Below are 54598 nucleotides of genomic sequence, written 5' to 3' on the forward strand. Positions count from 1 at the left end.
CTGCTTGCACAAGTCCCTGCTGTTTTCCTACCAAGGGTTTTCAGAAATGGTTTGCCATTGCTCCGTCCTTGAGGTGAAAGAAAGTGATTGGCCCAAGGTTATATAGCTGGCTTTGTGCCTAAGGTGAGCATACAACTCACAACCCTTAGTTTACATCCACTACACCAGGACTGTCAAACTCTCGGCTTGCAGGCCAGGCACATCACATGTTGGCCACGCACACGTCCAGTTTAGCGAAGGGGGCAAAAGTCCCAATACATCATGTGACACTGCCATGACGATGTGAGTTTGACACCTCTGCACTACATCAAACTGGCTCTTTACAACATTCATACCAAAGACCAAATCTGGAGCTTTAGAAATATTAGGCAAGAGCAGGGGTCTCCAACCTTGGCAACTTTAAGACTTGTGGACTTCAACTCCAAGAATTCTTCAGCCAGCTTTGCAAGAGACTGAAGAACACATTTTCTAATTTGTCCCAGTGCCTGAATCCAAAATGTTGGCTTTTCCAGTTTCACTAATAAGCATAAATGAATGTTTGAGTCAGCAGAAAAATATTCTGACTGCCCAAACTGCCAAGCACTATTCTCTGTCACTGATGAGGCTACAACTGCTCCTGTTCTTATCTGGTTAATGTTAAGGGCAGTGATTGGCAGATTCTCCTGGCTGTTTCTCTTCCCATCACCAGCAATGGAAAAATCAACTGCTGTCCTTAACACATGGTTGGCAGGCTGGGACAATTATGGGAATGGGATGGCAGTTTTTTGCCACCATTCAGAAAAATATGGGTTTGTTAGTTTTCTGAATGATCAGAAAACCTACATTATGCATAAAATATCTTGAATCTGGAGCAGCAGGAAGAGAAGATGTATGTTTTTATTAGAAACCCACTGGGTGCATATTATAAGGAGAAAAACTTGCTTTGTTTCACGTACCTTTGGGGAAATTTAACTGTATTGTACAGCAAATGAAGAATAATAGCTATTATTATCCTCAAGCAAACAGGGATTATACTGAGGAAATTGCAATCAACTGCACATTTTTATAAAGAATTTGTGACTGAAAAACAAAAACAAAATCAGTCATGTCTAGTAACAGCAGATATACATGGATACTTATAAAAGAGGCCCTTTGCCACCTTCCTGGATTGGAGCTTCTGAGGGAAGGGATATTATGTCCATCTGTTTTTTAAAAATTGGTTTGATAAATGTAACAGTCAGAATGAAAAAAATGAGTTCTGAAAGGCCTATCTGAGGGCACATACACTGCTGGAAGAGAGAGCCACGTTTTTTCAATTCCCAGGAGACCACAATTTGACGAGCATTGAAGCTGAACTTCCTTAAAGTGGTTTCATTTTCCATTTGTGAATATGGATTTAACTGACAAGTCACTTTGGAATTGAAAGTCTAGATAGCCTAGTGCAGGGGTTTGCAAACTTGGCTCTTTTAAGACTTGTGGACTTCAACTCCCAGAGTTCCTCAGCCAAATTTGCTTTGCTGGCTGGGAGTTGAAGTCACAAGTCTTAAAAGAGCCACGTTTGCAGACCCCTGGCCTAGTGCAGTCATGGTGAACCTTTTCGGCACCGAGTGCCAAAAAGGTCACGTGGAATTGTCTTGTGTGCACGTGCACACTCGTCGGGGCCCTGGTCTGGAAAAGCCGAACTTCCGGGTTCTAGTGTGCATGCACACCTGACAATCAGCTGGTTATTGCACATGCGCACACCAGTTTTTGGTGCTGCTGTGCACTCAAAGGACAGCTGATCATCACACACACACATGCATGCCAGAAATCCAGAAGACAAACAGGCAAAGCCGCGTGTGCTGTCGACATAGCTTCACATGCCACTTGGCCACACGTACCATCGGTTCACCATCACGGGCCTAGTGTTCTCTGTGCTGCTTCCATGGGACAGTTGTGTGTTGGAACTAGCATTCTACAGATCTTGGCCGAATGACAAATCACAACTGTAGGCAGAACCATGAGGAGGAAGATGGACCTGCAGAAGAATATGTGCTGAGGATATGTGAATACCCAGTCGTTTGTAGGGGAAGAACTAGGCAACTTCCATTCTTGACAAAGTACCTTAAGCCTGCAGCCCTACTTACATTTTCTTGGAAGTAAATCCTGTGGAATTTAATGGGGATCTTCTAAGGAGACCTGCACACACACGGGTTATCTTTGGAATGGATTGTGATGTAGTTTAGGCCAAGTTGATTCAGCATAAGTGAAATCTGAAGTTAACTGGGGTGATACTTGCCTGTTATCTGTGTATCCTTTTGGCCTGTGGCACTTCCATGGAATAGACAGCATTCTATAGGATGGCCATTGTCTCTTGTAGACTGGACCCATAACCTTCCTATCTCCTGTATGTGACTTGAGGAGAAATGGTAATTGATTCCAGGAAGTTGTCAGTACAGTACCTTAATTTGGGCAAGGATGATCCTTGAAATATAGCTCTAGCTACTCATGATAATTATGGAAGAGTGAAGTGGATTATCTAGAGCTCATTCAAACAAAGCCAGGCACAGAACATAACAAGCAGTGATTTCTCATCAACCTTTGTCAGGACCTGGAAGGAATGTGGCCCTTCAGTCCCTCTTGGCAGCATGCAATACCATCAGTCATAATATTCTCATGGACTAACTGTGAAGTTGGGGATTGAAACAGTTTTTTATCCAGTTTTTAAACTTTCTCAGGGAAGTTTCCAGTTAGTGATTGTCAGAAAGATGAACTTTGTGGTCAGTCCCATATGCAGGGCTTTGATCCTGGGACCCACTTTTTAACTTTTAGATCAACCTGCTTAGAGGGGTCATCCATTTGTCCATACTGAATTAGTTTCAATATAGAGATGGCGTTTTGTATTATGCTGCTATCCCAGGTGCTCAAGTTAAAGTCTTTCTGAATTCATGGGTGTTGTTCGATGGCTCCTGGCCATTGGGTCCTACTCCTATCTCAAGCAGCACTGACTACAGTAACTTGTGTCCTTGCCAGTATTGACTGAACTGTTACAATGTACTCAACATGCTGCATTCCTTTATTCATAGAAAATATATTTAGCAATACAATTAGTCTTTGACTTACAACCATTCATTTAGTGACAGTTCAGTTACAATGGCACTGAAAACAGTGACTTATGACCACTTTTCATCCTTATAATTTCAGCTTCCCATGGTCACACCATCAAAATTTGGGCACTTGGCAATTAGCATGTATTTATGACTCTTGTACTGTCCCGGGATTATGTGATAACCATGTGTAACCTTCCAACAAGCAAAGACAATGGGGGAAGCAATATTCACTTAATGACCACTTGAATCACCTAACTGCAGTAATTTGCTTAGCAACTGTGGCAAAAAAAAAGTCACAAAATTCACTTAACTGCCTTGCTTAGCAACAGAAATTTTGGGCTCAATTATGGCCTTAGATCAATGACTACCTAGACTGAAGATTTTGTGCTTAGCATTTATTTGTGAACCATTGTTTTGTTTTCAAATTATTTCCCTATCAATGAATTCTTTTTAAAAATTAAGCAATTTAATCAAAATTATAATGTAATATATTTAAAAATGTCATCTTTGAAGATAACCCCAAAGGAGCAGTTGGACTAAACTATAAAGACAAAGTATTAGCAAACCGTATTCTTCCCGGGAGGCGACACTAATAATCCCCAAAATGGAAGAGAACTCTGATTTTTGGAGGTGGCACTTGTTCTCTGGAGCAGATTCTCAAGGGAGATTAGACATCCACTACTGCCAACATCTTTCAAAATGGGTATGTCCAATTTTCTCTCAAACCTTATTACCGTGTTTCCCGGAAAATAAAACCCTTATATTTTTTTGAACCCTGAAATAAGCACTTGGCCTTATTGCCATGCGCTCAAAAGCCCGATTGGACTTATCAGGGGATGTCTTATTTTGGGGAAAACGGGATATGAAAAAACTGAAAAGTAAACCACAAACCCAGTTTGCACCTTAAGCTCCAGTCCAATGCTTTCAAAATCACACCACTCGGGTAGTCACAGCACCAAGGCCTCTGCATTCCTGTAGCCAGAATTATATCTACATTTCAGCAATCCAAGTTCAATTCCAATTTAAAATACTTTGGAGATGCCAGGCTTATGCAAACAAGCACAAGATGGAACTAAAATAGGATTAGTGTCGTGGTGGTGAAGTGGTTAGAATACAGTACTGCAGGCTACCTCACTGCTCGTTCAAATTCGATCCTGATTGATTGATTGAAAGATTGATTCAACCTTCAATCCTTCCGAGGTTGGTAAAATGAAAACCTAGGTTGTTGGGGGCAATATGCTGACTGTAAATCGCTTAGAGGGTTGTAAAGCACTGTGAAACAGTATATAAATCTAAGTGCTATTGCTATCACACTAGGGTCCAAATCCCAGGCCAATGTGAACCCATTCCCTCAAGACAGAAAGACTGGCGATTGCTGGATTACTGTACACTGCTAATGGCTCCCATGAAAAGACAGAACAGGTTTTGAGCTGATTTGGGGAAGAAAGTATTAGTTTTTGGGGAGCATAAGAAAAAACTATAAGACAGTGATAAGTAAGATTTAACTTGATAAATCCAGTTATTATTAGAAACAGTTCACAAGCATAATGCAAGGCGGACACTGCAAAGGCTGCAGCAGTTTAGTAGAGGATCACTTATGAGCAGTGCTAGAAGTTTGGACATAACTAGCTGTAGATATACTGGTAATCCTCTTACAGCCACAAGTGGGACTAGAATTTATGTTGCTAAGGAAGGCAGTTAAGAAACAAACTATTTTGCCATAGTTGTTTAGTGAATCATGTGGTTAAACTCCCACATTGACTGTTGGAAGCTAGCTGAAAGTCACAAATGGTGATCGCTTGATCTTGGGATATTGCTACCATCATGAATATATGCTGGTGGCCAAGCACCTGAATGTTGATGACATGACTGTAGGGTTGCTGTGATAAGCGGCTAGCATGAGGACCATTTTTTGAATGGTCACTAAATAAATGGTTGTAAATCGAGGACTACCTCCTAACTAGTGGATGTGATCATCTGGAGTAAAATTAATCATAAAAATTCAAAGAATGGATTATAGAAATGAATTTCTTTTATACATACTATAATCTGCAAAATACATGCAAGCCTGAAGAAATATCACAAGGGATATCATTACTCTCAAAATAATTTAGTACTGGGGATATAGTTTCTTTCTCCTAACCTAAACGTTCAGGATGATCTAAAGTGAAATCAAGGAGATAACCAAAAGAGCATTGCAGAAAGAAGTACCGTATATACTCGAGTATAAGCCGAGTTTTTCAGCACGTTTTTTGTGCTGAAAAGCGCCCCCTCGGCTTATACTCGAGCCAAGCCGTTCAGCCCTTCCTCTTGCAGCGAGTCCTTTCTACCGCAGGCAGCTAGCTCTCGTTAGTGCGCGCATGCGTCTTATTCCTATGTGGACACACGCGCACCCCTCACGCACAATTACCCGCGTTAGTTATAATTGTTGACAGCGTTGACAGAGAGGGCACGAGGGAGAGGCGAGGCAAGGCAAGGGACCCCGACCGAAGAGTTATAATTGTTGACAAATACACACGCAGGGAGCGAAGAGTGAAAACCCTCCCGGGTTTCAAGCGAAGGAAGGAGGCGCCTGGCTACACACCCGCCCCTTCAAAGAAATAGCTGGCATTCCTCGCGGGGCGGACGGGCGCGCGCAGACACACACACACACACACACACACACACACACACACACACACACGCTCGCCCTCCTAAATTCATTTCCCCCACCCCACCCCACCCCTTTTTTCTTGGCTGCTTCTTCTTTTTCTCCCTCCCCCCCCCCGGCGCCGCAGGCCGTCTAGGGCTCTCCTTACCCAGCCCGTGCAAGTGCGGTCAGCTGCCAAATCGCACGTTTCCTCTCCTCCCACTGAGGAGGTTTCAAGCTCTGGATTTAAATACAACCGAAAGGGGACGCTGGGGCTACAAACAAGACAGGGGAGGGGAGGGGAGGGGGGAAGGGGAAAGGGACGGAGGGAGGGAGGGGAGGTCGAGGGGAAGCGCAAGAAACTTGTCAGGTAAAACTCAACAGGCAAGGGCGGAAAAAAAACAGGGAACTGGGAAAACGCCCCCAACTAGGGAGAAAAGGGGAAGGTGGTGTTTTTAAAAAACAAAAGTCCCAAACCCAGCGACGGAACCTTTTTCAAAACCGGCTGCCGAGCCGAGTAAGACGGACGGACGGCCGACTCGCGAGGCCAGAAGGTAGCCCAACCGCCCCTCGTCAGGCTTTTCTCAGTTACTGCGGCCCGCTCTCCCTCCCTTCCGTGGCGGTTTAGCAGGGCTGCTTTGGAAGAGCCTTAACGAGCCCGTCCTCAGCCACCTCCCTTCCCTTCCTTGAGCCTCCAGCTCCAGCAGCAGTCTATCCCGGTAAGAATCCGGCCCGTCTACCTTCCGGAGACTGGCGGCCCGATCTCCCTCCCTTCTCTAGCGGGGCAGGTGTCTGGGGCTAAGAACCTTGAGCTCCACCACCCCTCTCCCTTCCCTTCCTTGAGCCTCCAGCTCCAGCAGCAGTCTATCCCGGTGGATCCCAGCAGTCTATCCCGGTGGGCGACGCCTCCCGTTTGCCTTCCTGGAGCCTAGCCGGCCCGCTCTCCCTCCCCTCCGTGGCGGCTCAGCTGGGCTGCGAGCCCGTCCTCAGCCACCTCCCTTCCCCTTCCTTGAGCCTCCAGCTTCGCCTGGGCAGGGCTGGGCAGAGCCGGTGACATCACCCTCCACCGCCCACCGTTGCCGTCCGCCGTCTGCCGCCCGCCGCCCGCCGCCGCTGCTCGCCTCCCGTCCCTCCCTCCGCCCTCCTCCAGCAGCCAGCAGCGTGGCCGGGGCGCTCGGCGCGGCAGGGCCGGGCTGGCGGCGGCCTCTCCTGGCGGCAGCAACGGCGGCGGGAGCGGCATCAACAGCACCAGCAGCACCAGCGGCTCCCGCAGCAGCCCCCGCAGCCGCCTCCTTCCCCGGGCGCCACCTGCATGAGCCACCGCAAAGGCGACAAGCCGCCCATCAGCATCCAGGAGCACATGGCCATCGGCGTCTGCCCAGGTCCCATCCGCCCCATCAAGCAGATCTCCGACTACTTCCCGCGTTTCCCCCGCGGCCTCCCCGCCGCCGCTTTGCTCAGCGGCCTCCTCTCTCTCTCTCTCCCTCCCACACACACACACACACACACAGAGAGACTTCTAAAGTGGGTTTAATGATATTAGAGACCCTTATTGCCCTGCCAAAAAAAAAAAAAAAGAGCCACCCCAACGTCTATGAAAATTAACCTTCTCTTCCAAGAGACACTGTGCAGGGTATTTTCACTGTTGGTGTGCATACAGGCTTAGATTTGTGCTGGGTTCTTAGTACTTAGAGCACTGACCTTCAGAGGCACCCTGGTCCCTTGGAAGCTAAAGGAGGACTCATTTTCATGCTTGCAGTGTTCAATTTGGGAAGGGCATCCAAAGAAGTGGTAGATCCTTGTGTGTCCAATCACACTTAGCCAATAAAATTCTATTCTATTCTATTCTATTCTATTCTATTCTATTCATTTTATTTTGTCAAATACATATTAAATAATTATATAAATATAAGCATGAATTGAATACATAAAAGGAATACAACTAAAGGAACATTAGGACAGGGACGGTAGGCACGCTGGTGCTCTTATGCACGCCTTACAGACCTCTTAGGAATGGGGTGAGGTCAATACTAGATAGTCTTTGGTTAAGGCTTTGGGGATTTTGGGAAGAGACCACAGAGTCAGGTAGCACATTCAGGCATTAACAACTCTGTTACTGAAGTCACATTTTCTGCAATCTAGATTGGAGGTTCACTTTTAAGTTTGAATCTATTGTGTTCTCGTGTATTGTTGTGGTTGAAGCTGAAGTAGTCATTGATAGGAAGTACATTGTAGCAGATAATTTTATGAGCTATGCTCAGGTCATACCAAAGGCGGCGTAGTTCTAAATTTTCTAAAGCTGGGAATCCTCCTTCCCCCTTTTGCACTTTTATTGTTTTTCGTTCAAATAAATATTCATGTTATTTTACTTGGCTCTATCTTTATTTTTTACATTGACCAGTAGCTGCCTCATTTCCCACCCTCGGCTTATACTCGAGTCAATAGTTTTTCCCAGTTTTTGTGGTAAAATTAGGTACCTCGGCTTATATTCGGGTCGGCTTATACTCGAGTATATACGGTAACTGCAATTAACTTCACAAAGCACTGGATCAATGTACAACAAAGGGATTTCTAAAAATCTTTAGAATAAAGATGATTTAAACTTTAAATTCTAAGTACAATTCTATTACTATTAGATGCAAGTTATTGAACTACTGGAAAGAAAACAAAAATCACATTTCATTTACTTAGTCCACAGAAAATTATCATAGCAGTTCACTTAATCACATTTTATTTCAAGAGGAAAGTTCTGAAAACTCAGGGTCAGTAAAAAGGAAATTTCAAGGGAAAGTAGTCCAAAGAATCAAATAGATTCTAGAATCTTTAAAGAGCAGTTAACATATAAATGCCTGCAAAATATCCATGAGGCTATTGGCATAGATGGCTGTCTTCAAAAACTGGAAGGCTTGTTGAAACCACAAAAAATTAAGTTTAGCCAAATAAATAGAAATTTAGAATGGATGCAAAGAGGTTGAGTACAATTAATCAGACCTTTAAACACATCAGAAGTCAGCAGCCTGGCTAGAATGGTAATTAGAATATTGGATGAGGAATTACATAATGAGATTGCAGAGAAATATTTTGTTTTCCTTCATTACTTACCTTTGCCAAAACTGGCTGGTTTCTAGTAAGGGTTATAGAAACTTCTACAAACAATAAAGAACTGAGGTGTAAATCTGGGTTTAGTTTTTTTAAAAAAATGATAAAACAAATCCAAAGGGCAATGAAGCAATTAAGTTTCAAAATATTTGTTCTTTTACAAAATGGCTCTGTGATTGTTTACAAGATAGGAAAGTAGCCAACCTAACTCAAAGAATTTGAGCAGGCATGCCTTTATACTCTGTTCACAAATGATCTGAAGCTAGGGCTGAGCAGAGTTTACAGTCAACCCCAAATTTAATACATTGTTTTGAAAAATAACCGACAGTTCCAACAAGTTATCTCCAAATTTTAAGAATGCACACTAATATTGCCTAAATGTAAGCAAAAATTAGTTGTTCACATTTAATACAGCATTAGCTGAGGGGTATGGGTAGTAAACATGTCTTGTGACAGGAAGCACATTAAAAGATAAAATAATTTGTGGCTACAGGGAGAAAGACAAAACTGAACACACTGAACACATCAAGTTCATATAGATTACAATATTATTAAAGAACCGGTAAAAATGCAAAAAGGAGCAAGCAAAATGATCAAGGAAGCACAAATACCATACAAGGAAATGTTAGAATGTGGTACTACTTGAGTGGCAGAAAGCAGGGGAAGGGGAGTGGGAGACACCAGATTTGTTTAAAATAATTCACTATGGAGACTTTTTCACATGTAAATTGATACACATATTCATATATCACACAATCACAGAATAGATCAGGGGAGAATAAAAGCCATCAGTAGCTATTAATCTAAAGGCTTTTCCCTCATCAATTGTCATAAACGGTATTCTTCTACATGCTATTTGCTAGGTAATACTTAACACTTTCTTATGGACTTTTCAAATTTTAACTGCTCATTGCAACTGGATAGAAGTTTGTTTTCATTTATACTGTTGCCATGCCCTTAAATAATATACCAAATGCAATTTACTTAAATTAAAATGGACATTCAAGGAACATATTTCAGTCCAGAGCAAAACACTGTAGCATGGTTCATGATAGCTACTAAAGCAATCTCTTAAGTTTAAATATCTTAGTTCCCCAAAGCCTCAAATTACAAATCTAAGTTTAAAACTATCAAATGGTAATTTGCCCCCTTTATCAACCACAGAATACCAATAATAACTGAATTCAGCTGCAGCATGTCAACAGGTATCACCATCTCGATAAAAATTGCAATTTTAAAAGTCTCTAGTATGGTGGCCCATGAACAATATTCAGCTGTATTCTAAATCAATATGGTTACACCAGCCATACTGCTTTTAAATAGGTACTGAAGTTGGTTTTCTAGAGGCCATGCACAGTGTAATGGTCTTAATATAAAATGGAGAAGACTATCAGGCACTCCCCACAACCGCAATGTTATTTTCCCATTAGCCTGCAGGCAATGTTATTTTATTTTCTTTTACATACATTCAGCAAAGACCGATGTTTCATAGCTTATCCAAGGCCATGAATATAATCACAGTGAAAAATGGGTATTATCGGACTTTTATCTTTTCCTCCTTATTAGCTTGGCTTATTTTAAAGCCAATCTAAGTCTTAACACATAGGAACATACTTTGTAAATTGAACATGTGCATATTATAAAGATTTATGATGTAATTTCCCACAGCCATGTAATTGTGGAAGGCACTCACTTCAGAGCTAATGACAGTGTCAACACATAGCTGGGCCTCTGAAACTCCTCAAAAGCATTACACAAATATATAAGGCTATTAAAAACAAAACTGTGCAACTAAAAAACATCTGACAATGAGAAAGGGACAAAAATCTTGTGAAAGATTTCAACATACTCCAAAACCGAATAAAGCAAATCTATACTTTTTTTTATTTTTTTAACAATTTGCCAAGACTGGAATGAGAGATAAATAGAAGGCACAACAATTTTGTTTCGGTTTTAATACAAATACAAACTAAACATGAAAAAGTCCCTATTTCAATAAAAAAAATTTTTTTACAAGTTCAGGAAGAGTGTTTTAAAGAGTCAAGTTCTAGACATTTAAAACCTATCCCACAATCCTTGTAAGTGGTAAAACAGTAGTGAGAATTCCTTTTCGTGATCATGTACCAAAAAGAAAATATTCTATGAATACCCTTTATTCCACTTTTACAACGCCACAAAAGAAAAAAAAAAGGGTAACGTCGATTTCCAAACAGCAACATCTCCAGACTGGGAACGAAGAGGTCCTATGACCCCACCTCCCAAGGGGTATACCGATTTCCCTGCCCTTGAAACATCTGTCAGGTGCTAGATTTTCCTATAGGCTCCAGAACACATGCAGGTAAAAAGGGTAATTCCACTGACTAAAGCGCACCTCATGTCAGTAAGGAAAAAGAAGAAGAAAAGCGCCACACTTCCATTAGGAAAAATCACTGGTACCAAAAAAATATATATATATCCAGTCCATATGTCTGCAGCGAGTGAGCAAGGATTTGATAATTCTTTCTAAAATCCATCTTTTCTTGAAATATTGTTCCACAAAGCTGGAATCTGGGACAAGGACTAGGAAGAAAAATCACAAAACCAAACACAAACAAAATGAGCCAAAATTGTATCAAACGTAGCAGTCTATAACAGGGTAGGACCACATTCCAAGATACCCAAGGCTGAAATTCACAAATCTGCAGGAAGAAGGGTTTGTCTCCTCTCATCATCCATTAATCACTGGCGTTGCCCGATGCCCCTTCCAGTGCCAAATCCTGGTTTCTGAGACATTCCTCCACGTGGAGGGCCTCGAATCCCACCTCCCAGCCCCCCACGGGTGCCACCAGGCCCACGGGGTCTGTTGTCTCGACGATCACCCTCCCTGGCTGCTCGTGTTTTTTTCTCTTCTACATTCAAGCGTACTTCTCCTCTGAACATGATTGGCTGCAAGAGAAAAGAGACCAAATCAAGAGACCAAAAAAAAAAAAGCCATTCAGAACAGTCAACAACAGAAGTGCAATCCAAGTCTACTGAGAAGCAAGACTCACTAGATTCACCATAATCTCTTTCTGGGGAGCATGGGATTACAACCTAATTTATTTAATCTTTCAAAAGGCTAAAAGATAATGCTTTGGATCCTACCACCTGTTTCAAAATAGGTATATGTTGTTTCTGTGAATTCAAACCACTCCATAGTCCATGTATTTTTTAACAAGTTGGGATTACTCATGAAGCTCCTGTGCAAAGCCATAAGAACCCTGGATGCTCCCCTGCCCATCAGATTGGTCCCATTTCAACATATAATAGAGCAGGGGTAGTCAACCTTTTTATACCTACCGCCCACTTTTGTATCTCTGTTAGTAGTAAAATTTTCTAACTGCCCACCGGTTCCACAGTAATGCGCCGTATATCGCTGTCTGCGCATGGTTCTCGCACATCGTGGATTGGGGTGGGGGGCTACCAGCTCTGCTTGTCTGTTACAGCTGGGTGGTGTGGGGGGAGATGCGCGAGCTATTCTGGAATGAGGCTCTTTTGTTTGTGATCGCACTATAATGCCATTTAGTTTCACTTACGTAACGTGAACTAAACTTATGCACAGATGATACAAATAGTATATTTTCAGAAATCTAAATTGTCACGAGGAATTTTATGAAAACCTAATGAAAATGTTTTTAAATAATGCTTGAATTTTTTTTTAAAAGTCAATTAAATTAAAAAAAAGGAAAGTGCTTCAGTATCGGACAAAACCCCTATCGCCCACCGTGAAAGCTGGAACACCCACTAGTGGGCGGTAGGGACCAGGTTGACTACCACTGTAATAGAGTGTTGTTGAGGAGAGAAGGGCTATTGTATTTCCTATTCTGTCCTTCAGGGCTTCCTAAAAATCCAAGAGAGCAATTTTGTACATGGGGTCCAAGCAATCCAGCTATCCACAATTATTCATTGAACTGGTGAACTATCCTCACATTTACTATTATGGTTTCAAAAAGTACTAAAGTATCCTAATATATATGCATTTTTTAAAAAATCCTTCAGAATAACTAGAGTATGAAATTGACATTTATTTAATAATTATTTAAAATGACTACTGTAAATTAATTCAGTAATAATCTAACTACGTTAGCTATGTACCACTCTTGTTAATTCAATTTTAGCAATCATTTGCCAACATAAAAGCAGAAGCATTCCGGTGATTAGTTTTTGTTTTTACTACAAATATTTTCTGTTTTATTTCAAAAGGATAGATATTTAGCCAATTTAAACATGACCATATCACTTAAAAGTTTATTAATTTGAATTTAATGTACCCTATTGCCGAGAATCTTCTGAACTGGTTCTGGATCATCAAATACCACAAATCCAAAGTTAGGCAGTTTTCCTCCACTGTTGATACGCAGTTCTACAACATTTCCATAGCCTGCAAGAGAGTTTGCAAGTTCTTTGATCATACATTAGACTGTTCTGTGAAAATAAGCATGTACTTTTAAACCGCCACCAATAGAAAGCTCCAACCAATAGAAAAGCAATGTTCACAGCTTACTTTGAAAGAAGTCTTTTAGTTCTGATTTATCAACGTCATGAGGAAGGTTCCCAACAAAGAGCTGGTGACTGTCTGGGTACCTCACAATCCGTCTGGTTTCCATGTCACCCTGTTCTCCTTCCCGTACTTAAATAAATGATAAGGTAATTGTGGTGTAAGAATATCATGATATTAAAGGAAATGAAACAGCATCTATTTTAATCTTTGCTTACAGTAAAAATTGAAGTCATTAAATAGACAAATGAAATTACAAACAGGATGCAACAATTGATCCAGTTATTCTTATTTAAGAAGCTTCATTCTTAACATGCAAGTGCCACCTTACCAAAGCCTTCAAAGTAGAATAAAGTGTCTACATAAAATTAATTTGGTCTCATATTCTTTCCAACTCTTTAAGAAATATTTTTGCATTTTTTAACCTAAGCACAGGAGGCGGGATGTTTTAATCATTTTATTTCAATACTGAACTCCCTTTTAAAAACCATAAAGTATCGCCACCATACAATTCTTCTATATGCCAAATACAGAATTTAGTTTCCTTACTTGTTCTAGGGCCTCTTTGAAGTGGGATGTTTGTCCGTTGCTCTCTCACCCTCTGGTCCCGCTGAGGTCTCTGTGGTGGAGTTTGGGATTCAGGCTTAGATTCAGGACGGGGCTGCAAAATGTATCAGCACAAAATGAGCGTGTACAGAAGACAAGTAAAATTAAAATTTATTCTGACTGTAACCATTAGGAACCAGTGGAAAAAAGGGAAAACAAGCTTAAAAGATGGAATGGAGAAAATTAAGCCCTTTCTTTCATTTAACACACTTGCCGCTGAAGCCTACAAAAGCTACACTGGGTTGGAAGTGCTGATGACAAATGCTTCCTTTCCACAGTGTTTGTCATCGATTTCTGGTGAGAATAGCAATAGACAGATGCATTTAATCCTTAATGTGGCAATGCCTCTTCAAAACTGTGAGGGAGTTGAAGAAGAATAGAAAACAAGTCTAAGTGATATGGCTAGGATGCAATTATATAGTTAGAAGCAAAGCCCTCTAGAGCCTAGTGTTTTTAACTAAAAAAAAAAAAAAGGCCATTCCCATTCTTAATCAAATTTTCTCCTAAGAAATTTTAGAAAGAAGCTAATGTTATTGGGAGTGGGAGAGCCAATAAAATGGCTGTGAAATCCATTACTGGTTCCTTTTCTTTTAATACTGTGCTTCAAGTACAGGCAGTCCCTGAATTAAGAACATCCAACCTACAGATAACTTGTGCAGGCTGCCTATGACTAAAAATGGCATATGGCACTTTCTTTACTTAAGCCAAAGAACTGCTGAAGTTGTGCAATGTTTTCATGAACTGCTGAAGCTGCGTATTTTTAATATACAGCCTATTTTCAGTGGTTTTCAGCATTCATGAAAACCCTGAGCAGCTTCAGCAGTTTGCTGGTTTAAGGAAGGAGAGTGCCATTTGCCATCTATGCCGAACATTCCATAAACAATAATCAACTAGTGTCAATTGTAAATTTATGGCATCTATAGATTGCATTAAACTTGTTGATTACTCTTGCATGAATTTGGCGGGTGGTTCCTACCTGTGATGTAGGCAATTTGACAACATGGGGCGGTATGCCCGATACTGGAACTGCTCCACTGGGTGGTAAATTCTTACTTGTCACAGATGCCCATGAAGATGTCTGGAAAAAAAATAGTTTTATTAACAATACTGTACAAAATACCTATGGCCTTCAAGACTGCTCCACTGGGTGGTAAATTCTTACTTGTCACAGATGCCCATGAAGATGTCTGGAAAAAATAGTTTTATTAACAATACTGTACAAAATACCTATGGCCTTCAAGACTGCTCCACTGGGTGGTAAATTCTTACTTGTCACAGATGCCCATGAAGATGTCTGGAAAAAATAGTTTTATTAACAATACTGTACAAAATACCTATGGCCTTCAAGACTGCTCCACTGGGTGGTAAATTCTTACTTGTCACAGATGCCCATGAAGATGTCTGGAAAAAATAGTTTTATTAACAATACTGTACAAAATACCTATGGCCTTCAAGACTGCTCCACTGGGTGGTAAATTCTTACTTGTCACAGATGCCCATGAAGATGTCTGGAAAAAATAGTTTTATTAACAATACTGTACAAAATACCTATGGCCTTCAAGACTGCTCCACTGGGTGGTAAATTCTTACTTGTCACAGATGCCCATGAAGATGTCTGGAAAAAATAGTTTTATTAACAATACTGTACAAAATACCTATGGCCTTCAAGACTGCTCCACTGGGTGGTAAATTCTTACTTGTCACAGATGCCCATGAAGATGTCTGGAAAAAATAGTTTTATTAACAATACTGTACAAAATACCTATGGCCTTCAAGAGAGTTTGCAAGTTCTTTGATCATACATTAGACTGTTCTGTGAAAATAAGCATGTACTTTTAAACCGCCACCAATAGAAAGCTCCAACCAATAGAAAAGCAATGTTCACAGCTTACTTTGAAAGAAGTCTTTTAGTTCTGATTTATCAACGTCATGAGGAAGGTTCCCAACAAAGAGCTGGTGACTGTCTGGGTACCTCACAATCCGTCTGGTTTCCATGTCACCCTGTTCTCCTTCCGTACTTAAATAAATGATAAGGTAATTGTGGTGTAAGAATATCATGATATTAAAGGAAATGAAACAGCATCTATTTTAATCTTTGCTTACAGTAAAAATTGAAGTCATTAAATAGACAAATGAAATTACAAACAGGATGCAACAATTGATCCAGTTATTCTTATTTAAGAAGCTTCATTCTTAACATGCAAGTGCCACCTTACCAAAGCCTTCAAAGTAGAATAAAGTGTCTACTTAAAATTAATTTGGTCTCATATTCTTTCCAACTCTTTAAGAAATATTTTTGCATTTTTTAACCTAAGCACAGGAGGCGGGATGTTTTAATCATTTTATTTCAATACTGAACTCCCTTTTAAAAACCATAAAGTATCGCCACCATACAATTCTTCTATATGCCAAATACAGAATTTAGTTTCCTTACTTGTTCTAGGGCCTCTTTGAAGTGGGATGTTTGTCCGTTGCTCTCTCACCCTCTGGTCCCGCTGAGGTCTCTGTGGTGGAGTTTGGGATTCAGGCTTAGATTCAGGACGGGGCTGCAAAATGTATCAGCACAAAATGAGCGTGTACAGAAGACAAGTAAAATTAAAATTTATTCTGACTGTAACCATTAGGAACCAGTGGAAAAAAGGGAAAACAAGCTTAAAAGATGGAATGGAGAAAATTAAGCCCTTTCTTTCATTTAACACACTTGCCGCTGAAGCCTACAAAAGCTACACTGGGTTGGAAGTGCTGATGACAAATGCTTCCTTTCCACAGTGTTTGTCATCGATTTCTGGTGAGAATAGCAATAGACAGATGCATTTAATCCTTAATGTGGCAATGCCTCTTCAAAACTGTGAGGGAGTTGAAGAAGAATAGAAAACAAGTCTAAGTGATATGGCTAGGAGGCAATTATATAGTTAGAAGCAAAGCCCTCTAGAGCCTAGTGTTTTTAACTAAAAAAAAAAAAGGCCATTCCCATTCTTGATCAAATTTTCTCCTAAGAAATTTTAGAAAGAAGCTAATGTTATTGGGAGTGGGAGAGCCAATAAAATGGCTGTGAAATCCATTACTGGTTCCTTTTCTTTTAATACTCTGCTTCAAGTACAGGCAGTCCCTGAATTAAGAACATCCAACCTACAGATAACTTGTGCAGGCTGCCTATGACTAAAAATGGCATATGGCACTTTCTTTACTTAAGCCAAAGAACTGCTGAAGTTGTGCAATGTTTTCATGAACTGCTGAAGCTGCGTATTTTTAATATACAGCCTATTTTCAGTGGTTTTCAGCATTCATGAAAACCCTGAGCAGCTTCAGCAGTTTGCTGGTTTAAGGAAGGAGAGTGCCATTTGCCATCTATGCCGAACATTCCATAAACAATAATCAACTAGTGTCAATTGTAAATTTATGGCATCTATAGATTGCATTAAACTTGTTGATTACTCTTGCATGAATTTGGCGGGTGGTTCCTACCTGTGATGTAGGCAATTTGACAACATGGGGCGGTATGCCCGATACTGGAACTGCTCCACTGGGTGGTAAATTCTTACTTGTCACAGATGCCCATGAAGATGTCTGGAAAAAAAATAGTTTTATTAACAATACTGTACAAAATACCTATGGCCTTCAAGACTGCTCCACTCAACTTCTACCTTTTTCAATTCCACTGGTGCACAGCCTCGTTTATTTACACAACAAGTATATAAAGGTAAAGGTTCCCCTCGCACATACGTGCTGGTCATTGCCGACTCTAGGGGGCGGTGCTCATCTCCGTTTCAAAGCCGAAGAGCCAGCACTGTCGGAAGACGTCTCCGTGGTCATGTGGCCGGCATGACTCAACGCCAAAGGTGCACGGAACGCTGTTACCTTCCCACCAAAGGTGGTCCCTATTTTTTCTACTTGCATTTTTAGGTGCTTTCGAAACTGCTAGGTTGGCAGAAGCTGGGACAAATAACGGGAGCTCACCCTGTTACACGGCAGCACTAGGGATTCGAACCGCTGAGCTGCCGACCTTTCGATCGACAAGCTCAATGTCCTAGCCCCTGAGCCACCGTGTCCCTGACAAGTATATACTTGGTATTTAATATTTGTCACCATTTAAGTTTTTCCTTCAAATTATCTCAGCAGTTAAGAATAAAACTTAAAAATAATTGGTTCTAAGTACTGACAATTAATGAGAATAAAGATGATTAATTTTGCGTACTAAAGTTCCTTTCAATGCATAGCTAAAGTTGTCTTTATTGCATAGCTAAACCATAAATAGGAAGATTTATAGATATTTGGTTCTTATGCAAAGATGCAAATACTGATGGTTATGTCTGAGTTCCTTCCCACTGTGGAGTGCTTTCCATCAGCGGAATGACGAAATTTAAGGAAGGCATGATAGGTTACACAGTTGTGTTGCATAACCATAATCTCTTATCTGCAAATAGGATTTAGATAAAGCTCATTAACACACTGTAGGTCACATTAATGGATTGCAGGTAGCCTTTCAAATTTCTTCAACCTCTGATTGGTTGGCAGAAATATGGTATCTGGGTGTCTATGGAGATATTGTCATTTTGTCAGTAAGCTGTTAAGTGAAACATCTTATAACTACATAGGAAAAAATGTGAGGATTTTGGTAGTGCTTTAAGTTCACACTCTATTTTAAGCGTATTATTAGACTGGGTGACACAATAACATTAAAACCCGATTTAACAGTAATTAACTTAGTGATGCAACTTTAGGGAACTAAAAGCCAGGAAAATTTGCAGGATCCTGTTGCAAATGAACATTAAAAAAAAAAGTAAAAACAGATTTATGGAAGGACAACATAGAGAAAATTCTTGTATTACTCTAGAGTCTTCTTGTACAACAGGTGTTGGATCTGCAGGAACTGGAGAAGGACTCTTCTCAAGAGCTTCCTCAGGAGCTGGTTCCTCTACCACTAGGTCAGGTTTTTCTTCTTGAACTTCTACTTCAGGCTCTTGTTCAGGCTCAGCTTCTGGTTCTGGTTCTGGTTCTACAACTGGTTCTTCTAGCTGTTCCTCCAAATCATTGCTGCTGATGAAAGATCTTTTCATTATAGTCAGCAATTTGTCTACACAGTTCAATAACAGAATCTGCACTGTTTCCAAACCCTCCATTGTGGGATATTTATAAAACGTTCAGTTATTTATAAAATGTCCAATATAATAATTTAATTCAACTCTATACTGGCAGGCAAAAAATGTTCTCTTGAAATCAGTAACATCTCCATCATTTAAAAAAAATAAAAAATCATTCAATTTCTTTTCTTGAATTACATACGGAAAATATGGCTTCCAAATACATTATTTCTAAAAATGAAAAGAACTGATAGGTGTTTTACATATTCTAAGAACAAGATTGCCAATTACTGCTGAATGGTGAAAACTGGACTCTAGAATTAACAACGGACCTTCTGTTATCTATCAGCAGAGCAATGAGAGGTGACTTTTAAACAAAAGTGAGATAAGACTGGATTTTCTGAGAACTGGGCTTTTATTTCAGCTAGAGCAAGAAAAGACATAAAGACAGGGTAACTGGAGTGTCGGGTTGACATACCTGACAGACTGCTCATAGTAAGCTGCTGAATCATCAGCAACTGCCTCTGGAGTCTGTTGCCTTTCCTCAGGCTCTTCTGCCTCTTCCTCGGATTCTGATGAGGGAGAAAAAAAACCTTTGTATCCTACTTTGCACAAATTAAAAGGACAGATCATAATGTTCATTCAATCTTTCATAACTTACTAAATATATGTACATTTTAGATACATACACATGTGCATTTTTAATTGATAACAACATAGCCAGATGCACACATGGGAAAGAGGTTCAGGGTTTTGGGTTCCTCTGGTTTCCATCCATAGCAAAATCCTGATACAGATTTTCAGGGTTCTAGTTTTAGATCTCACAAGTTCTGAGTTGCATTATCCTTTTTCTGGTTCTTATCTTTTCACTGATTTTCACTGTTACTGTAAATTTAGTTCTGCTTCCTCTTTGGAAATATCAATAGGTGCTGCACTTGGGCTTTATACCTAAGCAGAGTCACACATGGTTAATACCTTTATGGAGACATCAAGGGATTCCCAGAGCTGACTAAACTAGACTAAAAAGTAAAATCATCAGAAGATGAGCAGTGACCACTCGTATAATGCTACCATGTAAACAGTATGGACAAGTTCACCAAATCATTAAGACTTGAAAGAGATCTTACCTTTTTATTATTTAAATTATGCAAACAAGTCATGATTTGGCCATTTCACTATTTAGAGGAGTTATTAATAATAAAAAAAACTCACTATCATAATAAAGACAAAATTAAGATTATGGCGCTTACCCTCTGGAGGTTCAGCATTCAAGTCACCAAAAACTTCATCCTGATAGCGAAATATGTCATTATGGACATAAAACTTGTTTGCAACCGATCCCTGTAGACAATACGTGAAAAATAAAATTCAGCAATTTGCTCACCATATATATTTGATTTCATTCTGTCATCCCAAAATCATTTGCAGGTAATCCTCAATTTAGAACAGTTTGTATAGTGACTGTTCAAAAGTTACAATGGCACTGAAAAATATGACCTATGACCATTTTCCACAGTTACAAACTTTCACAGTATCCCCAAGATCATGTGATCAAAAATTCAGATGCTTGGCAACTGATTTATTCTTACGACCATTGCTGTGTCCCAAGGTCATTTGATCACCTCTCTGAATCACTTTAAATACAATATTTAAAATACAACAATAGAGCTCAATGATTAAAAGACAAGAGTGAATTTTCTTAATTTTAGTGACAGACACTCTACTATTTAGTATGATAGTTCAATAGCATTAGTTAAATAAAACAATGAACTTGGTCCATGAAGAATCCTCTTTTAAAGATCGGATATTCCTAATCTACTTGTCATAGAGATAAGAAACGCTTGTTTTCTTACAATTTAATTCCTATAAAACCTGATATTCTTTCAATTCAATATTATGATATATTAGCTGGTATTTTATATACTTTTCTATCAGACAGCATTTCTGTAAGAAAAGCCATGAGCATATCTTTTGCACGCCTCCGCTTTTCCTGGACATCCTTGATATAACTGATACCACAGAAGTTACTGTTTTCTTTTACATTATTTCAAACTATTCAACATGGTATTACAAATAGTAAACATCTAAAAACTAAAATTTCCAACTCCATCAGAAAGTGGAGTAATCGTCCTTAGAGAAATCATAAATAAGGGATCCAAAAGGGAACTAGATTGGCAGTTGTTCTCTTGCTTTTACTACAAGGGGCTGATGCCTATTTTCTACTCACATCTCCTTTTTTAAAGTCATTTAGAGAAGTGGTCACCAACTGGTGGTCCGTGAGAAAATTTTGGTGGTCCACAGAGAAATTATTTGCATTTTTTATATTGCACTAAATCAGGGGTCCTCAAACTACGGTCCCTGGGTGGGATATGTGCACGAGGTCTTTTTGTGTGGGTTGGAGGGGGACAGAAATTCAGACTTGAGTCTGCTTCGGCCTCCTGGTGCAGGGCTTTGGGCAAAGGCTAGAGGGAAGTGCCACTGGTGGTGAAGAGCTGGAGGGCTTGTTCCAGTGGGACTCGCATCGTGGTCTGAAACTGACTGACCATCTCAGCCCACTAAGTCTCCAGGCGCCGGTACCTGGCCTTGCATTCCCTCAGGTCTTCCCCTCTGCTTGGAAATCCCATGCTCGTAGTCCTCAGTGAGGTGCTTCTACTGAGTCTCCTTCTCAGTCAGATCCAATTTGAACTGAGCTGTTTTGCCAACTCTTTCTTGTGGTGGCTGCTTAGCTCCAACAACTGCTTCCTGTTGGGTCCCTAAGGAGCCCGGTGGGGAGGCAAGGAGTGGCTGGGAAGGGAGGGGTGAGTGGAGGCTGGTGAGGTGCCCCTCAATGTGAGTGACATTGAGTTGGCCATGCCCACCCAGTCACATGACCACCTAGCCATGCCCACTCCCAGCCGGTCATTAGGTAGCTCATATTAGTAGTCCGCAGGATTTAAAATTATGAATTTAGCGGTCCCTGAGGTCCGAAAGGTTGGAGACCCCCGATTCTAATGAACACTGACAAAATACTTTTCCAAGAATTGTTATGACAACAAAGAAAAGCTCAAAATCATTATCAATTTGAAATATATTGCTGCAATATATACATTAAACTGGGAAAAGAAAACGTTGCAACATAGAACATTTTATGTATTATAAATGCATAGTCTGAAACTTCGTGGTTGGAATGTCTAAGCATTAGCAATTGGTGATTTTGATTATACATTTAATAAATCCTTAAGTTGATTGGTGTTCTATTGGTTCTATTGGTATTTTGAGATTCTCTTCAAAAGATAGTTGCACATATACTGTATGTATCTATCCAAGTTGTTTGCATAGGATATCATGGCTTGTTTTCACTTTACCTGTTATAAGGACTAAGCAACAAAGACTTATTTACATGGCTATATCACCTTTTAAAGCCTAGAAGGATGGAGTTAACCTAGGGCAACAGCCTATTGTTGGAGAAAGTGTGTACTATAATAAAGCATTATGTAGTTATCTTCTATGCTGTGGTATGTCCAGTCCTTAGAAAAGAAAGAACCCTCCCAGAGACCTTAGGCTTTTGGAGAAAAACCAGGATATAAATGCGATTAAATATTAATCTAACACAGAAATCTGGACAAGCATCACAGAAAAAATAATTAGAAGCCAGAAAAAAATTACAAACTAAAATCTTATCTTTATTATAGTGAACATGCTTTTGATCTCTTGTGAGAATAGTGATAGGCTTGCCTTGCTAGATAGGAAGACTGATTTTAGCCATATATACCAGTAGTCAGCCAAAATGTTCCTCACATGTCAGTTAGATAGTACATTTTTTGTGTACTAATGACTAAGGTCTGGAGCTTGAAAGGAAAGATAACTTGGTTTGATTTACAGAAACAGATTACACATGATAAGAAATTAAGGATAAAATCTCAAGGACAAACTGCCAAGTGCTTCAGGATTTATAGGGCAGTACTAACAGGAAAACATCTTGAGTGGGTCAGGACATACTTGGCTGATGAATATGAGCAACTGTATGTTAGGTTGCAATTCAGTCCCTAAATGTTATCTAGAACGGTGTGAATACTTTTTTTTGCTGACATATGGACAAAATGTGCCCAAAGTAACTGGTAGCATGGAAAGCTATATGTGGCATAGATACAATTATGATTAGTAACCTAAATCTATTCTCTCCTTCTCTCCCTACAAAGTGTTGGGAAAGGTTCATAATGGGAATGGGAATTAAAATTTGTGGGTCATCTGTCAACAAGCAGAGCCTTAAGAAAGGTTTCACATTTAAAAAAACAAGTAAATAATAAAAAAATTAACTAAGAAATAAAGAAAAAACGTTTAAAACTAAGAAAGAGCAAGGAAAAAGTAACTCAAAATGAAGGCGGTGTAACCTTGTGAAGCAGAGCTGAGATTACATGCGTGGATACGAATATACAGATTTAACAATAAATGAATAAGCTTAAATATACATTAGGAAGCATAAATTGGTGTTGAAGTAATTCTTCTTGGTGCCTATGAAAATAAGAATTTCTAAGGTGGTGACAATATTGTTTTTCCTTAGCGAATAGTCATAAATTCTTTGTTATACACACATAGTTTAAGCACAAGTCTATTTGTGCATTCACATGGCATGTGAAGGAATTCGAATCTAAAAGCATAGTTGGCTTTTTAGGATAAAACACTGAGATAATTAGTGAAAAACAGAAAAGCTATGGAAATGTTCCAAATGTGACATATTTTGTAGTGTGCCAGGAATAATCTTGAGAAACTTGAACATGGAAGAACATGAAGTTAAAAAAGAAACAAAGTGAAAGAAAGAGGACTAGAGGAAGAGCTAATATGAGTGTTACATGAAAAAAGCATTAGATGACAGATTTATCTCTCAACAGAATTGAAATAGACTAAAGGAAAAAAGATGTGTGGAAGCTATTTGGAAGACCAAAACTAATTATATTACAGAGTGCTATAAAAATATAGGAAGCTTCATAACAATGGGAAATACAAAAAGGATGTTTTGTGGGATAAAGTGAAAAAGTCTATGGATGAATTAAAATGCATTTTAAAATTCCTGCAAGAAAGAATAGTACATAAAAGGGAGGGGTGTCCTAGTTAGGATGATGTTAACTAGAAAAAATGTTAAAATATGTTTATGAAGTAATTCAGCAACTTTATATAAGCGCAAATAATTCACCTATACCTGGCCATGCAAAGAATGCTGTCACTAAGATCACCAGCTTCCCAGTAGTGGAACTTTAAAGGTAACTTAAAGGTAAAGGAACTTTTTCCTGATAGTAGATAAAAACTGAGCTTTCCAATGTTGGTCTTAGAAGGTTATATGCACTTCAATTCTCTAAGGAGTTAAACCTAGTATTTGGGGGACTTAGCATGCAAGATGAATGAGTCAGATATGTGGAATTGGCATGTAAAGGAGTGCAGCAGGAAGGATGGGGAAAGAGTATCAGAATAGTGAGCAAAGTAACTCCAGCAGTCTTTGGAGCTTAGAGGTATAGTAATTCTTATCTAAAATATGGCAAAAGGAACTGGCTGGATAATTTCTTTCTCAATTTGTCTCCAGCTGCAAATTGCAACCAGACAACCCCCAATGACAAGATTGGAATTAGGGTATGTGATATTCCTTTGTTTCATGTGTTTCTGAATAAAAAGGGTAACTACAAGTTATACATGCATGTTAAAAGTAAAAACAGATGAATTTAAATATCTTGAGAGAATGTTTCTTAAAGATGGGAAAACAAATTTTAAAATTACTTGAAAATGAAACTTGAAAATGCCAGCAATATAGTCTGTTTCAAGAAATGACTGGGGGGGGGGAACTAAAATGGATATCAAGTGCAAAACACACCTATAAAGAATATCTAAATAAAAAGAGAAGATTAAGAACATTAGAATTCAATGAATTGATAAAATACTCAGAAAGAGGTATTAGAAATATAAAAAACAATAGCTAATATGTGAATTGATATTCAGATGAAAAAATGCAAGACTTTTCAAGGATTTTTCAAGTATGAATTCATACAGTGAATAGTGGAATAAACTATATTTAATTAATTTCCTTCCCTTTTTGCAAACAATGCAAACGATGTCCTGGCAAGAATGTAGGTTTGTTTTAGTCAGTAAAAGCCAGATTGTTGTGTCCCACTCCTCCGCTGACGGCTGGGTCAGGGAAATCCGAATCAGGCTTGCCTCTGCAGCTCTGCCCAAAGTCCTAGCAAAGTCCTCAGAGCAGGCAGGAGACCAGTAAGTGACTTCAGCAAGATAAGTTCGACTTTTGCCTGACTCAGAGACTGCCAGAAAGTAGATCCTTTATATAGGCCATGGGGTGTGGCTCCATGACTCAGCACTCATTAAGGCCTGCCCCTCCCTTCCCTCTGTTGCCTCCGCCTATCCAATCTTCTGATGCGAGGATTACTCCAATCAGCTGTTGGGAATAAACCCTCCTCAGGCTCACATGCTGTGGAGGAGGGGGAGGGGTCTAGCTGCTCCGTTTGCCTGGGCATGGAGTCAGGGCTGGGGCAGGGAGATTCTCCTTCTTCTGCAGTTTGTGTGGGCATGGAGCCAGGACTGGGACCGGGAGGCATACATTCCTCAGTGTTCGGGAGCAGGTAAGAAGGCCCCGGCTGCTCTGAGGGCGGGCAAGACACAACACAGATAGTGAGATTTCTTATCTACAACTTGTTAGAGAGATTTTTATGGCAAAAAAAAGTCTTACAAACCATCCAGCAATATCTAAAATACAAAAATATAGACAAGGATTTCCCTGTATTTACATACCTCAGGGGCAAGGACAAAAGTTTGCATGAATCTCCGCATCGGCTGAGTGTTATTAGACAGCTCACCCATGACCTGCACAACAACACCATCGTTAATAGTGGCATGAGCATCCACGTGGCGGATCTTTGTGCGGCAATCCTTAAAATTCAGTGACAACACCTTCTTGTGGATATCCTAAAGAATGGAGAGAAGGAAAAATACATTGGGATAATAATAATAATGAAAGTAGGGACGTGTACATAACAGGATCCAAATCCAAAACAAATCATTGAGTTCTGGAAATTCTGATAATCCATTTAGATTGGCAGAAACCCAGTAAAAAAAAATGCAGTACATTTTGACTATTCCAGGTTTCACATGAAATAAAATCAACAGAAATCTCAGAAAGCACGAAACCGAAAATAAAAATCTAGATCACCCTCACTCTCTTCTTATCCTACACATTTTCTCAGCATCTTCTGCTGTTTCCCCCACCTTAGACATCACTACTTGTGCCTGTCCTGGGTACCTACTCTTTAATGTAATGATCTCTGCACTAAGAAATAAGCTTCCAACACCTTCACTGCTTCTCTCTCCTTCTTTCAACCACTAGCAAGAATTACATAGTTTTCAAGGAAGATTCTAAGCCTTTTTCCTGCTCTTATTCCCTCCCAACTACTACTTCTGCCATACTGTGTTCCATATATGGACTAAACAAAACTGAACAGAAATTTTTATCCATTTTAGGTTCAAGTATGAACATAGTATTTTTTTTTAAAAAGGAAGATATCAAATGTATTCCTTTGTTAACCTAATCCTCTTTTTAAAAATATATAGCTTGATTAACTTTCCTATTTAAATTAGAAATTTGTGCCACTATATCCAAAATTCATTCTCTACAGCAGGGTAAAGTATAATACCTGGATGTATAGTATATAAAGTATATAGTTTATATGTATACTATATAAAGTATAGTACCTGGATGAAACTGTCTATCTAGACCCGTTCCAGTCCGGCTTCCGGCCCGGATACAGCACTGAGACGGCTTTGGTCGCGTTGGTGGATGATCTCTGGAGGGCCAGGGATAGGGGTTATTCCTCTGCCTTGGTCCTATTAGACCTCTCAGCGGCTTTTGATACCATCGACCATGGTATCCTGCTGCACCGGTTGGAGGGATTGGGGGTGGGAGGCACCGTTTTTCGGTGGTTCTCCTCCTATCTCTCCGATCGGTCGCAGACGGTGTTGACAGGGGGGCAGAGGTCGGCCCCGAGGCGCCTCACTTGTGGGGTGCCGCAGGGGTCGATTCTCTCGCCCTTCTGTTGAACATCTATACCGCTGGGTGAGATCATCAGTGGTTTCGGTGTGAGGTACCAGCTGTACGCTGATGATACCCAGCTGTACTTTTCCACACCGGACCACCCCAACGAAGCTATCGAAGTGTTGTCCCGGTGTCTGGAGGCCGTACGGGTCTGGATGGGGAGAAACAGGCTCAAGCTCAATCCCTCCAAGACAGAGTGGCTGTGGATGCCGGCATCCCGGTACAGTCAGCTGCAGCCGCGGCTGACTGTTGGGGGCGAGTCATTGGCCCCGATGGAGAGGGTGCGCAACTTGGGCGTCCTCCTGGATGAACGGCTGTCCTTGGAAGATCATCTGGCGGCCGTCTCCAGGAGGGCTTTTTACCAGGTTCGCCTGGTTCGCCAGTTGCGCCCCTTTCTAGACCGGGATGCCCTATGCACAGTCACTCACGCTCTCGTGACGTCTCGTCTGGACTACTGCAATGCTCTCTACATGGGGCTCCCCTTGAGGAGCACCCGGAGGCTCCAGTTAGTTCAGAATGCGGCTGCGCGGGTGATAGAGGGAGCCCCTCGTGGCTCCCATGTGACACCTCTCCTGCGCAGACTGCACTGGCTACCTGTGGTCTTCCGGGTGCGCTTCAAGGTTTTGGTGACTATCTTCAAAGCGCTCCATGGCATAGGGCCGGGATACTTACGGGACCGCCTGCTGCTACCGGATACCTCTCACCGACCCGTGCGCTCTCACAGAGAGGGACTCCTCAGGGTGCCGTCGGCCAGACAGTGCCGGCTGGCGACACCCAGGGGAAGGGCCTTCTCTGTGGGGGCTCCCACCCTCTGGAACGAGCTTCCCCCAGGACTTCGCCAACTTCCTGACCTCCGAACCTTTCGCCGCGAGCTTAAGACACATCTATTTATTTGCGCAGGACTGGACTAGATTTTAAATTCGAATTGGTTTTAATGGAGATTTTATTATTTTTATTATCATCATTTTAATTATTTGGCCAATTATAGTAAGTTTTTTAATGGATGTTTTTATTTGTATTTATATGTATATTTTTAACTGGTTGTTAACCGCCCTGAGTCCCTAGGGAGATAGGGCGGTATAAAAATATGAAAAATAAATAAATAAAATAAAATCCCTGAAAAGTATACAGTATCTGACTAAAGTAACATAGCAAAAACCAAGAGACACTCAGGGATTATACTGATGCTTAAAGCCTAAGAAAGTAGAATAATATCATCTTGTTATTGGCTGGCAGTCAAATAGGAAGTCCTGATTACCACATCCCAGTCTAAAAATCAATTTCCAAATTTGAACTGCTATTATTTTCTAGACATCTTACATAATGGCTTTACAAATGCTTACAGATTGTCCATGAACGGCATCCGCTGGTTTTCCATTGGAATCCAAGCCACCATGAACATATGAAGAATTCTTTCCATAAAATCTGTGAGACAACAATTTATAAACACTGTATTTACATACAATTTCAATGTACCAGGTGCATTTTCTCAACGTTTTATGTACAATTTTGCATTAAGCAAGAGATATAGGCTCTAAATAAACAACAATTTACCAAACCGATTTCTGCAATAGTTATTGGTAAGGCTCAATCTTTCACCTCCCATGACCTGCACAATAACAAAATGAAAGCAGAAGGAATTTTGATATTATTTCAGGCTTGTCACAATAAAAAAAAAATTAGAGATTAAAAATTGGGGGAAATCAAGATTTAAGTCATTAACCTCCAGTATCTCTTCTAAGTATGTTCAGTTAATTGCTCTCATTTAAGTTGTTTAGTATCTAAAGCTTCCAGCTCTTTTGCAGAAAATTTGTCTGAATCCTATTTATACAATTTAAAATATAGTAACTTACAAATTCCATCAACTCCAGCAGAGCTACTAGAAAATACTGGTAGTTTGTGGGAATTGTAGTTGGAAATAATGCAAATGGTTAGTTTGGGCTTGTTTCCTGGTTTTTAGTTATGCATTATTTGCAAGCTTTTTATCTTACTGCTGTATGTTATAATGAATTCATGTAATTAAGAGGCACTAGAACCCAAAATTCTTTTTTTTTAATACAACAACTACTTGCAGTCTAAACAATCAGCACAGAACAACCTTGCTTATTTTCCCTTGGCTTGTGCCAAGGCGATAAAGTAGAATTCTGAGCCAAAAATCCGTAATTTAATGTTGCTGAAATGGGGGGGGGGAGTGCCCATAAAATGATGAATTTAAAATAAATAAATACATGTATACGTATTTCATAGGAAGGGAAATCTTCAGACTGAGAAAGTCCCTAATTGAAATAAATGTTATATTGGGATTTGCTTTGTTTGTCCTATTAATATGTTGGCTTTGTACCTCAACGTTTATTTAAAGAATTGGGGAGAAAAAAAACAGGGACTCTGGTAACAGATTCTAATTTTAATTAACTGATTTTCCATCAAGTGAGAACAGTATTACCGTACATTTCTCTCATTTTTTAAAAATAGGGAATTATTCTAATATTTTCAAAAATTATCTTTGAACATATAATTAGGTTAATTGAGTAGCATGGTCTGCCATTTCACCTATTTTGTGATTTGCTCAAAATTCCCATTGTTTCATACTGTCTGAATACTTACATCACTTTTGAGTTTTGTTCCACTAGACTAGAACACCTATTTCAACTTTTGCTCTGTCAAAATACAGCCAAACGTAAAATATGAAGCTGCATGTTTGCTTCATCCAGGTACCTGATAACTTGAATTCTAAATAAACTACTGAAAATGCCCCCCAAAATAATTGTTTATATCCAAACATGAAGAAATGTAGATGAATTACATGACTACATATGTATTTCCTAACATATGCAATTATTATTTAAGACATACAATCAAGCAGTAAACAACAGTCTACTCAAGAAGCTACCAAGGAGAAAGTAGCATCCCACCAACACTGAAAGAGCAACCTACAGTGTATAAACAGAGAGCAAATCCCTCTCCTTTCTACCAATGAAGAAGTAACAGAAATCTGGTAGCAAAAAGCTTGCAAGCAAACAGCCAAGCTCAGAGCAAAGACTCCACAGTTCAACCATGAGCTACATATATTCTTTTCTACTGGTATTATTTATGAATTTCTCCTAATGTATTTTTCATCCAGTGTTATCAAAAAGATAGAGATTAAAAAAAACCTGAATGATATCTTCCTTCTGACCTGCATATTAGTTACAAAAATGCAAATTAGGCTGGTTAGTATTCAAATATCAAAACAATTTCTCCCCATTTTTACCTTGGTTGGCTGAGGGGAATTCTAGAATATAGAGTTTTTAAAAAGGCATCTTAATTCATAGAACAGTATCTCTAAAATACAATGTAGTATCTTTCCTAATAGAAGAGATCCTCTACTTATAACCATTCAGAATCACAGTACTGAACAAAGGGATTTATGACCCATGCCCAAAGTTACAATTGTTGCAGTGATTCCCTGGTCTGGTCATATGATAAAATTTGAGCACTTATCCTGCCTACACTTAAGAATGCAGGGGAGGCAGCTACTTTCCTCCACTCACCTGACTTTCTCCCATCTATGTTCTTTTGCCCCTGCTACGCTACCTTGCAGGGCAGCAAACTAAACCACCTAGCTACCTTCTGTCCTAGTTCTTCACCAAACTTTTGCAGCCAGATGCAGTGGCCAAAGCAGAAGTGCCTCATTCCCTTTGCTACCTTCTTTTCATACCCTTTTCATTGCTCATCTGCCTCCTGCAGCCATTTACTACACATGGCTAAAGCCAGGAATTGTTCAGGAAAGCTTTTTGTTGCTTGTCTGCCTCCCTTTAGGATCCGGCTGAATGCCAAGCCTCCTAGGGCTTTCCCCATCCCACTGAAACACCCCTGCATTCCTTATCTGGGACTCATCTGCTTAACACCCATAATGCGCTCTTAAGTATCACAACCAGTGATTCTCTCTCAACGATCACAATCAGAAGTGTACCAAGACTGTGGTCTTTGAGCAAAGCAGCCACATGGCGTCTCGCTGAACGACTGCTTTACTCAACAACTGCCATTTTGGCCACAATTGTGGCTATAAGACTAGGATTAACTGTTGTAGAAAGGAGTGGGGCAATTCATGTTCCTTTTAAAATCTGCATCAAAGAATTACCAAATTTGTTATTTGAAAGTGGCACAGAAAAAGTATCTAAGGTATCTTCTTGCATAATACAAAATTTTAAGGGGTGGTGGTTGTTCTTTAATGTAGCAAGCAAATTGCTAAAAGCAAATTGTAAGAAGCTGGTGTAACAAAAAGGAATGAAGAACAAGGTTTATGACATATGCAAATATCAAACAGAAGAACAGGTTAATTTATGGTTAGAAAATCTTTCAAAGGTAAGTTGAAAACCGTACCTGTGCAGATAATCTGGTGCTTGATTCAGCAGAGTATAATACTGTCTCACAAACTCCCGCCCAACCAGCAGGGGACTTGGCTTCTCCATCACCATTTCTTTGGTCAACTGAAAACTGAAGGCCAAAATCTTCATAAAAATTTGAACACATCTAAAGTCTTGCAAGTTAAATTTGGCTAAGTTAATGTATTATTTATTTCATATTTTATTAAATTATCCTAAAACTTAAGCACTATTCAGGGATATAAAAGAATTTAATTTTCTTAGGGTCCTTAAGCACATGAGAAAGCTCAGTCTATATACTGGCTTTGCATATTCAGCCCGAAATATAGGAGTTATGTCTAGCTTCCAGAAAGATCTCATATGAAAGGAAAAAGTTATCACACATTCAGGTTCTTCCAATACACTCATCAGAATATGCACGAAAGTGTCAAATGGTCTCCTGTTATCTCATCTACACTGAGAGAAGCAATAACAGATCAATTCTTAATCAATTTCTTTTCTTCTGGAAAAGTCCAGCAAAATACTTTCTTCTCCCTTCTATAAATCACACAAAATAGGACCCTATGAAAAGACCTGAAGATGCTTCATTTTTATCAGTATTTTTATCAATGTTATCTTGCCTAGGTAGTGAAACAGCATTTATCAGATATCTGACCACTTTGCTGGCCTTTACTATTTTCTACAGCTATATGTGCAGGACTGTTTTACCAACAAAATGCTTTAGCTGTTTTCATGAATTCTGGAGGAAGGGACTGTATGTCGCCCAAAGTCCATTGGAATTGGGTTGCTATAATTTAAATAATAGTTTTTTACAAATACATTTCCAGCAAAATTCTGTCTGAATTTTCCCGAACTTGTAAAATATTCATTGTTAATGCCTACTGATTAAATCATAAACTAAGTAATCAGGCTTACTTTTTGAAATATGGTTTAGATAAACTGGTATCTGATACAACTAGTCAAACACTATCTACCGTATTTTTCAGAGTATAATATGCTCCGGACTATAAGACACACCTACCTTTTTGGTGAGGAAAACAAGAAAAAGAAATCTGTCTCTGAGCAATTTTACCTTGTTGCAGCAAACAGCCTGCTTTAATTTCACTTTCGTTTTTAGCATAGCTTGATTAGCACAAGAAAAAAAAATCTGCTCCCAGAAATTTACCTCCTTGCAGCAAGCAGCAGAGGCCAGTGCAGCAATAGGCAATGGCAATCCCTGCAGCCTGAAACAGCTGAGAGTTTGGAGGCTGATGTAAAGGACTTGTGCTAATTAGGCTGTGCTGAAGCTGAAATGGGCTGTTTCTTCTTGCTGCTTGCTGCAAGGAGGTAAATTGCTGGGAGACAGCAGCCATAGGGTGGGGGATAGTGGGTGGGTGGGGGCTACATTCAGTGCATAAGATGTACCCAAATTTTCACCCACTTTTAGGGGGGGAAAGGGTGCGTCTTATACTCCGAAAAATACGGTACTTCAGAAATTAATATTGTCAGGCCTAACATATCAGATATCAGATGTAAAACTGTTCATGAGTTTGAAAATATTTACTACTACCATAATAGGTTAGCCCAGTGATTCCCAAAGTGTGAGGGAGCCGCGCTATCGTCATAAGGGCGCCGCGAAATATTCAATTAATATCTGCGCCCGCTGGGTCTAATGCTGATGCGCCATTTCTGAAACGTCTAGTGCGCATGCGCAGTTACAAGTCAGATTTCTATTCGTTTGTTATCACCTTCTCAGTGCTCGCATATGTTTTTGTTTGTTGGGCTAACTTAATAGTGTGGTGGTTAAGTTACTTTTCAAAAGCTATTTTTCTGATCACCCTAAAATGGACAAATTCTTATTAAACTTGAATAATCAAGATAGTGCTAAATCTATAGACGAAGTTCCACAAACTAGTGGCAAGGGTTCCGAGAAGCGGCGTCGTAAATATGACGACAGTTACTTGGATTTTGGCTTTACATCAATAAGCGAAAATGATAAAGAGAGACCACAGTGTGTATTGTGCATGAAAGTTTTGGCACCGGAATGTATGCTTCCAAGTAAGTTAAAACGACATTTAGAAACCAACCATTCTAACTTTGTTGGTAAACCTCACAACTTTTTTAAAAGAAAGTTAATGGAATTAAAACAACAAAAAGGCAGCATTTATAAACATATGTCAATACCAAATAATGCTTTGCTAGCATCATACAAAGTTGCATATAGAGTTGCTAAGTGTAAAAAGCCCCATACTATTGCTGAGCAACTCATTCTACCGGCTGCTGTAGATTTAGTGAACATTATGATTGGTGAGTCGGCGGGGAAACTACTTTCAAATGTCCCTTTGTCTAACAATACAATCAGGTTCAGCAGAAGAGATATACTATGGATACTGACTATTAGGGAATTTCATCAGATGGGACTCGGAACAAGAGCCTTTTCTACTGCGGCGCCTGCTTTCTGGAACATCACTCCCCCCGAGTTTAGACTGGCCTGACCCATTGGCCATTCGGAAGAGCTTGAAGAGATAATTCTAGCCTGGGGATCTAGTGGTGGTATGAAGTTGATAAGATGGCTGTATTGTTTGTAAGCTGTTGGAAAATACTCTCCTGCATTTTACGTTGTATGGTTAATATTTTTAATTGTGTTTTTCATTGTTGCTGAAGCTCTGCCCATCCACCAGTCCCCACCCTTCAGCCTCTGCCTCCCAGCAATTTACCTCCTTGCAGCAAACAGCAAACAGCCTGGTCAGCTTCAGCACAGCCTGATTTAGCACCAGCAGCTGATTGGCGGTTGGACTGACCTCCTGGAATACCACCTATCAGCTGTTCTAGGCTGCAGGGATTGCCACCACCCGTCACCACCCATTGCTGCTGCCTATCGCTACCTCTGCTTGCCCCATTTTCGGCCTCTATGCACCCCATTTTTGGCCCGTTCCAGGTGGCGATTCCCGCCGCCTGGAACAGGCCAAAAACAGGACACAGAGGCCAAAAATGGGGCACATGGAGGCAGTGATGAATGGTAGCAGCAACGGGTGGTGGCAATCCCCGCAGCCTGGAACAGCTGATAGGCTGTATTCCGGGAGGCCAATCCAACCGCCAATCAGCTGCTTGTGCTAAATCAGGCTGTGCTGAAGCTGTCCAGGCTGTTTGCTGTTTGCTACAAGGACGTAAATTGCTGGGAAGCAAAGGCAGATTTTTTTCCATTGTTTTCCTCCCCAAAAGCTAGGTGTGTCTTATACCTACAGGATACCTACGGGACCGTCTACTGCCAACGTCTATCTCCCAACGACCGGTGCGCTCTCACAAAGAGGGGCTCCTCAGGGTGCCGTCAGCCAAGCAATGTCGGCTGGCGGCCCCCAGGGGGAGGGCCTTCTCTGTGGGGGGCTCCTACCCTATGGAACGAGCTTCCCCCTGGACTCCGACAAATACCTGACCTTAGGACCTTCCGCCGCGAACTTAAAACCTTCTTATTTCGTCTTGCTGGACTCGCTTAAATTTTAAATTATCAAATTGATTTTATGAGTTTTAAATTTTTTGTAAATTTTAGAGGGTAATATTTTATCTATAAGTAGCCATATCAAATAGGTTTTTTAAGGGTTGTTTTTAGTTTTGTATTGTTTTCTTTCTGCATTTTATTCTTGGCTGTACACTGCCCTGAGTCCTTCGGGAGAAGGGCGGTCTATAAATAAAAATATTCTATATTCTATTCTATACTTTGGAGCATCTCCGCCGTGAGCTTAAGACACATCTATTTATTTGCGCAGGGCTAGCCTAGGGTTTTAGTTTTTAAATTTAGTTTTTAATGGGGTTTTATATTATTTTATTCTAGTGATATTTTTAATTCGGCCTAATTAATAAGTTTTTTAATTGTTGTTTTTACCTGTATTATTTGCATGTTTTTGTCTGGCTGTGAACCGCCCTGGTCCTTCGGGAGATAGGGCGGTATAAAAATTTGAATAAATAAATAAATAAATAAAATCTTATAGCCCGAAAAAAATGGTAAATGATAGATGAAACATATTAATATTCTGAATGAATTCTAGATTAACTGCTTGGAGGCATCAATCCTAAAGTCAATGACAGGATTGGCTAGGCTGAAATAATGTTTTTGGATAGTGCATTTCAAACTGTTACCGATTTACTCTTTTGCTCAATAACCAAAGTAAAATAATATACAATATAAAATACAGTTTAACATAAATACTTCTTGAAACCTGGTTGAACTACATATCCATATGTTTTTCTGCAACAATATAAAATTATTATTATAGAAAAAGAAAATATGTCAATCCATGTTGATACATACAGGTTCTGTAACAATATTACAAGGACAGATTTGGCTAGGACAAATTGAAATCTGGATCTGTGCTTGATCTGGCTTCTATATCTGAACTGTCCTACTGTAGTCTGTTATTGTGCGTAAGCAAAGAAATCCAGATATATTATCAAAGACCCATACAAGGCAACACTGACCAGAATAAATACTAAATTATTTGTGAATTCTTTTAGTTATGAATTATACTGTATAATTATACTGTATTTAATGAAGTTAAACAGATTAACAAATGCCTACTAACTCACTTGAATGCATGACAGTTGAGTTTGAACAGATACCATTATACTGTAGAGATCAGAAATAAACAATAAGTTATATGATATTGTAAACTGAAATTGCTTAGCAATTGGTTTCTGATATAAAAAAGATAAAAAACCCATCTTGTAATTTTACAGTAATATCAAGAATGAATTATTGTGAAGTCTAGCATCAGGTTAATATGAGAAGAACGTCCTTGATGGTATTCTTGAGTTCCGTAAAAAGAAACTCCCTAAAAAGAAACTCACTTAGAAAAAAATAATTTGGACCAGAATTTCCATCACTAAGTGATGTAGTCATAAAGTGCAACATGACATGACCACACAGATTAGCAACATAAATTCTAATGTTCATGGCTGCTGTTAAGCAAATCACCGTGTACCATTAAGTGAGGGTGTCACAATTGGTAACCTCCTGCTGGATTCCCCATTAATTTTGCTTGTAGGAAGCCAACAAAGGTCACAAATGGCAATCTGGACATTCAGATATTGTAACTTGAAGCTGGGTACTAAGGGCCTGGATCCCAATTATGCAATTATAAGTATGCTGCAATCAACAGGAGTATAAGGACCGTTGATAACTGCCACTTGTTCAGCACCATTTTAAGTTTGAGTGGTCACTGAGGACCACATCTACTGTAATTCAACCTGGTGGCAGAACTTCAAAACTTAGTAAGTGATGACCCCATCAGTAATGCTTCTTTTTTTATGTAAATCACAGTAGCATTTAGGCTTATATACTGCTCCGTAGTGCTTTATAACATTCTCTGAACAGTTTACAAATGTCAGCATATTGCCCCCACAATCTGGGTCCTCATTTTACCAGGGCTCAGGCTGTAAGAAGCCTGTTATTAAAACACAGCTGCCTGCAATTACTGCAGGTTCTAGTCCCACCAGGTCCAAGGTTGACTCAGCCTTCCATCCTTTATAAGGTAGGTAAAATGAGGACCCAGATTGTTGGGGGGGCAATAAGTTGACTTTGTAAATATACAAATAGAATGAGACTATTGCCTTACACACTGTAAGCTGCCCTGAGTCTTCGGAGAAGGGCGGGATATAAATGTAAACAAGCAAACAAAAAAAAACCTCAGAAGGATGGAAGACTGAATCAACCTTGAGCTAGGAGGATCAAACTCCTGGCTGTAGGCAATTAGCCTGCAATACTGGATTCTAACTACTGAGCCACCATGGCTCATAAAAATCCATTTTGGGGATTTAAACCTGTACAGGATAGATATCCAGTATATAAACTAGCACACTGATAGCATGTCCTCTCAGAATAGAATCCATATATAGGAAGTTCCCAGGTTAACAATGAGTTCCATTCCTAACTCTGTCTTAAACCCAAATTCCGGAAGTTGGAATTTGTACTTACAAACAGACTATGTATTACTAAAAATGGCAGACAGTATTGTCCTTTCTTGAGGCGACAAAACATTGAAGCTATGCAATGCTTTCACAACAGATGAAAACAGACAGTATATATCAACAACCTCAGATATGCAGATACCACCACTCTAATGGCAGAAAGTGAAGAGGAACTAAAGAGCATCTTGATGCGGATGAAGGAGGAGAGTGCAAAAGTTGGTTTGAAACTCAACATTAAGAAAACTAAGATCATGGCATCCAGCCCTCTCAATTCCTGGCAAATAGATGGGGAAGAAATGGAGGTAGTGACAGGTTTTATTTTCCTGGGCTCCAAGATCACCACACATGGGGACTATAGCCAAGAAATTAAAAGATGCTTGCTCCTGGGGTGGAAAGCTATGGCAAATCTAGACAGCATACTAAAAAGCAGATACCTCAACCTGCCAACAAAAGTGCGTATAATCAAGGCTATGGCTTTCCCAGTTGCAATGTATGGCTGTGAAAGTTGGACCATAAGGAAGGCTGAGTGCCAAAGAATTGAGACCTTTGAACTATGGGGCTGGAGAAGACTCAATCATGGACTGCAAGGTGATCAATCCAGTCAGTCCTAGAGGAGATTAATCCTGACTTTGGAAGGCCAGATCCTGAAGATGAAACTCAAATACCTTGGCCACCTAATGAGAAGGAAGGACTCACTGGAAAAAAGCCTAATGCTGGGAAAGACTGAGGGAAAAATAAGGGGATGACAGAGAATGAGGTGGCTGGATGAAATCACTGAAGCAGTCGGACTCCAGGGGATGGTTAGAAGACAGGAAGGCCTGGAGGAACGTTGGCCATGGGGTCATGATGGGTCGGACACAACTTCGTGACTAACAACAATTTGCTTTCACAAATCTTGTCTCCAAATTTCAGCATTATTTCCTTACCCCCTTCACATTTTTCAGTAATGTATGGGCATAGCAACAAAATCTGATTCTGTATTTCCCTTCAGCAAGAAAATCCTATATAGACCAACCTTGCTTAGTGACTGCCTGAAGTTACGATGGACCACCAAAAAGGTGGAGTTTCAACAGGCACACATGTCCCCCAACCCCCAAGTCTTGTGGTCTCATTTTGGGCACTTGGCAACTGCTCACATTCATAGCTGTTTACAGCATTCTTCAGCATTTGTTTCGTTTCCAGGGTTTACTTCTGATTTCCAATGAAAAACACGGATATCATAAATTTGTTTTAATGACTGTGCTGCTCATTGTAACGACCAGCACAAAAAAAATCATAAAATTAGGCAGTCCGATTAAGGGCCACTATGACTTATAATCATAACTCTGGACTCAATTATGGTTGTAAATAGAGGACTACTGTAGTCAGAAATTCCAATATATGTAACCGGAAAGTTATAAAAGACCATACTTAGGCACCAACTATCTAGGAACTGGAAGGATAGATCTGCCTTTTACATCTAGAGCAGGGGTGTCAAACTCAAGGCCCCGGGGCCAGATCCAGGCCACGAGATGCTTAGATCTCAAGGCCCCGGGGCCAGATCCAGGCCACGAGATGCAGCAGCGCCCTGGAAATAGCGAAGGATCTACCCACGCTGCCTCTTCCAGCAAAAATGGAGCTTGCAAGGGCCACAAGAGGCCCTTTTGAGCTCCGTTTTCACTGGCAGAGAGTTGCAGGAAGCAGTCCCAGCCGAAAACGGAGCTTGTGAAGGCTGCACATGCCCCACCCCCAAGCTCTGTTTTCGCTGGCAGCGTCACAGCCAACAATGGAGCTCAGGAGCCCGTTTTGGCTGGCAGAGCACTCGGGCCACCACAGGTACCACCCCTGACACAAGTGACATCATGCTGGCCATGCTCATCCTGGCCACATCCACCCAGGCTCCCCGAGGTAAAACACAACCCTGATATGCCCTCAACGAAATTGAATTTGACACCCCCGATCTAGAGTGAAATGTTCCAGAAGACTCCAGGGAATTCAGCTTCATACACATAATCTGCAGGTACTCCTGTCACCTAATGCATGGGAATAACTTACAGTAAGATGTTACAGGTAAAAGAATTATACCCAACAGTAGTTTATTTGAAATATTCTTCTTCTTCAAGCCAGGGGATTAATAGAACTTTTTTCAGTCTGGCATGCAATCTGTTGTTGTTGTTTTTCTGTTGTCACATTTTTAAAACTGTGAAATAGTTTTCATAAGCTGCTTAGAGATTTTGACCATCCAGCAAGGAGGAATGTGATGGATACTATATAGTACATTTGCCAGCAGCAGAAGAGAAAAATATAGAAGACTCAATTAAACTGAACATGTATTTTCTTCAGTTTCTTTCAACTATATTATCTATCCATCTGTACAATATCACATTTAGGAGCATCTGTTGTCACTCTTTAAGGCACTCCATTTTAATCATGGCGACCAAAAATGCTGAAACTTGGATTCAGATAGGAAGACAATATAAATTGATAGAAATTGATTAAGTCCTTCTCAGCATAAGAATTTTAAATTGCATGTAGGGAACTCAAAAGGAGTGCAGGACATAGAAATAAAAACTAAAATTTGCATAACTATCATTAATAACCTCACTTATTTAATCGTATTTATAGAGCTGCCAATATCACAAACTGTGACTATGAGCAGCATATAATAAAAACGAGACACAATATTTTTTTAAAAAATAAAGAATTAAAGAATTGGTGTTACAAACTAGTAGAGGATTTGATGTTATGGACTTGAAATCCTGGGATTAGAAAACTTACAACTCCGTCGATTTCGACATGACCTGTGTTTAACACACAAAATCATCTATTGCAATATCCTTCCTATAAAAGACTACTTCAGCTTCAATCACAATATTACAAGAGCAAAAAATAGATTCAAGCTAAATGTCAACCGCTTCAAACTTGATTGCAGAAAATATGACTTCTGTAACAGAGTTGTTAATGCTTGGAACTCATTACCTGACTCCATAGTCTCTACTCAAAAATCCCAAAATCTTCAACCAAAAACTGTCTACTATTGACCTCACCCCATTCCTAAGAGGACTATAAGGGGCATGCATAAGAGCACAATAGTGCCTACCGTTCCTGTCCTATTGTTCCCTTCATTATATCAAATTAATATAGTTGATGCATATTTTTTTTACTTTTATATATATATATATATATATATATATATATATATATATATATATATATATATATATATTCTTCAAGATATGTTGTTTTATCTATGACAATTGTTTGTGTATACTGTTGTGACAAAAAGAAATAAAAAAAACCAATGCAGCCATTTCCTGGAGACCCCGTAGCTTACTGATCCAATCATGTTTTGAGGGACGTCCGATGGGGCCACTCTCACCTTGAGAATTAGGTTCCACAAGGCATAAAAGGCCCACCACCTGGGTCTTATCACGCGTAGCATTTTTTGTAGACTCACAACATACCTTTTTTGCTAGACTTGATCAGATGGCCAGAGATAATCAGGGAGAAGTGGTCCTTCAAACAGTGTGGCCCATGTCATATAGAGCTTTAAAAGCCAAACCAACACCTTGGTTTTGCCAAGGGAACACATAATTGCCTACACCATCACATTTAGCACCAGATTGATGCTTTGAGATACTCTATATGTGGAGTGCATTGCAGTACAAGAGTTGATCAGAACATGAGTGGATCATAAGCAGAGCCTCCCAATCCAGGAATGGGAGCAACCAGTACACAACATGAAGCTGTGCAAAGGCCCTTCTAGCTATGACTACCACCTGCTGTTTGAGTAAGAGTTGAAAGTCTAGGAGGATCCCAAGACTGCATAAAGTCTGTTTGGGGCAGTGCAAATCTATCCTGTAACAAAGATGGCAAAGTTCCTGAATCGGAGGGCCCCGAAATCTTGGAGCCAGTCAGTCTTTCCAGGGCTCAGCTGAAGTATGTTGTTCCACATCTAGCTCCCTATAACCACCAGGTACTAGGGCACATCACTTGATTCCCCAGAAGGAGAAAGATATAATTGGGTATCATCAGCATAATACCTCACGAAATGGCGATGGAGAATTTCATCCAGCAGCTTCGTGTAGTTTTTGAATAGGAGAGAACACCAAACCCTATGGCATACTAGATAGAATGCATGCTGATTTCTATGGATTAGGCAGCAACATTGGTGATCTAATTCAAGAAGGTCTAGCAGCAACTATTACTAGCATTTTCAAAAACAATGTGTTCGTTATTATAATTTGTTTAATATTTATTAAAAGTATTTCTTAATATTAACATCCCATACCAAAGTTAATCACCTTTTTTTTCATTTTAGCTATTACCAATTAATTTTAGCCTTTTCAAATAATCAGAACAGTACCTATACATGGATGGCAATCCATTTATTTTCTCTAGTATTTTTCTGGATTTTATTCAACCATTATATATTGTGTACTGAGCCTCTTATGTCACTACTTAATATTCACCCTATATTTAACTATGGATTGGGGAACTTTGGCCTTCAAATATCAAACATGTAGTAGTCTTTCCCACTGAGCACTAGGTGCTAAGAGTTATCATATATTCCCCATCACTGTGAAAGATCCTTTTGGCAAATGGAGATATTCTTAAAATGCATTATTAAGATAATTTTTACTCTGACATCTTAAGAATTAACAACAGCTATAGGATTAAACCATCAGTGAGGCAAATCTGCTATGGAATCCTTAGGTTAGAAGCAGAAATTTCCAACTGTTTCAATAATAAAATTGCTAATAGTAAAATGTGCAAATTTTATCCCAGAGTAGGAGAAACTATCCTAATACTTCCCTTCTACTTTGCTATCAAAGAAACAGACATGTCATAAAAGGAAAGACTTTCCTTTTCATCCTCACTAGAATAAACTCAACATGGTTGACAAAATGGCAGTTCCTCCTCTATGAACTCTTCTCTCACTATACACTAGTCTCCATAGAAATATCCTGCTCATGGCTTTTTTTTTGGTTATATATACAAAACTAATAAAAGAATATTTAGAAATTCACTGTAAAACTCTTTGCCAGCAAGAAGAGAGATATAAATTCCGTTATAATTTGGTCAACTTTCTACATTCATAAAGAAGCTATCACATATGGCCCAATCTTTAAAAAATCAAGGAAAAGTGTGTTAATTTACAGCAATTCCTCAACCAGTTGGAAATGGAAGTTTTTAACATTTTTTGTGGCAAGTTAATAAAAGAGTAATTTTAGTAAGAGCACCATTTTCAAATTTGTTCTCAATGGAAAGCTAGATGGGGTACTTACAAAGTAATTACACCACAAGCAGATGCATGGAAACTTTTCTTCTGTTCTCTTCATACAAATTATTTCTTTATTTTAAGTTAGAAAGGGAAAATGATTTTTGCTGCAGAATGCATATTACCAAGTCTAACCCTAAAAATATTTTGCCAAACCCAGCAAAAGGAAGTCAAGCTAGATTTTTTTTCCTGTTGCTGCCTATTTCATATAAAATTTAACCTTCTCATAGTAGTCTTTTTAATCTTAATAAGAAAACTTTTTTCTGTGGAAATATGACACAAATCGACAGCCATCCTTATAAGAGGAATATTAAAAAGCATGAAAGGCGAAAAAATCAATTTTTCATATGCACTCAAAATAAAACTCTATTTAGATATAACTGTTTGGAATAAGATGTATGTAAATACTGCCATGTCAGGCTCCAAGAATCACTTGTGTCACTAGTATGTAACACCAGCACAAAGATCAAAATACCCATTAGGATATTTCATTGTGGTCTTTAACTTAAAGGAACATAACTGACATGTCCAAAAGAAACTGTGGCATTGAGCTTAATAGAAGTACATTCAGTGTACTTATACTACATTCAAACCACAATTTTCTTGGCTTCCAAATAAGAAGTCATAAAGGAGTCATATACATAAAACTTAGATCCAGCTACACTTTCTAAAGGTAATGCTGCAGATAGGACAAAAATAGCACTGACTGGAAACATGGCTACACCCTGCACTATTCAGCATTAGATTATATTAAAGTTTACGTATTAGTTACAATGTTCACCCCAGATTTCTATTGCCAAGTGAACATACATATGAACAGACTCCTGGGGTTAAGAGTAGAACTCCCTGACAGGTGAAACGTTGAAGGGCTCAAAGGTATTGGCAAAATCCATGCCTGTGATTTTAAAGGCAGAGATTTTGTGCATTCTTGAGCATACCTTTATGCACACAAACAGGCCTGAGGAAGAAAGGACTTGGTTCTTAGCCCTTCAACATAATCGCGTGGTTCTTTTTTTTAAAAAAATATACATATTCCATCTTAGATCTGCTGCTGGTGGTGGTGGTGGTGGTATGAAATTGTCAATTCGGTGAGGCTACAGACAAAGCTCGGAGCTGGACGCCAGAGTCGCACAATAAAGCCGCCGCCACCACCTTGGTTTACTTTGTAGCGCTGCCCCCTTTACCCAATGCTGCTGCTTCTTTTTTTCCCTTCGCAATTGAAGGACTCCATTGTCCTCTACATGCAGCTATTTCTGCTACGGTAGAAAGAAAAAAAAAGGACCGGCCTCTCTCACGCCTCTTTCGTTTTACCGCCGCTACACCCGCCGAAGACGGCAAAGCGTCGCGGATTTTCGTCCTTTTTTTAATCGGGAGGAGAAGAGCCTCAGCGTCCCGTTTCCTCCCCTTGGCAGGCCCGCGGCGTTTTACAGAGCCGCTCAGGTACCACCTCCTTCACTGAGCTATTCAGGGCGCGGGGCCACCTTTCCCCCCCACTCCTCAGGGCACAAGGAGGGGAGGGGGGGCAGAGAAGATTTGGCACCGGTGACCACCGTCTCCGGGGCGGGCTTAAGAGTCGTCGTGGGCCTTTCCCCCACCCCATCCAGCCCCGGTCAAGTCTAAAAGCACGATCCTCCCGGCCACGCGCGTGCGTTAGGCCGACCTTCCCGTCCTTCACATCCCTTGGCAGGCCGGGCCTGCTAACGCCGCCGATTCGCTACCGCAGGCACCTATTTCCCGCATTACAAAGGAGCAGAAAGAGAGACGAGGCGAAGCTCAGTCGCTCGCTCACTGCCGGCCCTCCCCACCCCACCATGTCCTCCTCATTCCGCCACTCGCCAAGTCCAACGCCGGCGGGCAGACTTCGAAACCCTCTGGCCGTAAGCCGCCTGCAGGGCCGTTGAACAGGATCGATGCCTTCCTTTCCCCCCACACCCGCACCAGAAGCAGCCTGCGGCATCTCCCTCCTCCGCCCAGCTCTGGAGCCGAAAAAAGACCGTGGAGTCCGAGAGAGGCCGAACCCGGAGTGAGGAACTGGGGAGAGGAGGAGGAGGACCACAGCAACCGCTGTGGTCGCCGCCGCCGCTCGGGCCCTGCGCATCTATGGTGATGGTGACGACGGAGCCGTTTGCAGCCCCATGAAGGACGTGACCCGGCCTACCCTGCTAAACCAACCTGAGGGCGAGGCGGAGCTGGACGAGAGGAGGTTTTACTCCGAACGAGGCAGACACGCACGACGAGAGACGGGAAGCACCTCACGCAACAGCGTGCTCAGCCGCCGGGTAAATATACCCGTCGCGCAGCCTAACCCTATTGCATTCCTACATCCAATCAGCTTTCGGCCAAGTTCCCGTCTCGGAGATCGATAGGTTACAAGAAAAAAGGGGTAAGGACAGCTTCCAGAATGGCAAGGAAATAGCCCAATAGCGTTAAGGGGAGGAGGAGAACGAGGAGCGGGATTGATGCCTGCCATAACCAATACGTGCCGACAAAAGGCCTATTAAGGCAGGGATAGAAGAAATAGATTCAGACGAAGGCCAACGAGACGACGCTACCTTCATTATTAGGAGAAAGATGCCGCGGAGGCGTGGCTAAATAGCCCGCCAAGGATAGGTGCGCCGCACGGTTGAAACTCTAGATAATCAGACTCGGAAACCCCGTGTAAAAAAGGGCGTTGCTACGGATCAGTACCGGGCGCAGAGTCCAGTTACAGTACGACGGACGGTAATGGGTGATTGACAGAATTGTGATGCGACGGACCTCTTTAGGCAGGAAAGCACCTCACCCGTGAAACGAGTCTCGTTCTGAGTGAATAAACGGGAGGGAGGAGAGGGAAGTGGGCTCCTTGCATCACGCCCCTCCCAACAAGCCAGCCTTGCGCTGCCCCCTTGTTCCTGAAAGCTCAAGTCCGTATTGCTCGCTCTGATCCGCCTTGACCGACTGAACTCTCGGGGGTCGCAGGACGTGGACCTAATAATATCTGTTCTCGACCTTCGTTAACTCCACGGGCGGGCGAAGCCCTGTAGCGACTCCTGTAGAAACAACCAATGTGCTCACGCCCCCAATGGACTTTTACGTTTGTCATACCAGAACGTAAAATCCGATCAAAGCTTACCCACAAGTTTCAAATGAAGATTTAGGTTTTAAGGTAGGGCTTGCTCCAGTCTCCCAAGTGGATTTTCCATTTTAATTTCGGTTCGCAACTAAGTAAGGTTGTGTTATTCCAGGGCCGTCTTACTTCAGCGTGATGCTTTTGCAGTGTGACTACTGGAGTATTGACATCTCTATGGAGATTCTCAGCCATCCAAGTCATGGTTGTCCCAGAGATGCCTTTTCAAGGTCACTGGACTTCCTGGTTTTTTGCTTTGAAGACCTTTCGCTTCTCATCCAAGAAGCTTCTTCAGCTCTGACTTCCATTCCCCACCATCCAGTCAGAGCTGAAGAAGCTTCTTGGATGATAAGCAAAACGTCTTCAAAGAAAAAACCAGAAAGTCCGGTGGCCTCTTGAAAAAGCATCTTTGGGAGAGAGAATTGACAACATCAATATAGTTGGGACCAGAATTTCTGAAGTTAAGCAAGACTATCATTAAGTGAGTCTTGCCTGATTTTATGACCTTTTCTGCATCAAGAAGTCATTAAGGGAATCAGGTTTCCCCACATTGACTTTGCTTGTCAGAAGCTGATTGGGAAAGTTGCAAGTGCTGATCACATGTCCCTGGGATGCTGCAAACATAATAATAATAAGCATAATAAATGCATGCTGGTAATCAAGTGTCAATTTTGATCATGTTACCATGGAGATGATCGCATAACCATGGGGATATTGCAGTGGTCGTAAGTATGAAGGAAGTCACATTTGCAGTGCCGTTGTAACTTTGAACAATCACTAAATGAATGCTCATAAATTGAGGACTATCTGTAATCTAAACATCCCCTGCAGTTAGTTTCAACTCATCATCTCATTCGTAGAAGATCATTTATAACTGTTCCCCAATACTCAGGCCGTCTGCCATTCAGAATTGGGCCGTGGAAGTGGTGGGCAAGCGCACGACACACATCCCCACTTGTGCAAGTGATGGATATGCGTGATGGTCATATGCGTGAGGACAAAGTCATAAGTCACTTTTTTCAGTATCGTAACTTCAAATGGTTATAAACAATTGGTTGTGAGTCAAGGACTATTTGTATATAGAGACAAGATCTTCAGCAAAGGCTGTAGAGTCCCCTGGAGCTTAAAAACAATTAATAGCCGAGATGTAAGGGGAAGACAATTTTTCATTACATCTTAGTAAGTTAAAGTACAGCCCTTTGAAAAGTTTGTTCCCTCACTTTAATGAAGGCTGCTTGCCCTCCAGAGAAATATTGTTAGAACTCATGTATGCACCGATTGTTGTCAATATTTTATATATTTCATAGCCATACACGTTTGAGAAGATAAAAAAATTCAACACATATTAATACACTAATATTAGTTGTCCATGTATGATCAATAGGATAACTAAAAATGATAATTTCACATGTATAATTTAAATTTACATCTATACAGCACAGAATTTAAATTTGCATGTATACAACATAGAATGACTAGATGCAAGAAAGATAACCTAAAAGTTACACAGAAGTTTCAGGAACTGTGCTTTTTCAACAAAGTAATATCCTGCTAGATAACAATTAATATAGAAATTCTGTCCTATCTTACATCTGATCAACTCTTGTACATTTTAACCAGATCTGTATGGCCCTTTGCAGAAAGTGACTAAAACTTATTTTAATATTCTTGCAACTAAATAATAAAAAGCTCCACAAATAGAAGCAAGCTACCACCTTCTTCCTCTGATCTGAATTTCATGCCACTGAAGAGTACAGGGACAAAGGTACGTTTTACAGCTGACTTAGATTCTAGTTAATGGGAAGATATAACTTCTCATTTATCTACTACTTATCATAGTACTGATGTAGGTTTGGTATTTTTTTAAAAAAACACAGTTCTTATTTTATCTACTATAAGTATTATCCCCCCACCACAATATTCCAAAGTGTAGAGAATAATCGACATTCAATAAATAGCATACTGGCTGCTATATTATAATAATATTAATAATAATATTTTAATTTGTATACCGCCCTTCTCCCGAAGGACTCAGGGCAGTGAACAGGCAAGTAAAATACAAACAGAAACATACACAATATTAAAACAACCCTTAAGAAACTTATTAAATTAGCCAGGAAATTTAAAATAACATTACACCCTATAAAATTACATAAATTTAAAACCCATTAAATTCAATTAAAATTTAAAAATCAGGCCAGTCCAGCCATACGAAATAAATAGGTTTTAAGTTTGCGGCGAAAGGTCCTAAGGTCAGGTAATTGTCGAAGCCCAAGGAGAAGCTCGTTCCACAGGGTAGGAGCCTCCACAGAGAAGGCCCTCCCCCTGGGGACCGCCAGTCGACACTGTTTGGCTGATGGCACCCTGAGGAGCCCCTCTCTGTGGGAACGCACCGGATGCTGGGAGATAGAAGACGGCAGTAGACGGTCCCGTAAGTAACCCGGTCCTAAGCCATGGAGCGCTTTAAAGGTGGTAACCAATACCTTGAAGCGCACCCGGAAAACAACAGGTAGCCAGTGCAGTCTGCGCAGGATAGGTGTTACGTGGGAGCTCCGAACCGTTCCCTCAATAACCCGCGCAGCCGCATTCTGGACTAGCTGAAGTCTCCGAGTGCTCTTCAAGGGGAGCCCTATGTAGAGAGCATTGCAGTAGTCCAAGCGAGAGGTAACGAGAGCATGAGTGACCGTGCATAGGGCATCCCGGTCCAGGAAGGGACACAACTGGCGGATCAGGCGAACCTGATAAAAAGCTCTCCTGGAGACGGTTGTCAAATGATCTTCAAAGGACAACCACCCATCCAGGAGCACGCCCAAGTTGCGTACCCTTTCCATTGGGGCCAACGACTTGCCCCCGACGGACAGCCGCATCTGCAGCTGACTGTACCGGGGTGCCGGCATCCACAGCCACTCCATCTTGGAGGGATTAAGTTTGAGCCTGTTCCTCCCCATCCAGACCTGTACGGCTTCCAAACACCAGGACAGCACTTCGACAGCTTCGCTGGGGTGGCCCGGGGTGGAAAAGTACAGCTGGGTGTCATCAGCGTACAGTTGGTATCTCACCCCGAAACCACTGATGATCTCACCCAGCGGCTTCATGTAGATGTTGAACAGGAGGGGTGAGAGAATCGATCCCTGCGGCACCCCACACATGAGGCACCTCGGAGTCGATCTCTGCCCCCCTGTCAACACCGTCTGCATCCGGTCAGAGAGGTAGGAGGAGAACCACCGATAAACGGTGCCTCCCACTCCCAACCCCTCCAACCGGCGCAGCAGGATACCATGGTTGATGGTATCAAAAGCCGCTGAGAGGTCTAATAGGACCAGGGCAGAGGAATAACCCTTATCCCTGGCCCTCCAGAGATCATCCACCAGCGCGACCAAAGCTGTCTCCGTACTGTATCCGGGCCGAAAGCCGGACTGGAACAGGTCTAGATAGACAGCTTCATCCAGGTACTGGGGTAGCTGACATGCCACCGCACTTTCTACAACCTTCGCTGTGAAGCGAAGATTGGAGACTGGGCAGTAATTTCCTAAAACAGCTAGGTCCAGGGAAGGCTTTTTGAGGAGAGGTCTCACCACCGCCTCTTTCAAGGCAGCGGGAAAGACCCCCTCCCGCAAAGAAGCATTTGTAATCCCCTGGAGCCAGCCTCGTGTCACCTCCTGTGTGGCCAATACCAACCAGGAGGGGCATGGATCCAGTAAACATGTGGTGGCATTCAACCTACCCAGCAACTTGTCCATGTCCTCGGGAGTCACAGGGTCAAAATTATCCCAAACCACCTCAACAAGACGGGTCTCGGAACTCTCGCCTGGATCTACCCAATTTTGATCCAATCCGTCCCGAAGCTGAACGATTTTATCGTATAGATAACCGTTAAACTCCTCGGCACACCCTTCTAGGGGGTCCTCCCGCCCCTCCTGTTGAAGGAGAGAGCGGGTCACCCGAAACAGGGCGGCCGGGCGGTTATCTGCCGATGCAATGAGGGAGGAAACGTAGGAACGTTTCGCATCCCTCAATGCCACTAGGTAGGTCCTGCTATAGGACCTAACTAGTGTCCGGTCAGCCTCAGAACGGCTGGATCTCCAGACACTCTCTAGGCGTCTTCTCCGGTGTTTCAGCTCCTCGGAGAACCAAGGAGCTGGTTGAGACCGACGCCGGGTCAGAGGCCGCAAAGGCACAGCACGGTCCAAAGCTCCAGCCGCGGCCTGTTCCCAGGCCGCGACTAGTTCTTCAGTCGTGTCGTGGGCCAGATTCTCGGGAAATGGCCCAAGCTCCGTCAGGAACCTCTCTGGGTCCATCAGGCGCCTGGGACGGAACCAACGCATTGGTTCCGTCTCCCTGCGGTGGTGGGTAGTGGTCAGAAAGTCTAGACGAAGGAGAAAATGATCTGACCATGACAAAGGTTCGACAACTAAATCATTTAAAACCAGATCATTCAACCACTGGCGAGAGATGAAGATCAAGTCTAGGGTGCCTCCCCCGATGTGGGTAGGGCCGTCAATTAATTGAATCAGGTCCATGGCCGTCATGGAAGCCATGAACTCCCGAACCGCCGAGGATGCCACGCCGGTTGATGGCAGATTGAAATCCCCCATGACCAACAGTCTAGGGGTTTCAACTGCCAACCCGGCCAACAACTCCAACAGCTCGGGCAGGGCTGTTGTCACACAGCAAGGAGCCAGGTACGTGATCAGCAAGCCCACCTGAGTCCTACGACCCCACTTCACATAGAGGGATTCACACCCAGCTATCTGAGGCACAGTGGTCTCCCTCGGCTCAAGACTCTCCTTAATAATAACTGCCACCCCGCCACCCCTACCCTGGGCCCTCGGCTGATAGAATGCTCGGAAACCTGGTGGGCACATCTCCACTAGGGGAACCCCCCCTTTGGTGCCCAACCAGGTTTCCGTAAGGCCCATAACGTCCGCGGTCCCTTCCTGAATTAGATCTGAAATCAGGGGGGCTTTATTAACCATGGACCTGGCATTACATAACATCAGTCGAAGGCCCAAGTCCCGAGTACTCTGGCCACTCGGGTCACGGGAAAATCCTGGGGGGCCGGAGCACGCAATTGCTCGTAAACAGCAAGAGCGAACCCCCGAAACCTGATGTGCCCCCCCTTCTGTCATATCTGCCTCTCCCACTTACCATATTAATAGCTCGACCCTGATAAGCTGGAACGACACCCCTCCCCGCTACCTTCGGACCTGTTAAGTTACCGCCGCAAACACATGATGGACTTAGCACCCTCCCTGACGGGTTTCCCCCCCCACCCATCCACCCCCCCGACCCAAACCCGTCAATTTCCCTCCCCCCTTTAAAATTTCCATTAAAACTTCCCCGTAAAAAACGATTAAAACAGTTTGTTAAAAATCCCCTAAGCCTCCTAGATTTAGCATGCCAACTCTCGGGGTTCCAAAACCCGTCCTCAAGATGTGCCCTCAATAGTGTGGAGGGCCAGACCTGCGAGAGAGGGGAATCTCGCAGGGCAAGAAGGTCCGCAGTTGAAAATCTTCGCATAAATAAAAAGTACAGTATGGTTAGCAGTCCATCCAAGCCGGTCAAGATGTCACTACAGCAGGATTAGGCTCCCTGGCTGGCGAGATAGACCGTGGACTTCCAGGAGTCCGTGGGGCCGTTACTCTACCCCCAAACCCAAACGGCCACCACTTGCCCCAGGTCCGGATGACACCAGCCATTCTCCTCCAAGCCAGTCCATTCGGCCTCGATGTTAAAAGTCGATATGGACCTTGATGTAGAAAGTTGATATAGGTCAGGGACTCCATACCCGGCAACTCCGGCTCTTCAGGCCTAACCTTCATGAGGGCCTCGACCCTCCAGAATAAACCCAACAGGCGAAAAGGCCGTCGCGCCGCCAACGGCCGGGACTCTAAGCCGCCACCGCCGTCGCCATCTTGGGCAATCCTGGGCCGAACTGCAGAGGGTCTGAAAGAGGGCCAGCCCTGCCTCCAACTCCTTCTTCGACGGGCCGGACCCTCCAGATGACTCGTCCGACCCTCTGCCTCTGCCTCTCAACGACCGATCTTCTCCTCTCTCCTCTCCTCTCTGGCGTTGATGGAAAAAACCCTCAGGCGTTGATAGAAAAGCCTCAGCCCCTGGGAGTGGGGGGGGCCGCCGCTGCCGCCGCCGCCGGAACCCAGAAGCCAAGCCGCGACCGCCGCGGCCATCGCCCCAGCCGAAGGCCCAACAGAAGGCCCAACAGAAGGCCGAAGGAAACGGCGAGGGAAGCGCCGAGCACCGAGGGAAAACGTCCAGCCATTCCCTCTCCGACGTCGATGGGAAAGCCCCCAGCCCCTGGGGGAGGCTGCCGCCGCCAGACCCGGAAGTCATGCAGCATCCGCCACGGCCATGGCCGCTGCCCCAAGCAGGCCGAGGGAAACGCCGAGAGAACCGCCGAGCCTATCACACGTCCCAAAGCTCTCAACTCGGCCGGCCTCATCCTAAACGCTGCATCTGATGTTCCCCCGGCAGGGTCTGGGACCAGAAGGGCCAAAAAGCAAACCCTCCCGGTCCCAGGCCCCAGGAAAGGCCGCCAACTGCTCCGTCGAAGATCTTCACCACGCCATCTTGGCGCATGCGCAGTTTAATTAATATTATGATTTTAAATTTTAAATTTCCTGAAAAAGAAATTGGCTGGTGTTGATTATCTAACAAAGCATGTGTTTGTTTTTTAGATCTGTTCCTGCCAACCTAGGTTTGCACCAAACATGGAGAGAAGATCATTAATATGTAAGAGTAAAAAAGGTATTATCAAATAATAAATATTCAGTCAGAATTTATTTTTTAATATAATATTTCAGATAATGAATATTCCTGACTTTAAAATTCTTAAAAATAACAGTTTCTCCAGGCAAAAGGCTCCTAGTGGTGCAAGCTATCAAGGTATATTGTTTAGTAATTTCATCTTTTCCTTCCTTAATGGATTTTCAATGGGAAGAAATGCCACTTCCAATTCTGTAATTCAATAGCTATTGTTCAAGAGTACTGAGGTATCAGAATGTTAAAAAGGGACTAGCATACAGTACCTCAGGATACAAAGGTGCTTTGGACAATCTGAGAAAGTGATTGGATAGTATAACAGAGTGGTCAATGCCTGGAATGCACTACCTGACTGTGGTTTCATCCCAAAAACCCCCAAATTTTAATCTTAGTCTAGCTACTGTTGACCTCACCCTATTCCTAATAGGTCTGTAAAGGGCGTGCATAAGAGCACTAGTGGGCCTATCGTCCCTGTCCTAATGTTCCCTTTAATTGTATTCATTTTATGTATTCAGTTCTTGCTTATACTTATATATATTATCTAATACGTACTCGACAAATAAAAATAATAATAATAAATAAATAAAGGTTGGGAAAAAAGCAACAAAATGAAACAACAGTAGCAGATAGTTGGTTTTAACAGGGTATTCAGTGTAGAATAAAAAATTACATTCTTTCTGAAAAGCCATTAATATTTCTATCAGTATATGTATTGGAAGTTGAGTAATTTTGGACAAAAAACCAAAACTTGATTTTGTGTGTATCATGTCAGAAGCTCCTGTTATTTCTGTGTTCTCTCCAGAGCATCTGAGAACATTTATTTAAAATAGGAAGTCAGGTATATATCTATGAAGCTTTATTCCTTCATTTGGAATAGCTCTCAAAGAGACTTTGTTTTCCATTAGATCCTTGCAGAAACTGGACTGGCATTTTGTTATCTCTAAACCCCTCATTTGTTCTCAGATATAAAGTACAGCACACTGCTAATTCATAAATCAGTAGCTTGGGACAGGCATTTACAGATGAAATAAATGATCACAGAATCTACATTCCTTTTAAATAACCTGAAACCACATCTAATTCTTAGCTTTCTAATATAAAGATAACTTACATCACAGCTTAAAACCACAAATTAATCTTCCCTCTTTTGATAAAGGACCTTTGTCACAATCTGATAGCTTCTGGAAACAGATTGCAACTTCCAGAATTTCCAGCCTATGTGGCCTTTTGGAATTTGAGAATCCAGCCTTTGTGGAGGAAGCCTGTATTAAAAAAATTCCCTTCCTCCGGTCATGGTCACTCAGCACTTGCTCACTGCTCCCACCCTAAATTCTGCATTTTCAAGTATAGAAAGACAAGGATCCCCGTACATTGAACTTAACCAATACCATTCAGTTTATTTGACAACAGAACAGAATTCTTTCCTACTGTCTTCTTCCAGAGATCTTTCCTCAGACAAGCCAATGGTCTTCCGGAGTGTCTCATTGAATTCTAAAGGTCACCTGCTACAACTATTTTAAGACTATAGCATGATCCTGTAGATCTGTTATCTAAACAACTCCTCTACTTCATTCATATAATTCTGAGAGTTTACAATTGATACTTGGCTAAATCAACTTTGCATGCTTTTAAAAAAAAAATTACTATGCATATTATTAAATTGCCTTGTCTTCAAAATAGTTTTAAGAATTTCAAAGATGATTTTCAAGTTTTAATGTAAGTACCGTATATACTCGAGTATAAGCCGAGTTTTTCAGCACGTTTTTTGTGCTGAAAAACGCCCCCTCGGCTTATACTCGAGTCTACCCTTGCAGAGCCGACCCAGGGAGAGGGTTTTTTGCCCTCGGGAACAGCTGGGCCGGCAGGACGAGCCCAAATGCTGCCGGCATGCTTTGCCAGCTCGGCCGGCTCGTTTTGGGGCGGCGGCTGGCCTCCGGCGTTTTCTTCCGCCGCTTTTTGATGGCGGCGGTGGTCGGCGGAGGGGGCGGAGGGGGCGTTCGACATTTTCGCCCCCCTCTCACTCGTCCTCCTCTTGCCCGCGGTGGGGGCGGAGGGGGCGTTTGTCACGAATACATCCCAATAAA

The 54598-nt window shown here is 41.5% G+C and overlaps 1 protein-coding gene across 1 annotated transcript; it reads right to left on the reverse strand.

Annotated features, from left to right (window-relative positions):
• Positions 1–8411: 8411 nt before the first annotated feature.
• Positions 8412–44942, reverse strand: G3BP1 (G3BP stress granule assembly factor 1). The gene is made up of 12 exons (XM_058165658.1): positions 44801–44942; positions 31427–31540; positions 28408–28489; positions 25768–25941; positions 20250–20340; positions 19478–19571; positions 18748–18955; positions 17384–17485; positions 16353–16464; positions 13319–13444; positions 13086–13195; positions 8412–11721 (listed from the first exon to the last, which is right to left on the reverse strand). The coding sequence occupies exons 2-12, from the start codon at positions 31519–31521 to the stop codon at positions 11515–11517; spliced, it is 1401 nt and encodes a 466-aa protein (XP_058021641.1). The 5' UTR covers positions 31522–31540; positions 44801–44942; the 3' UTR covers positions 8412–11514.
• Positions 44943–54598: the final 9656 nt, after the last annotated feature.

The sequence above is a fragment of the Ahaetulla prasina genome, chromosome 2, assembly GCF_028640845.1.
Source record: "Ahaetulla prasina isolate Xishuangbanna chromosome 2, ASM2864084v1, whole genome shotgun sequence".
NCBI classification, from domain to species: Eukaryota; Metazoa; Chordata; class Lepidosauria; order Squamata; family Colubridae; genus Ahaetulla; species Ahaetulla prasina.

Excerpts from the sequence above, each read along its gene's own strand:
- G3BP1 (XM_058165658.1), bottom strand. The coding sequence starts at position 31,521 with ATGGTGATGGAGAAGCCAAGTCCCCTGCTGGTTGGGCGGGAGTTTGTG. Across the intron at positions 28,490-31,426 it reads GCACCAGATTATCTGCACAG|ATTTTATGGAAAGAATTCTT; the intron begins GTACGGTTTTCA and ends GTTGTCTCACAG. Across the intron at positions 19,572-20,249 it reads GAATGCTGAACCTCCAGAGG|AATCCGAGGAAGAGGCAGAA; the intron begins GTAAGCGCCATA and ends CTCCCTCATCAG.